Below are 70570 nucleotides of genomic sequence, written 5' to 3' on the forward strand. Positions count from 1 at the left end.
CATTCAAACTCTTTACGCATATAAGCATAGCATGTCCTGCAGTTGACGCTTAAAATATCTGTACACCTTGCTTGTGTATAGAGATACTCCATGGTTTTCAGTCTGTACTCAGAATTGCATGCTGTATTTTTTTTCTTGTTCTTTTATTTTTCTGGTTACACGTATATGTAATGAAAAGAAAGAGGCAGAAGGAAGGGGAACAGGAGCAGCCTATGCAGTCCTTTACTTTGTGAGTAGTCCTTCTGTTGGGTGTAGGCTAGCACCTACTAGCTGTAGCTAGCATCTTGTTTTAGAACGGTTTGATTTCTTGTTTACTTCAGAGTAGTGATAGTTTATTTCAGATGGCTTATGTACCAAAAAACAACAAAAAAAATATATATTTATATATATATAATTCTGTTGAAACTTTGCTCAGGCTCCACCAAAGGCAGCTGATGTATCAAAACCAAAATGAAGGACCAGCTACATCTTCTGCTTCCAACAGAACTTTGCCTGTTACTTCTGAACACAGCAGTCCAACCCATCCACCCCAGATAGTTCTTGATAATGGTAAGATGTAAATTTGCACCTGTGATCTTAGTGGTGGGAGTAAAATAAATGCAGACTTTTCTTTTTTAAACACAAAGTATGAATTTCTGTGAATTAAACTATTTTATTGAAACACTGTGAGACTTCTGAAAATGTCTTTCTGCCTATCTAGAACGTGTCATCCAGAAGAATTCCTGGGTTGGACCAAGTGTGAATGATGATCATTCCTATGCAGTAAAGAACGCTTTTCTTCATGAACGAAATTGTCACAAGGAGCTGTACCTTGAAGACATACAGACTGATGAAGACAAATTAAATAGCAGCCTGTTATCTTCAGAGTCTACTTTCATGCCAGTTGCTTCAGGATTGTCTCCAGTGTCTCCTATTTCAGACCCGAAGTTATGTGGAATCAGTTTGGACCTGGAAGACAATGATAGTACTGTAATTGAATTTGCAAAAGATGCAAATAGAGGAGAAACAGCTAACAAGCAAGAAGAAACTTCTTGGCTTATGAAAGAGGACTCCAACAAAGTGACAGAAAGTGTAGAAACTCGAGAGCAAATCAAAGACAGGGTGCAGTTATCATCTCTTGATCTGGTAAAGGCTAACCAGGCTAATGCTAGCAATTCTTCAGCATCCTCTGAAGACCAAGTTTTGCACAGTCGGCCTGGCAACTCAGTAGGTGCTGAATTGAAAGTTACAACACTCTGTACTGAGCAGGTGACAAGAGAAAATTCGGCTCATTTAGCTGCTGTTGCTCAAGGTGCAGATGAACTGCACAGAATGACTGAAGCAGCTACCAAGCTTCAAGCCTGCTGGAGGGGGTTTTATGCAAGGAATTACCACCCCCGAGTCAAGGAAGTGAGATATGAAATTCGACTGAGCAGGATGCAGCAGCACATAATTTGTTTAACTGATGAAATACAAAAGTAAGTTGAGATTGTGCTGTGCATTTTCCAAGTCTGAATATAGCTTGCTCCAAGATAGTTCAGAAAAGGTATAAATGGGTCTTCATATAACTGTGCACAGTAGGACCTAGCATTAATGATACAAAGCAGTGATAAACTAGAGGAAGAATACCCAATAATTGTTATGTATGCATGTAACTTCTCATCCTCTCATGTCTTCAGTGAGTTGGATTGTAATTAACTTTTTCAATTCCTTTGTTATTTGGACGTGTGTTTTGCTGCATAATCAAAATGGCAATTGTGAATTATGAGGTTTCTGACTTAATCTCTTAGCAGTTACAGAATCTCTAAGTGTCAGTACTGGGTCATTCCTCTGTTAACAGTCTGTCAGAGGAACAGTTCTAGTCCTCACAGTGTCTTTCATGATATAATTTTCAAATACAATTCTATTATTTTTGATCATGTGAATCCATGTTTTAAGGGGATTATTATCAGAGTTTCTTGAGTTCTGAGACAGAAATTGTGAATTCATTAATACCATTCAGGATCAGTCTGGGAACAGTTTGACAGTTTCCCTTTCATTTACTGTCGTAATGACAAAAGTTCTGTGAATCAGGCTGAGCTCTTGGTGAACCTATAGAAAATCCTAAGGCTTTCACATTGTACTGCATGTTTATCTTGGTATCAGGTGGGGAAGGCATAATTTGAAGCGTAGAAGCACTATTTTTTTTTTTTTTTTTCCCCGTCATTTTCTTCCTGTCTCAGGAGAAGCAGACATGTCTACTTAAAATGAAGAGGTCAGGTTCAGTATGCAAAAAGACCCCTGAAGTATTAGCAAAGCTATAGGTGCTTTTTAGCAAAAGGGAAGCAAAATCTAATTGTAACCTTGAGAAATAAATGTATACTTGAAAGCCAGCATCTAGATATTGATAACAAGCCAGATGGCAATAGTGTCTCACTGTTGGGCTCTGTGGTGTTTTCAAGAGTTCTTTTTTGTAAGCAGGCATTTTTATGCATTCCTGTTGGTTTTTTTTATTTTTTTTACCAGAATATTATTTAATTTGCATAATTTTGGATGTTCTTGCAGACTAAGAAAAGAAAGAGAGGAAGATAAGATTCAGAGGCTTGTACAGGAGGAAGCTGTCAGATTTCTTTGGAACCAGGTAAATGGCTTTAGTCCTCTTATATTTTGCTTATGAATTGAGAAGATATTTTATACAATAGAGCATGAAGAGATGGTGAATATGGTTCATTCTTCCAATTACGAACTTGGTGGCTTATTAGAATCTAACTGCAGTGGGTTTGGCTGTTCTTTTATACTGGGGAAAAAGTAATATTCAGAAGTGTTAACACAGTAAATTGTGTAACTAAATGGAAAAAATACAACTTGATATGAGAAGAAGGACAAAATGCAAGGAGAGCTAAACAAGCATTGTAGGCATTAAACAAGATGTGACTGCTACATGCTTAGGGCAAATGAAACACTGTCAAGCAGTGTTATTCTAAACAAATAATTTCTAGATTAGGAAAAACATATATTAATATATCTTTCAATAAGTTGTTATTTCTTCCCAAGCTAAGGTCTGTTTTCTTAAGAATGGGCTATTTTTAAAAGGTTTCTTATCTTTTTTGCCTTGAAGAGAAGACTTCCTTTTCTTTTTTCTTCAGGGAAAGATATTCTTTTTTTCTTGAAGCATCGAGGTTGTGAGCTCTGTGGATGTTGGGCGTCTAGTTTAAAAGCTATTTAACATAGGGGAAAAAATATTTTCCCCAAAAGTATGGTGAAATGTTATATTAGAGTTTTGTTGCCAATTACAATAGCTTAGAAACCTAAGTGCTTTTTGTACTTTACAGGTTAAATCCCTTCAACAGTGGCAGCTTACAGTGACACAACACTTAGGTGTCGCTTGTCAACCTGGGATCCCTTCAGCTGGTACTTCTTGTCTATTGGAACCATCTGCTCAAACATCTACACCTGAGCAAGAAACCCCATCAGATGTTAGTCCTGCTTGGTTAGCTCCAGCTAGTGATGTTCTTCAGGAGAAGTCTTTGTTACAATTCCCAGATTCTGGTTTTCATTCTGCCATGGCTGACCAGACTCATACTGGTGACTCGTGTAGCTATGAAAAGAGTCTAACAGAAGGAACTGAGGGCTGTCTTTCGGTGGAAACTGTCAAACGGTGTGGCAATTCTGTTTCAGAACATTCTTCAGATGTAGAAGATGACCATGGGGGATGTGAACAAAGCAGAGAGAGCTCTAATAATGAGCAGGACAACAGGCTTCTACAGCAGTATTTGGAATCTGTTGAGCAACTAGAAGAGGCAGATGAAGGGACGAACTGCAATGATGGAAGAGAAGAGGGTGGCTGGCCACAAATTGATATTTCAGCTGAGAGCCAAGATTCTTCTTCTGACATTCTCTCTGTAGGTATCCCTCAAGGCACATCTTCCCCGACACGAGGTGAAATGAGTCAGACACCTGACAGCTGCAAACTAAATTCAGGAATCAGTGAAGGGAAGCAAACAGACTGTGATTCTTCATTTCAGATGCTGCATGTTGGAATAGCTGTGTAGTAGGCTCTATTTCACTAAGGACTAGGGATTCCATTTCAGTTTTCTTTGTTTTATTTTTTTTCTGCATTTATATAAAACTTATTTCCATGTGTGCCTGGATTTTATTTATTCATGTTTTGCACTCACGTTAACAGTTTGTTTTAATTAGCATTCTGCTCATGTTGCTGAGGACTGACATATACTGCTAGCTTGAAATCACCAAAGTTTTCAGGGGCTTTCATTATGCGCTTTATTTTCTAACACTTAGCTGATATTCTAGTAACTGGCTTCCTTGAAATTAGTTCTGAAGGGGCGCAGGGTGGTGTTGGCTGTAAATTCACCTCAGTGAAAGTGTTAGTTAGTCTTGTGATTTTATTTTTTTTTTTCTTCTAGAGAGCAGAATTGAATCCTTATTCTTCAAAGAGAAAAATCTGATGAAAAAAGATGAAAGCAGTTGCCTTTCAGAGTTTTTGACTACAGCAAGTGTTAGCTAGTGTTTCAAAAATGTGTTCCATGAATCCTGTTCCAAGCCAGTGACATCTTTTTGTCTTTTACTTGAAGCTGCTGTCTTGGAATTTGGTCAGTTACATGGATTCTGAAACAAAGAAGAGTCAGACCTTAGGGAACTTGAGACAAACTTTAGTCTTTGTTTTCCCTGGTGTTGAATTTTCCTGTTTTTTCTCAGGTAAGAAAAAACTCCAAGTGGAACATACAGCAGCCTTTACTAAATAAGTTTCAGAAGGGCATATGATCTGGGAGCTTAGTTTCCAAGAATACACTGCTGGGTTTCAGCAGCAGACTTAATGATCCGTATTTTGCCTCCAGGAGGTTGCTAATGTCATTTGGGGATTCATGGCTTTCTAGACATGAGTGTGTTTGGATCACAACCCCTATATACAGGTATGAATATTAAAAACAAATGTCATGGCTTAAAACTATTGATATCTCTCTTGGTTGTTTTGGGGGGGGGTCGTTTTTTCCTTTTTCTACTTTTTGGTATTTGACATTCCAATTACATGCAGATAAAAAACTGTATTAATTGCCTATTGGAAAATGTGCTTAGTTTCCTAAACTCTGCTTTTCACTTAAACACCACGCAAGGAATTGCATTTGTGTTTTGTCTAAGCCATTTAATTTTTTTTTTTTTTTATTATTATTATTATTTTTTTTTTTTTAGTGAAAAAAGGTCAGGTAACTTAATAAATGACAAAAGTGGGAAGGGAAAATTGTTTTGCCAAGCAATTTGAGATGGATGTTAGTAAAGGAAAAGTTGACATGACTTCTAGGGGTAAGTTAGGTTTGCTATATTTGCATTTTGCAACATGCAGTGAAAAGCCACTGTTTCAGCAGTGGTTTAAGTGTTTGCTTACACTAATTTCTCAAAGAACAATACTGCCAGTTACAAAGACATAAACATGTATGCTTATTGCACCTCTCTGAACATTTGATCAACTTCTGGTGCTACCGTGTCACAGAAATCAACTAGTGCTGTCCTAAAGTAACTCTTCTGACCATGTTACCATATAAAATAATAGTGTTGTAAAAGCTTCTGTTGCTTGTCTATTTTAGGTTCTGAGCTGAAGTTTATCACAGTTCAGGTGTTTGGCATGAGGCCAGCATCCGCCTGAGGCCTCAAAATAGCCTTTCTTTAGAACATCAGTGGTGTACTGGAGTTGTACCAACCCTCTGCTCAGTGGTGGAGTTCACCTTGGAAGAATAAAGCTTACCTCTGTATATAGAGTAGCCATCATCTTTTTGTTTATCTATTTGGTCTTTCTTTCTGGAATTCGAAGGCACTGAATGCTCAAGAGACCTGCCATTGTAGCCTGCCTGACAACTGACTGTGCCTTGCATACATGAGAGCATTAAAAAAAGAAAGGTGGTATATTCTCATGCTATTTTACTAACTCAGTCTAGTTTACAGCATATTTGTGGTGTAACCAGATTCATCAGCAATCTTAGAACTTACGTGCTTGGGTGTTGAAAGTGGTAGAGGTGCATTGAGGTATCACAGTATCTATCTGGCTGTACAAAGCAATGTGCAGCCTGCCTGGCCATACTCTTGTCCTCTGAAGTTTCTTAATGTGTATTTGAGTTGCTCATGCTTGGAGATCTCTGCAGTTCTCCTGGACCATCAGCCTGTTACCAAGATCTTGTAAGCCTTTAAAGAGACTTCTTAAGAGAAATTATTTGTCTTTGAATCAGTTATTCGATTGTAGCATCTGAATGCAGCAGCTAGGTATAAGAAACCATAAGCCCCTTTTTGCAGCAGAGTGCTTGATTAGCATGTGCCAGATCTGCAAAAAACTAGACCGCTGTCTGGATAAAAAATGCATCACTGAAGACACCAAAATGCTATAAGTATTTCTGTTTTGTACTAGCGTCACTTTCTTGGCAAGGTTTGAGAAGAGACAGCTTTAATTTTGGAAATGTGCCAAAGAATGCAAAGTTGACGAAAGAAATATTTCATGGAAGCCCTAGATTTTCTTAACATTTCTCTTATTAGTAGAGCTTACAAAACACAAATGCAAGAAGACTTATTTTACCTAATGCTTAGGTCAACTGTTGGCTTGGTTTTGTTTTTAAACTTGTAACCTATATATCCAAAATTGGTTTTATGAAGATAGAGCAAAATGTGTGCTGTTCTATAATCATATGTATCATATTTTTTGTGGAGAGCTTTGAAATACCATAGTCTTTTTCTGATGTTCTGAAAAGTATCTTGTATATGCATAAGATTGGAAGGTACAGAAATCAAATACAGATGAAACTTTGGATTCATCCTTACAGGGCTAAAAGGAATTAGTTTTTATATACACAGAACACTTTCAATCTGGCCACTGAAACATATACAGGGAAAGACGTAGTAAGAGATACAGTAGCAAAATAAGGAGTCAAACAAATTCCTACTTCAGAATGGCTTCTTTAAATCCATTCTGAGCTCTCAAAAAATCAGTGTATGGAAATGTTCACATTTAATACATAGTTTAACACTTACTCTTGTTTGCCTACTTAAGCTTTCTTCATCCAAGTCTAATTTTTTTCCATAGATAGGGATGTACAGCTCCCTTCGGAGATGATGGAGATCTCATAAAAGAATCAAAAGGCTGAATATATGAAAATCCACATCTGAAACTTTCCTGTATTAGTACTGTATGTCTTTTGGTAGTTTGCTTTTGCGAGGCTTTTGTATTCAACAGAAGAATGTACTTTCTAGGAGAAAAGGGGGCATTTTGGCATGGACTGACACTCCAGTGCTGATGAAAGATTACTACTGGTTATCTGTCAGGCAGTGTCTGCTCTGCTGTGAGTGTGGTTTAAGCACTTTGTTCATTTGGTTTGTCAAGATTGGCTAAGTTGAGCTTAGACTAACTATTTAGAATGATGAACCGATGCAACTAGTTTTGCCCCCAGTGAAGTCATTGGCTTGTGCAAACCGTTCAGTTTGTCTGACAGAGGTGACTCCTTTTCTTGCTCTTCTCACGAGGGGCACAAGGACAAAGATGGCAGTGCATTTCAGTGTATTTTCAGGCTTAATGTTTGATTGATAGTAACATCAGCTCATTGCTATTCCACTTTTCTACCTATCTAGTTTATTTTACAGATACTGCAATCTTCCATGTAATCAGGAATGCTGTTTTTCTAATGTATATAATGTTTGATGCTGTTCAGATGGTAGTTTGAAAAGTAGAATATTATCAAAGCAAGCATGTTCACACTTTATATTTCAAGTTTGTTTTTTTAAGGTATTTGGATTGTACTGATTCCTCTGTGTGTTAGGTAACTTTACAAAGAAAAACACAAGGCAGTGCATCATTAATGAAAGCAGGTGAGCTTGTCTTTCTGCATTCTTCCATGAATTGTACTTAATTGTCACAACTCTCTTCTCCATCCCTAAAACACTAATGGAATATTTAGCTGCTGAATGAATGCAGCGACTCAAACATTTTATTGTGGTGACTGTTACTGTGTGGTGCTATTTTATAAACATCATAAGCATGTGCTGCAAAGGTGGGATGCCTTTTAAGGTTCTGAACATCGGCCAGACTTTTCTTTTACTTAAAAGAAACAGGGTCATACTTCAGTTGAGTGCTTGTGAACTGGCTGCTTAAGTTGGGATTTACCGTTATCTACATCTTCGGAAGTGTTCTTATACCACAAAGCAAGAAGGCATTAAAACTCCAAACCTGATTTTGTTGCTTCTAGAACACAAATATATTTCACCTAATGCTAGAGATAGTCCTTGCTACACTAAATGATGGAAGTTTAACAGGTAATAGTTAAGTTCTTTAAGCCACCACAGACTGTACTTGCATGCACCAATTAAAATAATGCACTTAGCAGCCAGGCTGTCTGTATATATCTGGTTTTCCTGTATAATGTATGTTACTGAGTTTGCAATTTATTCCTGTTTTGTTTTTGATTTTTTTTAATGTATTTGTAAATATTGTCTGAAGAATTCCAAGCTTAATTTCTACTTGCAGCAGGCATTTGAAGAAAAATGGAAGGTACATTCCTTTAAGGCTACTTGGGGACTTTTTACTGGATTTGAAGTTATAGTGTGTCTTTCTACCTGAGAAGGTAGAATTGTAGCAGTTAGTAGAGACTCGCTGAATGATAATAAAATGTAAAACTGTTCTGCTTTTAGCCAGTGTAAAAGAATCTTATTTCCTTGTTTTTTTTTGTGTTTTTTTTTTTTTTGTTAACCTTGAAGACTGTGCCACCCAAATAAGTACATGTAAAGTGTTTGTGAGTTCTCAAAATCTCCTTTTGCAGTTACAGGATTTTTCTTCCCCCTGCTTGGCTTTCTAGGACAAAATACTGGAGGGAAAAAGAAAAATCCTGCTTTCTGTAAACCTGCCAAAAAATCAGGACTTTTTCCAGCCTGTTTTTAAATGCTTTCTTTGCTTCAGTAATGGAAGAAGTACAGGATCCTCAATTTGCAAAATCATAAAACAGCATTTACAAGGAAAGGTGCTTTATTTCTTGGAAAGTGCCAAACTAAATTTTATTGTATAGATTAAGAGCTCTGGATTTAAAAAAAAAAAACACAAACAAACAAAAAAAAAAACCACTTATTTTATGACTTCATTGCATTTATAAATATATTGGCCAAATTCACTTGTAGCATAACTCCACTGAACTAAATTTTGTGAAGTCTTTCACATAGTACTCTACCTCTAAACTGGAATCTGGAAGAATAACAATTGGACATTGATTTGTCTTTCTACTTCTATTTTCTGTCAAGAATGGTGGGTCATTAAATTGGTACAGTTCATGTGTTTTCTATAAGTGTTTACATTTTCTGAATTTGTTTCTTATATATTTTGTTTGTATTTTGAATTTTAAATAAATGATTTGTATGTTTATTGAAAATGATAATTGGTACTTTATCATGGCTCTTACAGCTACTAGTCGTTGTCTTATAGATGGAGGGCTCTTTTAGAGACAGACTGCTCAGAGTTGCAAGATAACGATGACAAAGTAAGCATGAGCATTCATGACTAGGTGCATGGAAACATCTAATAGCCCACTGTGCTAAAGACAGTATGCAGTAGGTACTGAATTTATACTCAACTTGCTAGCAGATGTCGCTGAAATTGGGATTCCTTACTTGCAGTCCTTTGGTTCAATCACCAGCCTTCTTTCCATGTTGTTAACTGTATATTGTATTTAAAGTAAAATAATGTGGCAGTCTTCTGTACAGAGTTCTCTCGATGGAGAATCATAGGATTGTCTGGCTTAGAAAAGACTTTCAGGATCAAGTCCAACCACCAGCCTGACCTAGTGAGTCTCATCACTAAACTGTGTCTCTAGTGCTGCATCTACACATCTCTTAAGAACCTCCAGATGGGGGGACTCTGCTCCTAAGACTTACCAAAAGGAAGACAATTGCAAATGTGCTTAGCTGCATTCGAGCATCAATCTTTCCAATGTCTGTGCCTATCAATTTTTGTTACATCAGGTGAAGTTCTCAAATTCCATGCTGCCTTATTTTCTGATGTCAGAAATGCATGGAAAAGGAGCTCAGGACATCACTGCTGAAGTGTAAAGAGGCTGTGGGACCTGAAGAGAAAGAGGAGATACTGAGAACTTCTGTGGCCTGAAGTCTTTTCTTTGATCATTAGCTCCTTCAGCTTGAAGTTGAAGCAGAAATATGGGCTGTAGCAGCACACGTTTTCCAGATCCACTCCGCAGGTATCTTGTGCTGATCTCTCTGGCGTGGAGTTCATTCACTTGTCCTCTCCTCATTGCAGCTTGCTTAGTTCCAGTTTTGGGTTGTGTTCTTTGTGGATTCTGCTCGAGGCTGTCCAATGCATTGCTCAGGAAGTCCCATCATATTTGAGCACAAATGTGTGTTTTGTTTGCCCTTGGGATTAAGCAAACAACTCCCTGACACTTCTTGGAATTAAGGATCAGTTGAATAAACCTTGACGTGCTGAATATTATTGGTGAGAGAAAAGTGATAAGGACAAGGGCTCAGCATAACTTCATCATACTATATATAGTTAGGAAAAAAGAAGCTGGGAAAGGTTAGTTATTTTGCATTAGTTATCTTCCAGTACTCATCTGAAAATATTTGTTACACCCCTCTGCTGTGACAAACCAGGAGGAGTGTAAGGTATAGCAAAGTGCAGTAACAGCTGCTGGAGATGTAGGTTTTGGAGGCTAATGAAGACTAGATGGTGCTGGTGGAACAGTCCTTACAGAGCCATTGATGTTCAAATAACTGAAATGCAAATTGCCTCTTGAAGATCCCCTCCACAGAGTACTTGGCAGATGTTCAGTTATCAATATGCGGCCTTGTTGGGCACAAGGACTTAACAAGACAGAGATTAGAAAAACACATCTGATTCAGTTAGGCCATCATCAAGACTAGCTTCAGTGACAAGTAATTTATGGGGAAGGTGGGTGGTGAACTGCAAAATATCACAAAGAGCACAGTGGTATTTATTTCCTCTGACAAGAGCTCAGGTTTTGGTGGTGATGTCATCTTCCATCCCCTCACGCCCACCACCAGCTTAGTTACAGACAGGGGCTTATGCCCAACATTTAACGCTAATTAGATGGTTTTGCCTGGGGCTTCACTTTGAACTGTAAGAGGCTTTGAAGCACTGCAAGGCTCGGGAAAGAGGTGAGTAATGAGCCTGTTATAAAAGTCTGGTGGCAGTACACAGAGAGGAGGAAAAAATCAATACAAGGTACCTGTATTTGTAGTTTGTTTATGTAGCCAGATAACTTTTCAAGTCTTGGCTGGTAGTTTATACATAGGTTGCTCTGAAAGTAATGCCTCCTATTTGTTTCTATGGAAACTACTACAGGCACAAAGAGCACAATAATGCTATGGTAGAGAGCAAGCTCTCAGTTACACAACAGTATTTTTCAACAGTCTCCAACATTAGCTGATTCACATGGATGACCATGGATGAAGGTGCTCTTCATTTCGTGCTGTGACAACTGTGCGTGGCCATCCAGAATGTGGCTTGTCTTTAATACCACTGTTGCCATTGCTGGTAGAACATACATACAGCCCCCATCATCTCACTGTTCTTGCATCCGCAGTTTGATCTCCAGAAATGTTCAACAAGCATTGATGAATGTCAATGGATGCTATTCTTTCCACGTGTAGGAATTCAGTGACACAGCTTTGCTTTGTCTGCACTTCCATATCAGACTGCCCCTCTGCTGCCCTCGTTGCATGACAACAATGTGTAATGGAATAGGGGTGGGAAGATTCTGCCTCTACTGCCACCCCACCAACATCTGCCTCTGGCATTGTGGGCCAACAAAACAACATAAGAGCTATTACTTTTGAAGCAGTCTTTGTATTACTAACAAAAGACGGTGTCTGTTGAGACTTTGATTTTCTTCTCTATCAGGTAGCCAACACTAATGTGTGGAAAAAGAGAAGTAGAAGCAATGTCACTTAATTCACTATAAATAGCTTGGCTGATGGATTATCACATGAGCAAGCAATTAACATTTAAAATAGCTAAAATACTATTTTCATAGTAATTTTTCAGCTGCTCTGTGTGTTTTCAGCTTCTCTGCCAAGAAGCGAGCATGCTACCTTTTCTTTAGGAGACACATAATTGAGTCTTTAACCCAGCCATGTCCCACCCCTGCCCTGCAGTTGCTCCTGCCCCATGCTATCATGGCAGTGGCTCTGCCCCACTGAACGGCCCATTCCAGCCCTGGACACACACCCATCACCCCCAGTAACCACACAGCACTGTGTGAGCAGCACTGTCTGAGCTGAAACTGGGACATGGGGCACAGTGCAGTGCTGACTCAAATGGTGGCAAACAATGTTGGTTTTGGTACGTTGGCTGAACGCATCCCTGTGAACAGTGAAAAACACAAAGATATGCTTTCTGTTGTTGACACATAGATTTGAGAATATGTTTCAAGAGTGTGGAAAAGATTTTTTTTGGTGTATTTGCAACTCCATTTTCAGTCAACATAAATGACCTGTGAATTTTCAAATGGGATGTACAGAGTTGCAATGAGACATTCAACTCAGAAATCTGATCATGTCTCTTTACCAGACCTGTATAACCTCTTAATAGAGAGAATGCCACTCACTTCACAATCAGACCTCATTCACATCATCGCTTTTGGCAGTATGTACATTTATGAAAAACTGTTTTCAAGGATGACGCACAAGAAGAGAAATATTTCATCAAAAATCCATCAAGCACTTTGAGAGCTCTTTAAGAACTGCAGCCACTGCCACTGAAACAGACTGATGTGTTAATTTCTCACAGGTTGCAAGGTCAAATATCCCACTAGTTTCATTTTGTTGCTCTCTTTTTATAAATGTTTTGTGACTTATATACGTTAACTATACTACATATTTTATATATGTCCCCAGACAATTCCTCTTCTCTCAGTGCAGCCCAGACAAGCCAAAAGGTTGGACACCCATGCTTTAACTGTACACACAGAAGCAGTAGGTAGCATGTGAACGTTTTGGACAGAGTTATTCCTCCATTTGCACTGCGATTACTTACAGTGGCAAACCCAACTGCAGATGTCTTGTTGCCAGACTGAGCATGCTGTACAGCTCTGATGCAGACCATTAGGCTCAGCGCTGTCTGTGTGTGTCCCCAGGCTCTTGAAATTCCTGCCTTCAGCATGGCTTATCGCCCAATTGCCCAATTGCTGTGCTGTTACCCATGTTCCTAGCGCAGACTCCTGCAGCTGGCCTACTACCTCCCCAGCTTTATCACAGAATCATAATTTAGGGGTTGGAAGGGATCTCTAGAGATCACCTAGCACAACTCACCCGCTAAAGTAGGTTCCCTAAAGCAGGTCACACAGGTAGGCATCCAGGCAGGTCTTGAAGTTTCCAAAGAAGGAGACTTCACAATCTGTTCCAGCCTTTCCTTGTATAAGAGGTGCTTATAAGAGATGCTCCTGGCCCCTCATCGTCTTTGTTGCTCTCTCTGGACTCTCTCTAGGATATCTTTGCCATTTTTGAACTAAAGAGCCTAGAAATGGACACAGTACTCCAGATGTGGCCTTGCTCAAAGGGGGAGAACCACCTCCCTCAACCTGCTGGCCACGCTCTTTTTAATGCACCCCAGGTTACCATTGGCCTTCTTGGCCACAAGGGCACACTGCTGGCTCATGGCCATCCTGCTGTCCATCACCACACACAGGTCCTTCTCTGCAGAGTTTCTCTCCAGCATGTCAGCCCCTAATTTGTACAGATGCATGCAGTTATTCCTCCGCAGGTGCAAGACTCTGCACTTGCTCTTGTTGAACCTCATCAGGTTCCTCTCTGCCCAACTCTCCAGCCTGTCCAGGTCTCATTGAATGGCAGCACGGCCTTCTTGGTGCGTCAGCCACTCCTCCCAGGTACCATCAGCACACATGCAGAGGGTGGGCTCTATCTCTTCACGTAGGTCGCTGATGAAGACGCTGGTCGACGCAGCACCGACCCTCTTGGCGCGATGGCTGTGGGCGGCCCTGGCCGAGAGGCACGCGATGTCGGCGGGCGGGGCCGGGGTGGAGGAGGAGGTGCCGGGAGGTGGTGCCATGGCAGCGGCGGACCGGGCCGGCAGATACGCGACGTGCCGCCTCCGGGCCGGGAGAGAGGGAGCTGTCGTCTCCTGGCCCGGGGGAGCGGCCGGCATCACGGTGAGGGGCGGGTGGGGGGGAGTCGGGACTGCGGCGGTGGGGTTGTGTGGGGAAGGGAAACTCCGGCAGGGGAAGTGGGTGCGGGGCCGGCTCGGCTCGGGGCGCTGTAGCGGAGGAGGATCCCGCAGCGCCCGCTGCCTCCCGTGCCTCACTCGCTTTTTGTCTCGGCGGCTGAAGGAAGGAAGGAAGGAAGGCAGGCAGGCGCTCCCTGGAGCCGCGGGGCTGCCCGGCTTTGCCCGCGGCCTCCTGGGCCGTTCCTAGCCGAGGGGTGGATGTGCTGCGGGCCGGAAGAATGAGGTTTTTCTTTTTTTTTTTTTTTTTAAACGCGTTTTAATTGCAGAATTGCACCTCCTGTTTGCTCTCTTCTCCCACCTCCCTGCGTGTGGAGGAGCGTTGGACCCGTGCTGTGGCAGCGCGTGTTTATCAGGCTGGAGGAGCTGCAGCAAGCTGCAGCAAAGCGAGCTCCCGCCAATGGCTTGTGATGACCTCTGAATGTCAGGGCTGTCTGGGGAGCGAGCCTCGGCTAGGAGAAGCGGCTGCGCCTCTCTTCTGCTGTGACTGCAACAGCTGGGTGCCTAGCATGCAAGAGCCATCACCAGGATTAGATCCGTATCTTAGGGATGTGCACCGCAGTTCTTTGAGGTGGCTGCGCCGGTATGTGCTTCGGCGGCACTATTCGCTCACAGGTGTTTGGGGATAGAAGTGACAGTGATATAAACTAAAAGGCAGATCTGTAAATGGGCATCGGAGAACAGGAAATGCTGATCATAAAGATGTCATTAATTTCATGTGTTTCTTTTGTAACTATGGGCGAAGCGATGGATGTAATAACTCGAAATGATGCAAAGCTGGTAGGAGTAATACTTCATGAGCAGCAATAGCAAATTAAGTATAGGACTGAAGTTGAAAAACGTAATAAATAAATAAATAGAACCCATGATTTGCTATAGAAAAAAATAATCGCATCTTATAAAAAAAATCTTAACTGCCTGTCATGTTTTGTTTACTTTTGGATGCAAACCACCAGCATAAGAGACTTTGCTGGAAGAAAATACTGTGTATGCACACACACCTTGTATTTTATATAATATATATAATATACATAAAAGGGACCTGAATTATTTCCCAAATAAGAAAAGGCTGAGAAAAACTAAGACTGTTCAGTCTGGCAAATAGAAGGCAAAGAGGCGATTTCCTCACTCTTTATAAATATCTAAAGTGTGGGAGTTAAATGGTTGGGTCCAGGCTCTCTCCAGTGCTGTGCAGTGACAGGACAAGGAGCATTGGGCATAAACTGGAACACAGGTGCAGAGGAAATACTAAGTCACAGCTTGAAGCAGTGATTGAGCACCTGGTAGGAAGGCAGAGCCAACTCAAGGGAGCTCAGGTGCATGCAATCCACCTGAGGGACTGGAAGGAGTGGAGCCAGGATCCACCCCTTCCCACATCTCATTAAAGGGTTGGCACTGGTGGTAAGGGTGTCTTCTTGGAGATCTTTGTGTATCTGAGGCCTTCTGAAGGTAAGCAGTTTCTTTCCTTTATGTCCATGGCTGCTGCATTTGAGCAAGCCCTCACTTGCTCCAGCATAGGACTTTGCTACTCCGCTGTCATTACTGCGCTTTCCATTGCATTACAGTGTTACAACAGGATCTTGTATATAAATATGAGGCAGATCTTCATTGGCAGGGTGATGGATCACTAGCACAGGCTGCCTGGAGAGGTGGTGGAGTCTCCTTCTCTGGAGGCATTCAAGACCCACCTGGACTGTCTACCTGAGTGACCTACTGCAGGAAATCTGCTTTAGCAGAGGGTTAGACTCTATGAGGTCTCACTTCCATCCCCTATGGTTCTATATTATATGTGCACATATATGCATATAATATTGCTTCATCTTTCTTTCCCCTTTATTTTTTTCCAAGGGTATTTTCTGCCTTTTAGATGGATGGCTGCAGAGAACACTTCAAGGATACAGGAAGAACTGAAGGCTTTATATCTTGCTTAGATAGCTTGTGTTATATAACAGATGAGCTAGATCTGTTCTTCACAGATGATGAATCTGAAAGTAACTTGAGGCCTTTGCTAAAGAAAGCTTTAAAAGCATGCTATTGCTTGTTTTGGAGCGTGTGACTTTTACAGAGATATAGTATTTTAAGAAAAATTTCTTTTCTAGCAAGAGAGCTATGAAACATGTATGAGAAGAATGTCTTCAGTTATAGGTTTGGTAAGCTGATGGAGAGAGCTGTTAAACTACCAGAGGAGAGGGGCCTCAATCCACTGAAGTGTTACTGGTTACAGTACCAGGAAAGGGATCAGAGGGCTGGTCCTGGAGGGTACCTGGTCTCCTGGAGGGCACCTGGAGAGCAGCACAGGGCAATTCCAGCTATTTCATGCAATAAATTGGTTTAATTAGGGGCCCAGCTTGAATGCCTCTACACAAATGATTACAGTGTGAGAAAGCAGTCAGGGAAAAGGCCAGTATGGCTGATATTAAAGTAGGGTTCTGTTACCCAATGAAGACGAAGAGATATGTAAACTATTCTGTGTGCAGCTCATGCTCCTAGCCCTTCTTCTCATGGAGGACTACTGCTTCCCAGATGTCTTCTGGAAATACAGTATGACAAAGAGGGAGCAGTCTAAGAGATTCATGGTGGATAGCTTAAAAACCTATCTGGTATTTTATCTGAACTTAATACTTTATATTAACACAGAGGCATTCCAATAAGTCTGCTTTTTTTTTTTTTTTTTTGCATTTGGTCAGTTTGATACTTTTATTTTAATGGATGTTTTGCTCTTTTGATGCTTGTTTGTCAGTCAGAGAAATGTTCTCCGTAATTCTCTGCAAAGCAACTGCAGTTATAATCCATATAATCCTTATAAAGCAATTCCATATACAGTCTATTTTGAGGCTGTCCTGGTTATCCAGTAGTATATTTCAGGATTCTGATCTATGCTCATCTAGTGAAAGATTTAATTAGGTAATTGTGATATTCAAAACATCATTACATTTAAGTTCATGCAATGTTCTTCATACAGTCTGAAAAAATACTGTTGCTCTTCAGCTAAACTATTTATAGAAGGTTGTGCAACGTTTCTCTAATCATTTGATGTTGTTGCACTTGGTAGATGTGTGTATGAGTAACACTGTGTGGAGAATATTGGATTGGAGGGGACTGCGTTCTTTTGACTGCCTCTGCTTGCCATCTGTTGTGTTTCCAAGTTCAGATCCTCTCCTTCTGTAAGAATGAAACCCATTCAGCTTGCAAATCACTGCCTTGAAGTTATCCCGTTCAGAAAGAAGAAAGACAAAAGTTTCAAACTTGAAAAGCATTAAGCTGCGAGAACAGTTTATCAACAGTTAAATCTGTGGTTCTGTATCACAGTTGTTCATCAGCTATCAAGCAGTATTGAGGAAACATTGAGAGTTAAGCTTTATAAAAGCATGGCAATTACGTATCGAATTTCATAAAAGCAATCCTGCGTTCTTCAAGCAGTTTTTTTAACCATTAGCTCTTTGTAAAAATATACACTGTATAAAAGGAATGATAAAGATCAGAGAGGATGTAGTCCTCTCTGTAGATCTAGAGGATCCTTGATAACTTATTAAAGTCTCCAATCAGGTAAACGTGGGGATGCCTAAAACCACAAGTTTCTGCTAAAAGTCTTGGGCTTACAATGGCTGGATGGTGACAGTGTGGCCTAATAGATAAACAAGATGGTGTTTTTCTTAGTTGCCAGAAGGAAATCTCACGTTCTTCATTTTATTTTTCTATCAAATACAGGTGAAATTGCCTTTATGATATTTTTGCCTTGAAATACCCATTAGAATTATAGATAGTGCAGTTCAGATTGCCACAAAAATCTGTCTGTAGACTTACCAGGTCTGTTAAACCAGTTGTGGTAGTGAAGAGTTCTACCATTTAAATACTTTATGTGTTTAATTCCAAGTCATTTTAGGGGGCTTTATATAACTCTTGTAAATGTATTTGCAGGAATGAAGTGGAAGTCAGCTGAACTAATGTGTGCGCTACTGAGACGAAATGACATTCGTGTTTGTGATGAATGGAAATCATGGCAGCATCTAACATGGGAGGAAAAGACATGAATGGACAATGTGGCGTGACTCATTCAGACTGCAAATCTTCTGCCTTCTTATGGCAGTACTGGCTGTTGTGGTGCTGGTCCATAACTTTTTTCAGTTAGAGGTAAGTGGAGATGGTTTGGATGGTTGGAATAACAGAAAAATTCAGAGCAGAAAGTGTGCATGGACATCTTCAACACTCAAAGGGATAACTTCAAAGTTATTTCGGGTTGCTCACTATGTTCTTGACTTGAATTTTGATGCCCTTCAGCAAGGAGGTGTTCTGCAGCCTGTCTGGGCAGCCTTTCATTGCTGTGCATAGAGAAGAACATTACCATTATGTGCATGTGGAAGTTGCCTCTTGTCAGAAACAGACAGTAAAAGGACTGCAATTTCTATCTTCAATTTGGGTAGTAAAAAAAGCCCTGAACTGATCCCTTCTTGGTCTTCTCCAGACTTCTGAAAGTCTGCTTCTATTAGTGTCTTCTAGTATGTCATGTATTCCAAACCCTTAGTCATCTTAGGGATTCTCAGCTGGTCTCTTCACTTCAACTGTGGTAGTAGGTGGACAAAAAGCAGATATAGTGCTTTAGATATGACTTTACCATGGCTGAGTTGAGGGAAATTAGCACTTCCCTCAGTTCACTGGATATGTTCTTGTTAACACATTGCAACAAGAAAATGAGTTTTCACCTGATTGGTTTGCTCTCTACCAGAATGCCTAATTCTGTTTCTGCAGGTGGACTTTATGCTGTTGATCACAACAACAAATCAGTTAGTCAGTTTTCAGTACAGGCTACGTAAATGCAGATGAAGCTGGACTTCATCAGTTTGTCTATGAGGGTATTATGGGAGTCTCACTGAAGTCAAGCTAAATAACATCACTGAGGATCCACTGCAGGGAGCCTTGAGGGCTGACCCTTCCCTGTGGCTGCCTGCTTGCCCAGACTTTCCATTGCAGCATTTGGCAGGTGAGCATAATGCTTAGCCTAATAGTAAATCCTGATTATTTTTGATGCATATTAGCTGATAAGTGTGTTATATGTTTAAGTTGCGTGAAACCCACTTGCAAAGTCTTTATCTTCTGGCTAGTGATGCCCAAGCAAAGTGATCCCTTCTTACACTTAAATAGACACTGTTGGGTTGGAGGTTCAGATAAGGGCAAGGAAAATGTCTGAGATATAAAATAGCATGTAGCATGGGAAAAATAACACTTTCATTGCCTCGTTCCGCTACTAATGGAGACATGAACTTGAAAACTGCAGGTGCCAGATTCAGGGCAAACAATGCAAAAGAGCAAAAGTTTTGCATTTGGGCCGGAAGAACCCCAGGCACCCGTACAGGCTGGGAGGAGTGGTCCTTGAGAGCAGCTCGGCAGAGAAGGACCTGGGGGTCCTGATGGACGAGAGGCTGAACATGAGCCAGCAGTGCGCTCTGGCAGCTCGAAAGGCAAATGGGATCCTGGGCTCCATCAGGAGAGGGGTGGTCAGCAGGGACAGGGAGGTGATCGTCCCTCTCTACTCGGCTCTTGTGAGGCCCCATCTGGAGTACTGTGTCCAGGTGTGGAGCCCTCAGTACAAGAAAGACATTGAGATTTTGGAAAGGGTCCAGAGGAGGGCGACTAAGATGATCAGGGGGCTGGAGCACCTCCCCTATGAGGACAGGCTGAGGGAGTTGGGCTTGTTCAGCCTGGAGAAGAGAAGGCTGCGGGGTGACCTCATTGCAGCCTATCAATACCTGAAGGGAACCTACACCCACGAGGGGAGTAAACTCTTCAAAAGGGCTGACAACAGCAGGACTAGGGGAAATGGATCCAAGTTGAAGGAGGGAAGATTTAGGTTGGATGTTAGGGGAAGTTCTATACAAGGAGAGTGGTTAGGCCCTGGAACGGGCTGCCCAGGGAGGTTGTGGATGCCCCGTCCTTGGATGTGTTTAAGGCCAGGTTGGACAGGGTCTGAATGTGTGTGTTTGGTGGCCCTGCTAGGCAGGGGGTTGGAACTACGTGATCCTTGAGGTCCCTTCCAACCCGGGTGATTCTGTGATTCTGTGAAAAGTCCTTGCAGTAAGATTGAGTAACTGCTTGGAAACATTCAAAAGTCAGGATGAATCATAGGGCCACCAAGGTTGGAAAAAAACCTCTAAGATCATGTTGTCCAACCATCCACCTCTCACCAGCAGACAAAAAGAACAAATGAACTATGACAGTGCTGCTTTTTCTTTTTTTCTTGTGGTGGCGTTGCTGCTAAATTGCAGATCTTTGCAGAAGAAAACTGTCATCTCATTCAGTTTATTGCTGGAACAGTTGTGTGTCAGGTGGTGGCTTTTTAGAACTGGCTTTGACATTTTGGATTTATTTAGCACCTACTCAGTGCTGTGAGACAGTAAAAACAGCTGATCTCACGGCTGTTGTAGATGAATATGAGGGCTAAAGTATTTGGAGTGTAAAATGACTGAAAATAAGATGACTGGCCTCTCAGTAGCTGGTATTTGGTCTCAAATATTATCTGCTGTATGAATTAAGACTCTGGGTGAACTTGAACTACTTTTTTTTACTTCCATGCCTGTCATTTGGAAATCTCCTGGGATGTTTTCTGCTCTAATGTAGGAACGTAAACAGTTTGGCATAGTACATGTGGAGCAATTGCCATAAATCTAACAGTTACACTAGATGATACTGGACTTCAAAATATAGATGAAGATCCACCTTTTCAGCAGGAGCTGAAATACTCAGCCTCTTTTGTTTATCAACCACTTGTGTTGTTGCATTTAACTGAGAACAAGTGTTTGCTGTGGGTCTATTGAAGTCTCAAATGTCACAGGTTTAATTTGAAAGTCATCTTTAAAGATCATCTATTCTTGCTCCTTTGCCATGGGCGGGGACATATCTTTGAGAGTGTGACTGCCTCTCTGGGGTTGTAATGTTATGCATTACACCTTATTTTCACTTAGTTGGTAGCAAGGATGCTTGAAACTGAAAATATAGCATCCATTTTTACTTGCTTATGCATCAAGAACAGCTCACAGACTTGTTTGAGCTCAATTGATGTGTAATCCATTCTGTCTTGCCTGCTTTACTAGATAGATATCCATTAAATTACTTTGTGATCACATCGGGGTTCTGATTATCTTTAGAAAGCAGCGAATAAATGCTAGGAATTGCCTTCAAAATCAAGGCGTTTTTGTGTGGAGTATATGTGAAAATAAAGCAGGACAAGCGTTATTCTATATGGACATTACATTGGAAACTAAAATAATGTAAGATCTGGGGAGAGGATTCCTCAGAAGTGTTTCAAGATGGGTTTGTTTGTTTGTTTTTTGCCTGCTCTGAGAAACTTGATTTTGTTTTCACTGCTGATAGTTGTAGACTATAGAAAAAGGGTGGATAAGGAATGGTTGGGACAAACTAATCTATCAATCCAAAGGACAAGGCTTGTCTATTTGTAGGGATGGGGGAGTTTGAACGCTTGTTTGGAAATGAGTCAGGGAACCTCTTCAGAAAGGAAGATGGTTTGGAAATTTCATTCAAGGGTCTTCCACATACAAATTGACTCTGAAGCTTTTCCTGCCTTAACTGGAAAAGCTAATCTCTGTGATGGTTTTTCCTGTGAATGCCACATGTGTTGTAGCACACTTTCAGCCCTTAACTTATAATTTTGCAATAGTATGTGGTCTTATTTGGGCTTGGAAGAAGTCTGTGAAGATGAGTGAGGTTGTTACAGGAACAATGGTCTTTCCGTGATGTGGAGACAGTTTTGCATTTACCTTTGTAGAGAGGGTGTGATTTGTTTTGTTTTTTTTTCCCCTTCTCCTTGAGGGTTGATTGAGAAAGTATTTGTGGTGTGGTCAATTCTGCTTTGTCATAATCTGGAGATGCTTCGGTTGATGTGATAGCTCTTGTTTGGGAACTTAGCTGCATGCAGCTGAAGTGCTTTGGCTTGGCACTGTGCTAAAAAGGATGCTTAAGTGTACTGTTTTAGAAATATTGAGTTATATTCTGTATTTTGTTTTGTGACCTTGAATTGGTTTAGTGTTCTCTGTGCCCTTTTCCACTGAATTCAGTAGATATTTCCTTGGAGGTACTTTAGAGAGGCTAGCTACCTCATGGCCATCTTCTGTACAAATAAATCTGACAGAAGGAATAGGATAAAACTCTGACGAAATCTACAGAAGATTAAAGCAATGATAAGGCCTGTTCTTAAGGCTTTCTTAGGTAGCTGTGTTTCATTAGAAAGGATTTGAAGGTAGCTCTTCATTTGAAAGGATGCCTATGCTTTTTTTTTTCTGCATCCCACTCCCCTGGCCCACATCCTCTTGATGGATCAAGCTAAAAGAAGAAATTTTCCCATGAGAATCTCCACTGAATTTGAGAGTTTTACAAACACCCCCATTTTCCCCCACATTCCTCCTTAGGAAGTTTCTTAAATGCTTTTGCAAACTCAGGCATATTTACCAACGTGTTGGATGTGTTCAAATGTATAACTAACTTAAAAAAATAATAATAATCATACCATGCAATGTTTTCTGTGCCACTTATACGTATGAGCAGAAGAAGGGAAGTAGTGAAGGCATTCAGAAGTAGAAACTTGGCATAATTTAGAAATATGTGGGCAAGATTTAAGAATGAACTGTGCTTGAGAGTCGTTCTCAGCTTTGCCTGGAATGTACTGGATTAGAAAAAATAATGTGTGGAGACCTGTTCACGTTTTTATCTGATCCAATGGAAAAGAGAAATAATCCTGAATTACCCTTAATGGGCTTTGGGGAAATTCTTGAAAATCCTGAATGGAAAAGTAAAACAGAAGGTTCTATTATAAATCATCTTAAAAAAACAAAAAAAAACAAACAAACAAACAAAAAAAAAACCCAAAAAAACAAAAAAAAAACCAAAAAAAAACGAAGTATCCATGGGTACTTTGCATTTTAGTTAAAATGTTACAACTCATGATTGCATATTTTATAGTTAACATGGATATCAAATAGGAAATTAATGTTCTACATTATACTGCGTTGTTCTACGTGATAATGCGTTCATTATTCTCTCATTCTAAGCTGATCAAAACCAACTTCTTATAATGGCCTTCAAGCCTATAAGTTTGTATTTCTTGTTAGGTTTACTTTTTTTGGAAAAGGAAGAAATATAAACAACGTTTTCTTTCTTTTTATTTAATTTGAATACATCAATATACTGCATAAAGCAGGGGAGCTACGTAGTATATGTATATATGCTAGGTAATGCTTGTGTCAAGGTCTTTTCACCCTGTAAGCACTGCTAGGTAACAACTAAATATTGGTGTGTTATCAGCACTCTTTTCATGACAAATCCAAAGTATAGCACTACTTTGGCTGGGATAAAGGTAATTTTCTACACGGCAGCTAAAAAAGCAGCATAATGCTTTAGCCAGACTCTAATTACGGTAAGAATATTAAATGAGTTACTTTTCTATTTAATTGTATGGCTTTCTGTATTTGTTTCATATTGTTGATACAGAATATGCTAATAGCCAAAATACTACCACAGAAAATACTAAGCATACCTCACGTAAAAGACACTTTGCTAGGGCAGGATAAAGTAGCCATTGGGTAAGCACGGGTTGTACAACTGCTTCTTCAGACATCTCATAGTCCAGGGAATCAATGTGTATGTTCTATTAAAGTTGCTTCATTTGGTCAGCCTCAAAGCTGTGCGAAGCAAACTCCTGGTTCTTAGACAGTATCTGTTCTTCGTTGTGTTTCATTTAATAGCACAGTTTCTTGTACTCTTTTTTTTCCCCCTCTAGCACCTGGATGACTACACAGTTTCAGGATCAAATTGGATAACGGAGAACAATGACCAGCCTTCTCTATCGCAGACAACTAAAACTACCAGGAAGCCTTACTGTGGTTATGAGCAGCAGACTTTGTCCAAAAGAGAACAAGCTGAACAGGAATCATTGCTTGCTGCACTACAATGGCCGAAACCCCCTGATGGCAAAATTGGTTTTTTACAAAGCACTGATCCAGTACACAGTGACTTTGTGATTGTGAAGCCCAGAAGTTTCTTCAAGGTGGGTGACCAGTTAGAGGTGGTTGTTCGTGTGAGGGATTTCCAAGGAAAACCCAAGCAATATGGTGGAGACTATCTACAGGCACGAATCCACTCTCCAGTGCTGAAAGCTGGAGCAATAGGAAGGATTGTAGACTGCCATAACGGCCTTTACAAAGTCTTTTTTACGTTACTTTGGCCAGGAGAGGTCAAAGTATCTGTGACTCTCGTTCATCCAAGTGAAGCAGTCCAAGTCCTCCTGCGTTTACGAGAAGAAAGGCCTGACAGAGTTTATTTCAAAAGCTCATTCAAGTCTGGGAGATTTTCAGAAACTACTGAGTGCAATGTATGCTTGCCTGGAGATCTTCCAGTCTGTAACTTCACAGATCTCTACACTGGTGAGCCCTGGTTCTGTTACAAGCCACGAAAACTGTCCTGTTCCAGCCGAATCAGCCATGCCAAGGGTGGATATCAAAAAGGCCTTCTGACACATGAAGAAAGCCTCTTTTTCCAAAGGTATGTATGTCACTGACTTTATATGTACTCAGTCATTTTTTAAATATATATTTGCTTTTTTTTTTAAGACAAACTTTAGGATGGAGGGGAAGAAAATACTCAACTACTTGATTCAAGCACCTGCTCCTGAAGATGCACACCTTCTCTAAGGGTGGGAATCTCTTGTATTCCACCAATAGTGTTCAATCACAAAACCCTACTAGGTTCATTCAGCTGTCCACAAACAAGCACTTCTGAGAGCTCTTTGTGTGTAGGGGTGTAGGCTTTGCTTCCATATTGAGCAAACTGCTGTCTTGCTGAAGATCTCTGAGACTGGTTGGGTGTTGACTGGCAGCATAGCATAGAGCTAAAATTGCAGGTGGTGATAATGCTGGGCTGCTTGAAATCCCGTGTGTACTGTGAAACAGCATGTGGCATTGTGGAGGCTGAAAGCAACAGCCACCTCCTCTTGAGGTAAGCAGTTACTGAAATGTGGCAGAGCTGGGAGCTAATGCACCAGTGTGCCCTCTCAAGTAGTTTGCCTCCTGGCAGAACTCCATGTGCCCCAAGCTGGGAACTTCCAATCTTTGTGGTTAATCCCTCAAAGCATATAACAGGCTTCCCATAGCTTAATGGTTTTATCCAGGCTTGTACAAGTAAGAATGTGCACAGGATTTTTATCCTCATGCTCTTAAATCTTGAATTCTGACTGAAAACAGTGAGAGTGGTCTTAAGGAAATTAAATAATTCAGCTGTCAACACGTGGATTAAGAAAAGTGATCTGTAAGGCTGTAAAACTTGAAGGTAATGTCACATAACTGTTTTAATCTTTGTTCAAGTGATGTGAACATCAAAATGCCCATACTCTCCAGAGGACCTGACTCGGTGATTGTAAAGCCCAAGGCATTTACAGGTATAGTGAATTTTATAAAATTCCTGGGTTTATTTCATATTTAAATAAAAAGAGTGAGAAGCATGAGATACTAATGAGTTTGTTAGTTTTTGTAATGTGAAATAGAAATAATCTTAAGTCTTTTTTGTGTTGAAGGTGGAAGCTTTTGAATGTTGCTAAGGACTAACATCAAATTTATCTAAAAAGACATGTAAATTGAACTTTTAGGAAAAATAATTGGTGTTTACTTCTGATATTTACTCAGAGATATAAAATGTCTTAGTTAACTGCTTAGCAAATGGGTTAATCTAGCAAAGCTAACTGTGAGGTGTTTTTCAAGTTTTGTGTGTTTATTTTTCTAAGAAATTTATGTAATAGGTATCAGATAACTTGCATTTAATTATTAGTATCACTTGTGTTACCGTGCAGTGTCATAACCTAAAGTTGTGGACTAGAACCTAATTTTTCTGTATCGTGTCTAAGCACAGAAAACACAGTCTGTGCTAAGTTAAAGTGAAATATTTATCTAATTCAAATTCACCTGCATGCTTTTAATGCCTCTAAATGCATTGCATAAAAATATGATACAGAATTACTCTTTAATTGAAAGCTCTCCAGTTTTTTTAATAAGCTGTAGGAGATATTAAAGGTGGAGTTCCTGACCTGAGCAATTAAATCATAAAAGAAAGCAGCCTGCAGTGCTGCTTCTTTTTAGTTCTGCCATTCTCTTTATTTAAAAAATAAAAAATAAAAAGATGCTGTCAGGCCAGCAGCATTTTCCCCCTTCTGTCTCCAGACCCTTTAGATGTGACGTGTTCTGTTGTTTAATTTTTAAAATATTTTCTTGTAGAAACTGTTTGAGATTTGATTATATCACCCTTTTTACAGGGGGTGGATGATCAAAGCGTGTTTTTATTTCCTGAGGTTTAATGATAGGTTGGAAAGGGTTGATAGGAGTGGCACAATTTCCTCGGGGAAATTCCTTCTAACAGGAACAGTCTCTGAACAAGTAAATCTAATACTCTGGAATAGAGATGATGGATGTATGACTAAGGATTAATGCCTACTTACATTCCTTATTTTATTGTCTTTAATTTTGTACATTCTTTTCTTTGGGAGGTAAATGTAGATATAGTTCACTTTTGAAATTTCTTTTTTTTTCCCGAGCTATAATCGATTTCCATTCTTGGTTTGTAACTGTTCAGATCACAGCTTTTACCTTCTTTCATAAAATCTAGAAGTAAAGGTCTTTGAATTCTGGAGCGAAACAGGTATGCTGCTGTACAAAGACTTCAAAAGCTGGTGTTAGTTGTACTGTGAGTTCACAGCTTGTTCTCATGTCTCACTTCACGTATGTACAAGGGCTGCTCTGAGAGCAATCCCTCCCATTTCATTATGTCAGAGGCAGATGTTGGTGGGATGGCAATAAAGGCTGAACTTTCCTGCCGATATTCACTTACATGTTGTTGCCATGTGACAGATGGCAGCAGAGGGGCAGTCTGAGAGAATGGTGTCTGACATGGGAGTGCAGATGAAGCAAAGCTGTGTCACTGAATTCTTCCATGTGGGAAAGATGGCACCCGTTGACATCCATTGGTGCTTGCAGAACATTTCTAGAGACTGAGCAGTGGATGTGGCTGCAGGCAGGCTGTGTGGGTAACAGTGCAGCAGCAGTGGAGCACTTCATCTGGTGTAGATTTTGATAAGCGTGGCATGCATTCTTATTCATCACTAGCAAAAACATATATAGCAAATGATGGTCGCCATGCTGAAAAACAGTGTTTTGTAGCTGTATCTGTTGTAGTTTCCATGGAAATAAATAGGCATTACTTTCAGAGCATCCTATTTATATGCTTAGTCTAATAATCACTTTAAAAGTTTGAATGGTTTGAATAGGAAATGGTTTTGAGGAAGGAAAGATTTAGGTTGGATGTCAGGGGGAAGTTCTTTACTGTGAGAGTGGTGAGGTGCTGGAACAGGCTGCCCAGAGAGGTTGTGGATGCCCTGTCCCTAAAGGTGTTCAGGGCCAGATTGGATGGGGTCCTGGGCAGGCTGGTCTAGTGTTAAATGGGGAGGTTGCTTGTGGCAGCGGGTTGGAAGTTCATAATGCTTGAGGCCCCTTCCAACCCTGACCGTTCTGTGAATCTTTACACTAAAACTTACAAAACAAAAGAATTTAAGTTGTGAACTCACGTGAGTTTGTCTTTAGTTACATGACCACATGGTAGCCTTTTCACTTCCTTTGTAGCAGTTCTCTTTCATATGGTTTAGATTACTCAGCATTGTTAGTTGATTGCTCTTCTTTCATTGGCCCTATTGCCAGTTGCTACATGTTATTTAAGAAATTATCCAAATATAAGACTTTCTAATGGATTTTTCTATGGTTCTCAAGATTATAGGCTTTGTATTCTGTGAATGTTCCTGTAAAGTATAAGGGGGCTAAAATCTATTGATATAAAACACAGAATATTGTATAGGAATAGCAAGACCGAAAATGACTATCAGGGATGGGTGTTTAAAGATCCCTGTGGGGGTTGTTTGAATCTGTGAGTCTTTAGGGAATTAGCTGCTGCTGTGTTATAATGAAACATCTAGCAGAGGGTGTTTCTGGGCACTGGAACTCATTGCCTCTACTTTTGCACAGTTAGAATGGGCCCTGGCATGGCTTTGGCCATGTGTAGATGTGCAGTCCCAAACAACTGTAGACTATGACAGGGCAGGGACCAGTAGTCTCCATGGGTAGGTGGGTACAAGGTGGGTATAAATGTTTTTTAATAGATGGTCATGGCTCTTCTGTGTGGTTACTTGGCTTCAATGCCAGAGAGCAGCTCTGTGCTTCTCAGTTCACTGTTCACTGACAGCTTTTCTATCCAAGCTGTGGCTTTGGGTTTCTTTGGAACTGTGAGTCAGCTCATTTCCAGGCCCTTAAGTGTTAGAATAGATATGTGGAAAAGGAGGAACCTGTACTTAATGACCTCATGAAAGTTCAATGTGCGCACTGGCTGCTATGAGAAATAAGGCAATGTTTGACTGATGTAACCTTGAGGTTGCAGCTTCTCTTCCTGTAATCGCTGGCCCCAGTTTTCAACATAACATCCGACCTCTGCAAGACAAAGAGGAGTCCAAAGAATCAGAGCTTCTCTGGTGTTGTCAAATTACTCCTCAGAGGACAACCTTTGCCAGCATTGAAATAGGAGGAAGTTGGACAGCAGAAAGTATGAAACCCATGGAATTAAAGTTTAACATAATTCATACATTCCAAAGGCACGTAAATATTGGCAGTAGCTTTAATTCTGGCACTTCCTGATTTTGTAGTCCTCATAATTCAGATTTCATACTTACAGCGTCTGTGGCCTACATTAGTGTCAGTGTGTGGACTGTTCCACAGAAGGATTTACACTAAGCAAATACAAGTGGTATCAGGTTATCTCTTGCATGTTGTCACCTTAGGGCTGGTGTCCGCTGCTGCAGCAGGAGGTGCTGCTCCTGTAGAGCACAACAGCTGCCATACCATCCTGTTGGCAGACTGGCCGCTAGAGGGGGGAGCTGTACTTCGGCAGTTTGCAGATGTGTGCTGGCAGAGAAGGCATAGTGAGGCTTGGAAATTCTGTGATGCCGTCCATACTGTCCTCCTTTATCAGCATCAGATATAGTTTAACTTAGAAGTACTTCAAAATAAGTTAAAAAGTAGTTAAGTTTAAAATAAGTTGTTTTTTTTTTTTTAAACTTTAAAGCTACAAGTGGTCACATGTAGTAGGTTTTGATGCAGAACCAGCGAGGAAAGTACTTGGTCTTACAGACTTGAGATGCATTGAGCTTTCTAATGTATATTATATGCATTCTAAAGCAAAGTAGTTGGATGTACACATCCATTTAAGTGATAGAAGGTGTGTTTGTTATATGGTAATTTCAGAGGGTTTTTTTTTTTTTTTCTTCCAGATTCAAGCAATATGGACAAGGCTGAAGATCCCACAGTTTCCCCTTCTGGTTATTACTATGAAGATCTTTGGAGACCAAGAACACACTGGATTTATCATTTTAACAAGTCAGATGATATAAGCAAGTGCTTACAAGGAAAAGTAATCCACTTGTTTGGAGACTCTACAATAAGGCAGTGGTTTGAGTATCTGACTGCAGCTGTTCCAGGTTGTTATTTTTCTTTTTAATTGATTTTTTTTTTTAACCTTGAAGACATTTGCAATTCTTTATTCTACTCATTTCAGATTGCACCTCTCATTGCAGAGTTGATCTTATTGAATAGTAATGTCAAAAGGGAGAGGGAAGGCAAAACGTCATCGTAAGTGCTGATAGAAATGCAGTCATTCAAATTTTGAGATTTGACTTTTGAGATCCTAAAGTTTAAGAAAACTTTAGAAACTTCTAGACTTTAGGAGAGAAAGGGCCACAAGTTGTGCATCTATGAAGCTGTCATTATAAAATGTTTTACTAGTTAAGAACATTGTTGATACTGTGAGTTATTATGTGGCCACGAGGTGGCATACCAAAACTTGAGGATTGCCTGGATGAGGCTTGGCAGGTAATATTTTGGAGTGTAGTGAAGTAGCAAAATGACTTCCAGAAGCAAATGACGTCCAGAAGCAGATGACTACTGTTGATTTGGTTTTGAGTTTTAACTTTTCATTAAATAACACAATTTCAGTAGCCAATTTGGTATTTCTCTTTCACCCCAACTCTAAGGTAGTTCAGTAGTGTTGAAATGGAGATTGAGACTCCGTGTTTGCCAATTAAATTCTTCTTTAAATTTAATGGAGTTCTGAAGTTGCTGTGAAAGTTACAGTGAACTTTGGGCTCATAGAGTGACAATGAAAAAGCCTGTTGTTAAAAAGGAGATCTGTTTAGAAATGCTTTTTTCTTTTACCTGGAGGAAAAAAAACAGTTTGGGGAACTTGGAAAAAAAAAATATTTACTTATACTTATTATCTTTTTAAGGTAAAGTGTGCTGGCTTGCAAATTTCAACAGTCATACAAACTCTGTTTTGAAATATGTAGTCAATATGCCTGTGGAGCTGTTGCAGTGGATCCAGAGGCAGGACAAAAAGATTATTAGAGGGCTGGTGCACTTCTCCTGTGAAGAAAGATAGAGGGAGCAGGGTTTGTACAGCCTGGGGAAGAGAAGACTACAACAGAAGATGTCATTTTGGCCTGCCAGTATCTAAGTGGAGCTTATAAGCAGAAGTGAGACCAAATTTTTACATAGGCAGATATTGATAGGAAAGAGGGGAATGGTTTTAAACAGGAAGAGAGAAGGCTTAGCTTAGATATTAGGAGGAGGTTTTTTATTTGAAGGGTCTGCAATTCTGTGATATTTGTGTATGAATTAACCTGTTTGTGTATTTGTGGTGAGGCATGGATGCAGGCTGCCCAGAGAGATTGCTGGTTCCTCATCCCTTGGAGGTGTTCAAGGCCTGGTTAGATAGGGCCTGGGCAGCCTGATATAGTGGATAGCAACCATGCCTGCAGCAGGGGGGTTGAAGCTTGGTGGTCTTGAGATCCCTTCCAGCCTGGGCCATTCTATGATAATGCTTACCTTTTGCTTCACTTTAGGGTTCTTAGAACTGTGTATGTATTCACTGCTGTTGCCCTGTGATCCTTTTGTCCTGATGAATCATTTTGTGTCTTTTTCTGCCTTGAACTAATGTTTGCTCTCGGGCTTTCAGATCTAGTGGAGTTTAATCTGGGGAGTCCTAAGAATGTGGGCCCTTTTATGTCTGTGGATCTGAAGCACAACATCCTACTGAAGTTCCGCTGTCACGGACCACCCATTCGCTTTACAACAGTCTTTACAAGTGAACTGCGCTACATTGCTAACGAACTGAATGGCATCGTTGGGGGGAGAAACACTGTGATAGCCATAACTATATGGTCCCACTTCAGCACTTTCCCTGTGGAAGTGTATATCAGGAGGCTGAGGAACATTCGGAGGGCAGTTATTCAACTGCTGGACCGCAGCCCCAAGACTTTAATCGTCATCAGAACTGCAAACGTTCAGGAGCTTGGGCCAGAAGTGAGCCTCTTTAACAGTGACTGGTATTCCCTTCAGCTTGATTCTGTCATGAGGAAAATGTTCTCAGGAATTGCTGTGCACTTTGTGGATGCTTGGGAGATGTCTCTGGCTCACTACTTGCCACATAACTTGCACCCAAAAGAAGTAATTGTTAGGAATCAAATAGATACATTTCTATCTTACGTGTGCCCTCTGCAAATTTAGCACAAGTAGGCATCCCTGTGTCACGTTTTGCTGCAGCTGAGGTAAAGTTGGTCTTTGCCAGAGCTACTAAGTTTATGCTGGATGGTATTTATTGTATCTGCATTCAGCATAAGCAGGGTGGCCATAAATCTAGTAGCTGCGAGGGATAGTAGAGAAGAGTTAACTGTTCAAGCCATGCCTTGTGCGGTTGATTCCTTAGAATCTTATTTATGTCTCAGATTATTAGCAAGCACCTTAAATTGACAAGATTCAATAGGGAATTATGTGGGTTATTAGCTTTACTAGTTATCTGCACTGTATGTTTAGTCCACATAACGTGGAATCTGCTCAGAACTGGGTGGAATCTAGTGAAAGAATTATTTGGGAGCAGTCTTTCTCCCGCACTCACTCTCTCTGTCAACTCAGAGTTGGAGGAGGATCCCCTGCAGTCCTACGTTGGTCAGAGAAGCACAATGCCTATTCTTTTTTCAAAGTCCTAATCAGAAATGTGAAGTGTGTCTTAAAGCTGCTATTGTCATTCAAGGAAGCTTAGTCATAATATCTATACTATGAAGTCATCAGGAGTTGGCTAAAATTTAGTAAAGCACACTAGTTAGGCATTCTTGGTGTTTACAGATAGCTGCTAAATAATGCAAATGGCCAGTATTTTAGTTGGGTTTCCTGTACTACTGAATCTCTTCTGAGTTTTGATACTGTTGTCTTCTTGATTTATCTGTAACAAAGCAAAGTGTGTATGTTGACCCCAGTGAAGGCACTGTCTCAGGCATTTTGTGCATGTTAAAACTGCAAGCTTGCCTGCTCGAGGCATTTCCTAATGAAATCATTTTACTTCCCTGTTGGATAAACTTGTTCCTTTATGCTCTTGCAAAGCTGGGCTTCTGTTGTGTACTTTTATACATACATAATACACTGTGTCAGGAGAAGCGAAGTTACTTGAATACACTTAACAATTTGTGAATGGGTAGCATAAGTCTGGCATAAACTAGCATCAAGGCTTTGTGCTGATGTCCTCTTTTCCTTCTGTGTTGAGCAGTTTTATTACTTACACTGGCAACAGTGAAGCTGTTGAATAAAAGGTGACAGAAAAATAATAAAAATCCCACCCCTGTATAAAACATCCAGGAATGCCCTTCACACAGGTGCTCGGTAAATGTTTGCTGTTTTGCCCATGTGAATGCAGGTGGCTCTTGGGCCTTCTGGAGCTGTTTTCAATGCTGCCAATTTGACTGAGCCTGCCTATAGTTTTAAGAAGTAGCACTTTGAACATTTTGATTAAATTCAGGTCTGAAATTGCAGAGTAGGAACGTGTTCAGTGTTGTCTTACTTCTGGTCCCACTCAAGCCAAAGTTGGTCTTTATCAATGGCTGTACTGAGAAGTGTGTCAAGACACATGTAGTAGAGTGCTTCTGAAGAAGTCCATAGTGCTTAAAGAGAATATGAGTCTATTATTTGTGAGCGAACTGAGAAGATAAAAATTGAACAAATGGGCAGGTTGCAGAGTGCAGTAACTGAAATGCCTTTGTGTCAGAAGTGTTTTGCTCTCTGCCAGATCTGTTGCCGTGTATGAGAGCACTGTGCTCTTGTTACTGGGTACTGAAGGGAGCTTATACTGCTAGCTACAGGAACGCTGTTTTAAAAACAAACGTAGGTGCTTTTAGCATGTAGAAGTCAACGGCATCCATCAATAAGCTTAACAAATTGAAAAAGTTTAAAAATCACTGTAGGAGTTGCATACAGCCAAATAGCATTTAACCTTACCTTTTCAGACCAGAATTCAGGGTGTCCGCTTTGTCATTTGCTACTGACAACTGCCTTGCTTGGTGTCTGTGAATATATTAGCTTTAGGTAAGTGTTTCTTACTTGAATATGTTAATAGCAATGCATCTGCTGCCAGTAAGAGACCACACCAATTCAGTCCTGGGAATGTAAACCACCAACCACCACAATGCAAAATGACTTTTCATCTTCTCTAGGTGCATTTTTAAAATGGGCAGAGTATAAAGCTTTCATCCTGAATAAGAAATCTATCCAAATAACATTAAAGAAAATTAATTAATTAATGACAAGACTTCAAACTCTTACTTTGAAGGAAACTACTTAATTTGTAGAGTAACCGTTTGGTTTTCCTCAAAATGGTGTATCGTGTGAAAGCATTGTGACAGCATGTTTCTTATCTGAATGTTCTGTTGTTCGCTAGTGCTCTTCAACAGCAACTTCTCATCACTGTTAGCCATCAAAAACAGAGAGGAAGAAATCTTGAATGTTGTGACAATCAAGAGAACTAGATTTCTATTAGCAAAAATGTCTAATCACCTTCTGATAGAACCTCTGCCTTTCAGATTAATTTTTTAATAACAGATTAATGTGCAAGTCATGAACTTGAGGAAAATTGACCATTAATGTGGGCTGAGGACTGATGATTTATTCCTTTGTACTCTGGAATAGACATGAAGAAGAAAGGGAGATACTGAAGAATTACTGATGTTAAAAGGCAAAGACTGAGGGCAGAATGCTTTTGTCATTCGGTTGAACTGTAAGCTGATTTTCATCTCTATTCTCCTTTTGCTACCAGTTTCACCTGTTGTGTACATACTGTATATAGTAACATAATCAGAAGCAATAAAATATTTTTAAATCACTTTCTGTAAACCTTTAGGGTTCTAAATGGACTTCAATGAGGACTTAAAAGATTGGTTGTTTTTCAAGTTACTTAATATGAAATGGGACTCAAAAGGAATTTTGCAGTTGTCAGTGGAGTATCTTCATTTACATGTAGAAATTTCTTTCATGAGATTTTTCAAAGCCCTGTTTTTCTTTTCATTCCCTTCAGTTGAATGGAAGAAAATATGCTATTTTGGATATTTTTATTCCTAACCCTGAGCCTTTTGATTATTAATCATAAGTTTTCTTTACCTTAATTTATTTATTCCATGTGCAGCTCACTGAAGTATCAGTGAAAAACTCTGTGTATTTTTTATGGTGTTCAACAGAAGATACCAGAGCAATTTGTAAAGCAAGTAATCTTCATTTTACGATTAGACTGATACTCAGTGATTTTCTCCTACTGATAGTTTGACCTTGCTTTTCATGACATTGCTTTTCGAAAGCCATGTTAGGCAGGTTTCTTAATTCTAGATGCTTAGTGGAAATGTTATTTGAGTTCTTGATAAAAGAGAAGACAAAAGGCAGTTGTTGTCATGATTTTTCTTCAATTTCAGTTGTTTAATTTCTCCTGTTTGCAACACCACTGCACCTTTACTTTGAGACTCAAATGAGTAGTTTTGATTATTCTTAATTGTTAAAGGTAAGCCTTTAGAAAAAGGAATGTTGCATACTAGAAGGGTCAGCATGGTTTCTTCTGTACTACAGATAATGCTTCCATGCATACATGACGAACACAAGCATCTGAAGTTGTCTGCTGGTTAGGGTAAGACTATTGTTTTTTTTTACTTTTTTTTTTTTTTTTCAGAAGCATGAGTTAAAACTTCTTTGTGCTCATGGTTAAGTAATAGTAAAAAATGTCTGTCTCAAAATGCATATTTAACTTACAAAGCTCTTACTTACTAAGCCCGGATCACTTCTTTGTACTTAGTTCATGCTACGCATTGAGCCTTTTCAGAAGGCTCTTGGTGGCAGTGAAAGTCTCTGTATGTTAGAAAAAAGAATGTGTTTTACAGGTGTCTTTTTCCTATTATATGGATGATACTGAGATGCTTACAGTACAAAGAAGGCTGTAACGTATTATTGCCTGATGAGATTGGAAAAGCCATTCAAATAGCCAAAAAGCTCAGAGATTAAAAAGTTCCTATTAAAATGGGCAAGCTTGTGCACCAGGCCATGTTTGATCTGATTTGGTATCAGTTTATCTTGTTTGCCCTAACATCACGTAACTTTTCTTCTTTTTATAGTTCCTTTAGAAATGTGTCACACTTCCCTTGGTTTTACTTAACTACCATATTATGTGTTGCATGTTGGGTAGAAGTTTTATACAGCAGTTTATAGATAAAAATCAGGTGTTTTTTTTTTTTTTTTTTTTTTTTTTTTTTTTGTTTCAGATGGTGTACATGTATTTGGAGAGGTGTGATCTGTGCAAGCGGCTCAAGCCTGGCACCAGACCCAGTACTGAAACACATTGTTTCCTGTTGTCAGTGTGTCAGTCCTGATGTATAAGAAAACTTTGTACATAATGTAGGCTTCTTTCTCTGAGGGCTTTGAAAACCCAGTTGGCCAATGGAAAATCCTTCAGTCACTTCATTACTTTAAGTAATGGATGGAATGGTGTAGTTTGGGTATGTGCCCGCTGCCATGTTAGGACCTAAGCTGTGCTTGCCCTGTGGTGGCTTGAGAGCTAGGCTGGAGGAGGTGGGGGACTGCTGTTGGGTTGCCCTGGGGTTACACTGCAGCCAGGATTCACAGCTGGGAAGCAAGTAAGCAGGGTGCATTGCCAACAATACCCTGTTTGACTTGGAAAAAATCCCTCGACTACGAATTCCTGGTAAATGGAAGTGAGTATACACTGAGGCAGAACTACAAAATGTTTTCTGTTCTTCTGTCCCCCCTCTCATTTAATGCTGACCCTAGAAGGAAGCAGGATCTGAGGCAATGTCCTGTGGAGTCAACTAAGTTGCTGTTCTGTGAGCTTCTGTGCTGCCATTGTGTCCCATCTGCTCATCCAACTGAAAAAGGAGTAGGGGGCTGCAAAGTGTAAGATGCTTTTCAGTGTGATGTGAGATCAGGCCTCAGACATGCTTAGAGAGGAAAGGGGGAATAAGGAATAGGAAAGCGGGGAAGCAAAAATAACAGGATTGAGGGGAAGGAAGAACATTGTGCAAAGGTCTTCTGTGGTTCTGTGGAGATGTGTTCTTCTCCATCGAGGAGAGAAATGAAGTTACTTAGTCATACCAAGGTTTTCGTAGGTGATAATAGTAACTGTGAGGGATGGAGTCAATTCTGTGACGTAACACCCTGAAATACATATATTGCTTTCCAAATATGTTGAAAAGGAACAGTTCTTCTCACTCAGGCTGTTCAGACACTTCTTTCTCAACTCCCTTCCTGACTGTAATGCAATATAAGTTGTTTGTTAGACACTGCTGTAAAAATTTTTGCTTATGACTTGTTTATACAGCCATGTGTACTGAGTTGTCAGACGTCTGTAGACATGATAGATAACAGATGTGAAGAACTTTTTAAACCAAACCCAAAACACAGAATAAGGAGCAGTGTACAAGCAGGCTTTCATCATGTGCCAGGTGCTGTTCAGAGCTGGTGGTGACTCAGAGAAGGTCTCTAACTTTCCTGAAGTGAAACAAGTGCTTGGCACAGAGGGGACTGGAACCTGAGTTTCTGACAGTAGGGCTGGAGCATTTCTGACAATAAGGCTGGAGCCAAACACATCTGCATCACTAGTCAGTGGTGCTACACTGGGTCTAACAAAGAGGTGACACCTGAGGGGTTTTGATCCAGTTTGTCATGTTCATCCCATGGTTTATCACTGCATCTTTAGTTAGCAAAGTACTGCATAATTTCCAACATATCAGCTGTCCTCCTTATGGTACAGGAAGCTCTGAAATGAAGGAAATGTTTTATTATCTCTCCAAATCTGAATCTTGGAGTCTCTCCTGAAATGTTTATTCTGTTGCTTTCACACATCTGAGCTCTCATATTAGGTTCCCTAGCCCACTTCTAGGCCGAAACTCAATTGTTATCCTTCTTACTGCTTGTTTTACTACATCTAGTCTTTTGGAATAAAATAAACTGGTCTGTTTTCTGATTCTGTCAGAGTGAATTGCATAGGAACTTCTCTGCCTGGAGTGGAGCTGAGGGATTTTATGGGAGGATGCTAGGAAGTTAACAGCATTAGAATAGCTTTCTGTGAGCCCTACATACAGAGTGAGTGCGTAACTAAACCCAAGTGAAAGTACAGTACGCTCTGCCCTGCATCTTAATTGTGTCAGCTGGGATGGGCTTAACAGATTAGTGAATCATTAATGAACGTGCCTAGGAGGGGATTTTGAGGCATGGAAAAAGAGCCTGGGATGACTCTCAAATGAAAGCTCTCTCAAATCTGCCGTTGATAGTGGTTCATCTTTTGATTCCTAAGGCTTAAAAATGAATGGCACAAATACCACTAGGTGATACTCTATGTAGGTCACTCCAAAAGTAATGCCTCCAATTTATTTCCATGGAAACTACAACAGATACAAAGAGCACAACATTGCTTGATAGATTTAATTCTTAATTACGCAACACAGGTTTTCAGCAGTCACTACCATTAGCTCTGATTTTTTTCCAGTGATGAACAGGAGCCTGCATGCTATGCTTGTCGAAATCTACACCAGTGGAGGTGACCCACTGGTTGCCAATGCTGAAATGCACTCTCTACTGCCTCAGTGTTCACATCTGCTGTTTGGTCTCTCTCAACATTCAGCAAGTATTGATGGATGTCAGTGAGTGTCTTTTTTTTTTTTTTTTTCCCCTCATAGAGCAATTCAGTGACATACCTTTGCTTCAAACTTGCTTCCATATCATACGTCGCTTTGTCAGACTGCAATCTGCTGCCATCAGTCCTGTGTCAACAAAATGTAAAGAAATATTTTGGGATGGTTTAACCTCAACTGCCATACTGTCAACATCTGATGTGATTTTATTATTACATAATAAAATAGGAGGCATTACTTTCAGAGCAGCCTTTGTAGACAAGTATATTTTACCTCCTGTTTTCATGCTTGAGCCTTCGGCATGTTTTTGAGTCTGGTTTCTTTTTGGTTCAGTCTGATGCAGGGCTCTCCTTTCTCATTCTGTCTGAATGTCTGCTGCAGCTTGTTTGCAATGATTGGGATTTGGTACGGCATGAGTGCTAGTCTACCACACCATGGCAGCTTGCTCTGAAGGATCTCACAGAATAGCTTCAAGGTATGACTTGCCGTTTGGGGCTCACCAGGTTTTTACTCATGTTACCTGAGTAAAAAGCAGAATAAGCAGAATGCGCTGATGTTTTTTCCCTTGCAATTCTGCACTCAGTTCTTTCCAAACCTTCTTCCTCTCTCTTATTCCCTGGGACAAGTGAGTCAGATTTTCCAGAACCACTTGCCCTTTTTCACTACCTGAATCAGATTCTCTCTGGTCAAGGCAGATATTTCTGTCTCTGCTGTTTCTTCCTTCTAATCTTCCCATTCTGGTTCGTCTTTAACATTTTTGCCCTTTGTGTTTGTATTATTAGTTGCTTCTGCTGTGTCTTTTACCTTTCATAAGTAACACACACACACACACACACAAAAAAAAAAAAGGAAAAGAGGTACTGTCTTTATAACTTAATTAAAAAAAAAATTCAAGAACTCAAGTAGCAATTACTTTTGTTCTTGTAAAATGTGTCCAATAAATGAGTATTTTCCAATCCCACTGACTTCAAATCCACAATTTGCAATGTAGGTTTTGTGGCAACAGATTTATTCCTAATGTGTTATTGTCCTAATTCGTCTGTCTAGCAAATACTACTACAAGAAGATATTTCTGGCTGAAATTGACTCTTCTTTCTGTTCTGCTGCACGTTTTATGCTTTACTTTATTACTTTGCCCTTCTGTGTCTCAGTTCCTGTTGCTTGTCCCATTCAGACTTTGTTTTTGCAGCAGCACTTAGAATGAGTGGATGGTCCTCCTCCCAGGGCTGACCTCTGGTGAGTTTGCAGCTGATTTTATTTTATAATGGCTTTAGGACACAGAGCACTTCAGCTACCCTGGTTGGGGAGGCAGCTTACACCTATGAGGAAAGAGCTGGATGAGCTGAGAGTTGCTCCAGGTATTGGTGATGATGGTCCATCCACATCCCTTCTTTGCAGAGAGAGATCTTCGTCTCCTGGGGAGGTCTTGAGAGGCCACTCAGGCCTCCTACTGCTGCAAAGCTGCAATGGGAGTGAGCTGGGTGAGGGCCTGGTCTGTGGCACTGCCTTGCCGTGTGTTATACAAGGCTGAGGGCACTCTGGGCCTACAGCTGCCCAGCAAATTCTTGCCCCGGCTAGAAGAAAATACCTTTATTTTGAAGAAGTGTTGAGCCCATTGAGATTATCAGTTGAACATGTTCCAGTGATATAATAGATCTGAGAACAGGAAGATGGAGCCCACACAGCATTTCCTGCCTGCAGGCGGAAGGTTTCAAAATTATCACCTTTGGGAAGAAAAAGTTCTTTCCTACATCTTTCAGCATGCTGAGGCAGGGTGAAGGTGGGGGTACAGTCTGACTGGTTTTTATTTTACTCTTTTTTTTTTTTTAACATCTCCTTCCCTTGTGGGAAGCATAAGGGATACAAGGGGGTTAGGGGTTAAATGTTCTTATCTCGTTAGTAGATGTGTGTTAACTGTGCTTAAGAAAGTCTAATGAAATACATCAAAGCCAGGAAATGTTTCTTCTGAGAAGATCTGAGTGTCCTCTCCTTGTTGGCTACATTCTTTGAGCGAGGAGGGTTCTGGCATGTGGCCCTGGTGAAAGGGGAAGAAAAGCAAAATGATTTTTAAGGAGCCTTTCTCCTTTTAGGAAAGTCTTGAACTTCTCCCGTGACAAAGATTTGAAGATTAGTTTATCTACTGAAGAGGTGACTGCTTTACATCCATTGCATCTATGACTAAGGGGAAGGTTTTTTTTTTTTTTTCTTAAATCAAGCTTCTGATTGTGTAGAGTTTGCACGATGTAAGTGATAGTAGCTTCTATGAAATTCATTTCAGCCTTTCTGAAGGCAAAACCGCCCTGAAATCCAGACACTCGCCAAGGAGAGAGGTATTGTTGCCTGCTCTTTATCGTGGAGGCTCAAGCTGTTCGGTTTTTGCTTGTTTGTTGTTTTGTTTTGTTTTAAATCCATGGGATGCTTGCTTTCTTTGTGGCTGCTGTACAGGCACCTGCTTGTACAGATTACACTGTAGCACAGTGACAGAAGAGGGTTACAAAATGCTTCTGAGTTTCTTGCGGCTGCAGGCACAGTGCTGAAAATAGAAGATGGAACCAAACTGCATGAGGAAAGAAATCCTGCTCAGTTGCACGCTGCAGGTTTCTGTTCCCTTGCGTTGTTGTAACAGACCTCTTTCATTGCTCTTGCTGTAAAACATACGTCAGTATGTTCTAGACCATATTTGGCAGCATTACACCAGCTTGGGGTTTCCTGCCAGCCTCCCTGGCAGGGGAATGTCCCTGATGGGGCTCACCCTGCCTGGGAAATTCCACCATACAGAAAAAGTCCAGGGAGCCACTCTCACGCTGCCGTCCTCCACCCTCCCGCTTCCTCTCACATGTCATAACATTCCCCTCTGGCCCTCCCCGATTAACCAGAGCTAAAAGATAAATGGTGCCTGGGCACTGCAATAAAAACAGCCCTGTGGGCACTCAGCCTGGAGCTCTAAAACTTAGGGAGGTGTTTAGGGAGTCTTTTTTTTTTTTTTAAAAAAAAACAACAACTTTTTTTTTTTTTCTTCACGTGACTAAAAAGCCAGAATAAGTGAGATGTTTGGTGGTAGTTTCCCTGCTGTCACTTCTGTTTCGTATTGTTAAACCTCAGAGGAACTTTTCAGTCATTCTCGCAGATGTGGCCATAAGGGACGATCGCTTGCCAGTGGGGTACAAGGAGACGGCTTGTATTCCACACAGCTCTAACTTCGCTCTTCTGACATGAAGGTACTCTATTATTTCTGTTTGCTTTATTCTTTAAAAGCTGTAATTGATTGGAACTTACATATTATATATATATGCACATAGCACACATCTGCATTGGGGTTGGGTGTAGAAGACGGGTTGGGTTTTGGATGGGTAATGGGGGATCACCAAGAAGGAAGAAACCACAAGAGACTATGGGATTTTGAAAGCTCGCAGTGGGTCTAGGGATAAAACACAAATGGAAATAACTGCAGTTTTTCACCCCAAACAGCTTTGATGCTTCAGGCAATTATCTATGAATATAATCTCTTTTTCAGGAGAGGGTGTAATAATTTTCCAGAGTTAGGACAGGTGGGCAGCTAGAATCAGGGCAATCAGGAAGAGAGATTGGTAATGGGTGCAAGTGTTTTGGGTATCTTGATTACAGCATGTTGTTTGTTTGCTTAATCTAGTGAGTAATCAGCAAAAAAATCAGCATACAAGTTTGCCAGTTTCAATAGGACAGGAGTAAACTTGTCACGGTGCATTTAGACTGCTGACAGCATAGCAAAAAGTATAAGAGCAGGGATTTATGCTTGCTTTTGAGATTTAGCAAAAGCCTGTGGGAATAAAAAGAAGTACATTTAATGAACCCAAACTTCACTTTAAAATCCAGTACGCTATAAGTTTAATGAACCAGGCCATAAACTCCTTTTCACCACCTGCTGAGGGTTTTTCTGGCTTACCACATGAGGTTGATTATGCAGTATCCTGATTTGCTACCTGTGCTTGTATCTGCAGCTTGGGAGGCAGCTCAGTACTGAGCTTCTCGGAGAGAACAAAACGCAATTGTAGCCACGCTACCTGAGACAGATGTATGGCTGAGGATGGGGAGCATGCAACTATTTGAGATAGAAGCTGGGTATTTTCAGTTGGGACATCCTGGCTTCCCTCAAGGCCCCTAGGCACCCCCTAGAGAAAGGCCCAAACCCTGGATGCTTTTTTAGCAGGTCTGTGTGACCAGCTAGTGAGGGAAAAATGTCACCTAGGGACACTGGGAACAAAGCCATATTTCTGCTCCAAATTAAACTCTTGTATCACCTTTGTTCCTGAAGCAATCAATTTATTTTTGGCTACTGACAATTTTTATTGATTTTTTTTTTTTTTTTTTTTTTTTTTTTTTAAATACAGAAAGCCATATTTCCCTTTGCATTTAATGGAGGTTGATAGGAGAAGGGTGTGTGTGTGGGGACCAAACACCCTCTGCCTTCAAGTGCCAATGGCTAGTTGCTGGCAAAGCTCTGGGACTGCATGCTGTTTTCCTGGGCATGTCCTTCCTATCCCCAGCCTCCCAGAACAGTAGAATGCCAGGGGTGGCCCCAGCCCACCCTTCTGCTGTAGCCCAGGGTTTTGTGGACAGCAAAACACAGTTCTGACGATGCTGCCAGAAAACCTGAGTGCAGTTTTTGCATCCCCAATTACCAGCTCCAGGAGACAAAACGTGTAAGACTAGTCTAGCGCTGCCTTAAGCCTTGCTTTCTTTACAAGAAATTGGCAAGAATTGAAAAGGAGACTTTAAAAATCCATGGTCTAGCTTCCATGGAAAGCAGTGTCCTGTGAAACAGGATGTGTCTGGCTTTAGACAATACATCCTTCCAGCTGAGAACTAAAGGAAAGAGCCAAGGTGTGAGAACAGAGTTTTCCATGATGCCCCACTAATTCCAAAGGGTTTCTTTTCAAGTTTCTTGCTATTTTTTGCTAACTGCTGCACAGCTTGCATATTAATGTAATGTGTTGTTACTGTCCATTGTCATGGATTGCTTTCTAAGTGTGTAGAAACTGGCTGTTAATCTTACAGAGTCAAAAGAAGACATGACACTAGTATCTTTTTCATGATATTAGTACCCTTCATGCAGGTGTAGGAATTACACTGCTGAGACATATGTGCCAACAAATTCTGATAGCGATGTTGTCCTACTTGAGGATGATTGAACACGTTTAACTGTGGATAAATCCTGCCCTGAAATTTGAAATTCATCTCAAGCATCAGGAAAATTTTTATATTGCTGCTTGGATGAAACCAACATTTTCCTTACAGTAGCAAAATCTTACTTGGCTGCCTTGGTTTAGGTGCTTTTTAGAAAAGTGAGAATATTTCCTGTTTATTGAATTTTTGTCTGACTAATGGAGGACAGTTCCACAGCTGAGTTTTGGGACTTTCCTGGGGTCAAATAGCCATGTGATTTGAAAGCTGGGATTTCTTTAGTAACTGGAAGTCTGAACTAAAGGTATTTAAAATCTATGGTATGAAAATCATAGTGAAATAAGGTCAAGACATAAGACGTGCAAGAACAGCAAGTGCTTTGCTGCAGTAAGCTTTGAGTTGTTAAAGTGGTGCTAGTCTCAACGGTGTGAGACACTCAGCACTATCTTGTTTCTGCCTGGGACTTCCTGCATGCTGATGTGCACTCTCAGACTGAGCAGATCCTTGCATATCAGCTGTGTAGGACGGTGGAAATCAATGCTGAAGCTCCCTGCAGGTGTTGATCTCTCTGCACAGCTACAGCGTAGTTGATCTGCATGTGTGCTACCACTGTGCCTGGGATTTCTGGCCAGGTGTCAGCCCGGTGAGAACTACTGTGAAGTAGATGTGACTGAGTTATTGAGTCCAAAAAGTGGGTAACTTTTCAAAACCTGTCTGGGCAACATTTTTGAGTAGGAAAACATGTTTGAGAAGCCTAAATGTATGGTAATCTCTGTGTTAGTCTATCCAGTACTACCCAGTACTATCCAGTACTCTGTAAATTGAGAGACTGTTTGGTCCTAGGCAAAGTACAGTTTGAAAACTCTATTTTTCTTGTTTAAAGCTTTTCTGAGATAAAGCAGTTTTTCTTCATATTTCTGCATTGAAGAGCTGAATGATGCTACTGCATTCTGTGTGACAACTTTCTATCCCCTATGAGAACGTGATTCTGTTTTCCTGGTAGTTAAAGTTGTCCTTGTTTGTAGAAAGTAAGGAGACTGAAATCCAAGCCTGCTGGAGCCTAGCCCATTGCCTTGGTTGTAGCACTGCTCCCATGTCTGACAAACAGAAAACAAAAATGAATGTGGGCTTAGAATGATCAATAGGTTTTTGTCCTAGGTTGGCCACCTGAGTTAGGAGGAAAAAGGCCTTTGGTATGAATCATAAGGAAAGCTCATGCTTACATCTTTAAATCTACAGTGGTCTCAACAGCACTGAGAAACTTGATTAACTCCCTTTCTAAACCAGAATATTGTAAGCATGGTGCTTTGAGACAGGAACTTGTACTATTTACTTCGTGTATGCATACTGCAGTACGTCTTCCAGTTGACATGTGATGTTGCCCTTTGCTATGGGGAAACGGCATTTTGCTCTGTATTTACATGCTGTGACATCAGCGGTGCGTGTGTGTCTTAGTGATGAGTTCCTACTGCAAGGTACTAATGAGATAGAGCAGCTTATGAGAAAACATGACTAATCAGGGCAATGAGTATGCCAAAAGGAATGTCCACAAATACAAGATGTACAAAGGAGACTGTTTGCTTGTAAAGAAATCAGCTTAGGCAGCTTTTGAACACTTACAGGTTCAGAGCTTCTTTTTCCCTGTACTGATTTCAGCTGCTTTACATACACAGTGTGAAAGAATCTACTTGGGAGCAAGCAACTTTTTTTTTCTTAAATATCAAACAAACAAACAAAAAAGCAGAATTGAGAGCCTTCTTCTGATCAAAGGAGTAAGCCCTAAAAGATACACGGTAAACAGTCTGAGGTTTTTCTCTAATATGAAGAACTATACACGCTCCCTTTTGAAGTTCAGGCTAATCCTAGAATGGCAGTCATGGAGACCAATGTCGAGGAAAAATGTAGCAATACAAGTAGAGCAGAGGGAAGGAACACAGTCTCCTCTGTACTAGCTTTTAGAGGAAAAAAAAAAAAAAAAAAGCATCATGGCCTGTTTCCAACCTGCCAACACGTGGTCTCTTAAGTTGTTAGGGCAAACGTGCTTATTGATCCTGGAGAACAAGTCTCTGGGGTGAAGTTGTTACTAAGCTTTCATCTCCAGTTTTCTTGGTGCTGTTCAAAAAGCCAACTCAGTGTTATGTTGGACTGTTTGGAATTTGTACGCTGCATAGAAATGCTTCTGGCACACAGAGGTGTGGCAGCTGTATTCACGCACCTTGACTCAAAGCCTGTAGCAGGAGTCTAATTATACCTATTTCAGAATAAGCAACATTTGACATCCACACAGCAAATATTCACTTGCATTAAGCAACTGGACAGCAAACTACCATTTTTATTTTCAGTGTAAGAAATACCACAGAGGTCATACAATTCCAGAAATGTGTTGCAAAACCAAATTCTTGTTACTATTAGTTTGTCCCTGCCAATTTACCTAAAGGCTGTTCTATGTTGTTCTGTGCTGCCACTTAGGACAGCCTGAGGAGGCTTTAGACCGCTCCCATTCCCACCAAACTGTGAGCTGCTCTGGGGGCCGGCACTCTCCTTGTGCTCCACAGTGCATTAGGAGTGGCCATACATCTGGCAGAGACAACTGTGTACTGCTGTAAAGTGAAAGCAAAGCTCTGCTTTCTGGGGTTGATTTATTTGAAGTCGATATCCCTTATTGCATTCACCCCAGTGTGTGCCCCAGGGACCGGGCAGTGCAGGCACAGATGCTGTACAGGCTGTCCATTTCTGTACAGCAGACCGGCCGTATTCATAAGGCATAACCCTTTGCTGTGATCTCTTCTGAGCCCTGTGTGGCCTCCTCGGGACATATTTTCCATGCTTGGTTTGTTGTTGGTTTGGGTTTTTTTTTTTTTTTAATATTTTTTTATTTTTTTTCCCTCTTCAACACTGAGTGCCTGAAATAACACATCACTGCCAACACAGTGCTACTTTTGAAGCAAGTTGTTGCTGCATATGTGACGTGGAGCTACAGCTTCCAGGGGATTTTTCAGAGGGGGAAGATGAGGAAGGATGCCTTTTGGAGAGTCATTCAAAATAGCGGGAGGTAAACTGGCACAGCCTTGCCTGTACAATTGCTTGTAGGGAGCAGTCCTAGAGCAAACCATGCTGAGGTTTCATCCTCAGGAGTTGGTGATGCCAGAACTGAGCTCATGGACATTCCCTGTTACCAATCCTGGGAACAGGATATGAGGGTACGCTGTGGGGCTGCGTCATTTGACCATATAAAAGTAGGGGTTGGTTTGGTTGGATTGGTGATCACTTACCTATGAAGCTAAAGAGGATGATATAGGGTGTTAAGAGGAAGTAATTTGCAAGCATTTGCAAACCTCTACCTGAGCTGTGCAGCCCAGGTTTTTCAGAGCTGGGAGTGCTCGATCCCCTCCATTACCTGTGCTGTGGGCCTGGCAGAACTCATTGCACCAGATGTCCCCATCCAATATTGAGGCAGTTTCACAAAAAATTTCCTTCTGGCTTCTTTAACATTATGCTGCAATATGGTCTGGAAGTCCCCTTCCCCTTCCAGCTCAGGCTATAGGCATTTTGTGAGAAAGGATAAACCAGAGACGGTTGAAAGCTGGACAGGAAAAAATCTCTCTTGGTCTGAGGTTATGTTGTCATGATTAAAGTGCTACTCTCAGCACCAGGACCCAGAAGTGAGGGAAAACCTCGTGGTTATGATTAGAAAATGTGATGAAAATAATGAAAATGTGTTTTAACAGAAAACCCCTAAAGCTCTGAACAGGCTTCTTGATCTGCTTCAATTTTGGACAGTGGGTCAGCCGTTTTCTCATGTCAAGAACACAGTTATTTCAGGCCTTGTCCATGGGAAAGCCCAATATAGCATTTCCAGTGTGTCTTTGCTCGGTGCTGACTCTGAATAAGACAGCAATATGGAGACAGGCAGCAGTGATTAATCTGCATGTTTAATTGGTAGCGAGGAAAGAAGCTGAGGTTTTGATTTCAAAACCGATACAGTGTGTCTCATTTTAGCAGCAATCTGAGATAGGAATATAAGCATATCTCACTATTTGCTGCTGTATTCAAGACAGGATTCAGGGCAAATGTTGTTAATGTTGGCCACTAGTTGGCATTATTGATACATCGCAGCGAACAAGAGGAGGGGTGATGAGAACCTGGAGGCCGTTGCTTAAGGGAGCTGAGGAGTCCACCCCTACACAGGCTTCTTGGCTCTGCAGCTCCATGGGTTTTGCTGGGTTCAGTCAAAGCTGGCTGAAACTGCCTGGTGAGTGCCTTCATAGATACCTACCCTACTGACCTCCTCCTCCCAGCTCGTGGCTGTCCATACAGGCTCTGCCAGCTCTCCTGGCAGAAGAGGTGATGAGCCCTTCTGGTTGCTACCCTGCCTGGCAGGAATTTCCTTAGGCTGAAGACATCTGCTGGAGCTTTGGTCACCACAAATGTTACGTGGTGGTTGGGCTAAGAGAAACATTCAAGGTCTGCAGAATTAATAATTACAATTTGTAAATGTAGCAATAATTTGCCAGTAACTTGCACGGAGTGCTTTGAGAGGTTGCTGGGAGCCGGCTCATCTTGTGCAATGTTGGGTGTGTGTATTTTTGAAAGAGTCTTTTGTTACAGAGTTTGGTGGAATTAGACCTGTCTTAATCTGCTTTGATGGGGAGCAGATTTATGTCAGGAGACCTGATAAATGAGACGTTGCTGATGAAACACCTGAGAGCTGAGGTGTCATGAGGTATCAGAGTGTTGCCTGAAGTGGATTTTGTGTGGTACAATGACAGCAGATCAACAGTTCAGCCTCCAGTAGACTTGCAACTTTGAAATAGAATAGAAATTCCACAACCTCTTTGCAGTAAGGTAAAAACCTCATTATATTGTTTCATAGGATAGTTTTTGTTTACACGTAGAGGCTAATCTTCAATTAAATCAGATCCAAAATGATTATGGAATAGCAGTGGTAAAGGTGTTGCTCCCTCTGCCTGTATGTGTTTTTATGGACCTTGCATGACCTAGTAGAATTAAGAGGAGTGAAATCCACTTCTGGTTTGACATCCACTTTTACCCTGGGCTTTTCTAAGGGAATTACAGACCACTATGACACTAAATCTATTTTTTTTTTCATCTACATAGTTCTTCAATTCATGTTATTGTTTGTTAAAAGATAACATCTGTTCCCTGTAGCAGTTGGAGACCCTTCTGACCAGACTAAAACAATGTGCTTCCAATCTACAGTGCAGCAATGCAAAAATTAGATTAGATCAGTCAGATTTGTTTTCAGAAAGCCATGTTATGGATCCACCCATCAGTGTGCAAAGTGTGTCCTAGAGGTAAGGGATCTCAGCAAGTGCATTTTAACAAGAAAATAGTCAAAGTGCCTACCTGAAGCTAAGGTATCATGATTGAGATCTTGAGGTTTGGAGAACAAGAGGGCAAACTCGCATGTTTAAAACATATAGCCTGATTTCAGAAGTCCTTGCTTGCATAATGCAGTTCATTGAAACCTGCTGCTGATAAGGGAGCAAATGAATTTCTTGCTTTATTAGACTATGCTATTTCTGGCATTGGTAGTGTTTGACTTCATTTTCTATGCTGCATTTGCCAGTTTTACTGTCACTGCATAAATCTGATCTGTGGCTTAAAAGCAATGTTTTTGGAGTAGGAAATTGAGGATACTGCTAAGTGAAACCCTTTCCTCACTCGACAGGGGACAAAATGTTTGACTACTACAAAGTAATTCCCTCCTGCCTCCTCACAGCTGATTAATATAATTTCACGTTGCACCTGTCCCATGTTTTTTTAGCACAATTAGAACATGTATAACAACCTAAATTATAGACCTCCAATTTGCATAATACCCTTCAGAAATACAGTGGTGTTTTACTGCATATTTTTGGGGCAGCCGCAGCGCTAACAACATCCTAATCACAACCTGCTGCGGCCAAACACGGGCTCGTGTGACGGTGAGTACGGTGGCAGCTGAGCCAGCAGAAACATCTTTCCGAAAGGTAGAAAAGGGAGAGGCGCGCCTTGTGAATACAGTTAACCGACCGGCGCGGTTGATGTCAAAAGCCAGCAAAAGATTGTGCTTAATGCAGGCTCCGCACAGCTTCGCCTCCCCGCTCTGCTGCTCTCCGCCTCCACCGCAGCACGAAAACAAGACAGCTTCGGTGCCTGCTCCGCGCTGAGCAGCCGCTGCGGGGTGACTCGGCCTGGCTGCGTGCCCCAGCCCCGTTCCGGGCGCGGCTGCGTCCCGCCTTCCCCCGCCGCCCTTACGGGAAGCGCGGCCCCGCCCGTGCCCGGGCCCGCCTCTGCCGGCGGGGCGGAGCCGCTATAAGCGCGGCGCGGTTGCCGCCGCCTGCCAGTCCCCGCCGCGCCGCCCGCTCAGCCCTGGACGTGCCCGTCGCCGCGCCGCAGCCCGCCGTTCTCCGCCGTCCGCCGCCCCGCGGCACCGCCATGATCGTGGACAGCAGCCGGGACGCAGCGCCCGACGGCGACGGCGGGGCTCTCAGCAGCCCTATTAACCTCGCCTATTTCTACGGCGCCTCGCCCCACTCCAGCGAGGGCAGCTGCTCGCCGGCGCATTCCGCCCCGGGCTCGCCGGGCTCGGACTCGGACCTCTCGGTGAGCAGCCGCGGCGGCGGCGGCCGGAGGGACGGCCGGGGAGGCGCCCGCCCCGCGCTGCAAGGTACGGCGGGACCGGGGCTGTGGGGAGGGGACGTGGCGGCGGCCGCGGGTCCGCACTCGGGTTCTTTCCGGCCCTTTGGGCAGCGGGGCGCTGGGCCGGGCCTGATGAGGCTCTCGGCAGCGACTTTGGGTGCCTTCCACGGCCTCGTCCGCTTCTGTGAATGCCGACCCCGCGGCTTAAACGCCGTCTTCCGTGTGCTCTCTCGACAGCGGAGCAGCACATGGGGGGAGGAAAGCAGCACAGAGGGCCGTTCCAGGGGGTCCGCGTGAAGAACTCGGTGAAGGAGCTCCTGCTGCACTTCAGGAGCAGCAAGCAGATGTCCTCGGGCCCCGCTGCAGATGAAGGCAAGGTAATGAGCGTTTTTCAGGGCTGACATAATGGGGTTTAACCGTGATTGAGGTTGGTGAGGGAAGGCACACGATAAAGTTTCTGGTGTTATCTGATGGGGATGGAGTCATAATTCTTCCTTTTCAATGTGGAAGAAGTGAGCTGGGAGGAGATGGGCAAGACCGCTTCTGTGTGGGGCACCTGACCGTCTCTCTGAGCTTTGTTTTTTGCGGAGAGTTCAGATAAAGATGGGTTTGTGTTCTGTGCTTAGACAACCCCTGTTAGCCCACATGAGGTCATTCGTTTTAGGAGCGGAGAGCCTTCTCTGAGGAGAATTACATAGCAGTATATTGCATTCCTCCTGTGTAAAGGCAGACAGACCGCAGTCTGGAAAATAGGATGTGAGAAACGCTGAGAGGCTTAGAGAGAGTTTTTCCTCACAGTCTGCCTTTTGACAGCGTGTTGGAGTTTCCTACACTGGTGTTGCCACTGGAAACTTTTTGCATAGAAAAGTTCGCGGTATTAGAGAGAGAAAATGAGCAGGCTGGTTCACATTTGAAAAAAAAAAAAAAGAAAAAAAAGAAAAAAAAGCAAAATCTTGTGACCTCACTGGGGAATGTTGTCTTCCTCTATGTTTTCTTGAGTTCTGTGGTATTGCAACAAATAGCTTATTAAAAAAGCCTTAAGAAAAAAGGCAGTTTTCATTTAAGTTGCATAAAATTCTTGATGTTTTCTAACCTCAATTGAAAACAATTAAATTAAGGCTTGACTGTCCTGTGCTAGGATTATTCTGAAGACATATTCTATGCTTATGGAAGCAGACTTCTGCTTCTCTTTGTTTTGTTTCATTTTCCCTGGAATAGCGTTATAATGATTGAATAACCTGTTTTTGTTGTTTTTTTTTTTTTCCCCTCAAAAGGCACAAGGATTGGTGAATTACGAACCATACACAGGTAAGAGAAAACAAACACCTGAACATTTCTAAATACCCTGCAATAATATTTAAAAAAATAGATTGTAAGAATAATTGTTTATTTATTGATACATTTGTTTATTTTAGCAGAGTTGAAGAGCGTTTTAGGTCAGGGTGGCAAAAGAAAGGCTCCTGAGCTCCTTTCTGATGGACCTCCTTTCAAACGCCAAGTTAATGTTCACCCACATCTCCTGGTAAGCTTGAAGTAGTAGTTTTTCTGTGCCTGTTTCTCTGTAATCAGAAAGTATCTCCTAAAACAATACCTCTGACTTTGTGGGGCTTGTTTTGCTGCTTTTTCTGACAGACGCCACCCCAGACCCCAACTTCAATGGATAACATGGAAGAGACGCATAAAAACGAACCAAAGCATGACAGCAGTTCTGATCTGCTTCAGAACATCATAAACATTAAGAACGAGTCCAGCCCTGTTTCCCTGAATACCGTGCAGGTTAGCTGGTTGCACGGTGTCTCCAGCCACAACTCACCTGGCGAACAATACCACGACAGTCCGGGAGCACAGGCTTTCTCCCCACCCCAGAAGTACCAAGCATTCCAAGATCACGCCTCCCAGAATATGCTTGATCCTCCACAGCACTACCAGTTTCCTTCATCGCAGAACCAGGATTTGTCACAGAACTACGCTTCGGATGCATCTCTGGAGTACAGGCCTTTTTCTGCCAATGACCAGTCTCCAGGCTACCACCAGCACGCCTTCGAGGGCCATGAACTGCAGTATTGCCCGTCGCAAAGTTTCTCCTCCCTCCTGAACGATTCTGAAGGCTCGGAGAACATCTCTGCTCCCCTCCAGTCCTTGACCAGTGCCCACCCTCAGGCTACTGTCAGCCCCCACGCCCAGAACTTCAGCCTGGCTCCCAATAATGTCTGCAGTAGTCTTGAACGCAGTGTCTCTTTGGCCACTTTAAATGTCTCTCTACCACCCCAAAGTGTTGCCAGAAACACAACGCAGTTGGGCAAGTCGTTTTTCCAGTGGCAAGTGGAGCAGGAGGAAAACAAATTGGCTAACATCTCTCAAGACCAGTTCCTAGCAAAAGACTCAGATGGAGACACGTGAGTAGCCCTTATCTCACTGTTTCTGAAGTAGAAGGTTGGAGAACGCTTCTGTTCAGGTTTTGGCAGACCACTAAGTTGTAATGAAAGTTGTTTCTTAGTGGTGCTTGTGCCATGAGTGCAGTAGTTTCACCAGCTGTGGTCTTGCTGATGGGCTGTGATGCATGCAGTTGCAGCATATGTAGTAGATAAGATAGTTGTATCATCTCACGTCAGGTACTTATTAGATTTTTATCTGGTAAATTGAGAGAAAGAAGATTGTAATTCAGATGCTTTAAATTGCCTTGGGAGGAAGGTGCCTGATTTTCCATCTTAGTCACTCAGATGAAGTTTGAAGCTGACAGTATAAAGCCATTCCCACAATGTACATTTGGAATTGCATAGTGACTTGAGCCCCAGTCTGTGTGGCTAACTGTTTTCCCTCTTTATGCAGCTTCCTTCACATTGCTGTTGCCCAGGGCCGACGAGCTCTCTCCTACGTTCTTGCGAGGAAAATGGCTGCTCTGCATATGTTGGATATTAAAGAGCACAATGGCCAGGTGAGGTTCTTGAACTCTTCCCACCCGCTTTGTGCACCTGAGTGCTCTGATGTCTGGACCCTGAGGAAAATGTGGTGAAGTGCTTATTTAATATTAACCCCGAGATTTAGTCTGCATACTAATATTAACCTTGAGCTATTAATACTTCTTGGGATCACCTTGAGCTGGTAAAACTATACACTCGACTTTTTGTCCTGGCTTCCTGGTATTCATAATCACTGCTTAAATAATACTGGGTAGCTAGGCTTTTTATTTGTTCTAGTTGCTCTTTCCTGTTAGAGATCAGATGACTAATAGTTGAAATTTTCTTCTCAATGTTTGCAGAGTGCTTTCCAGGTTGCTGTGGCTGCCAACCAGCATCTCATTGTGCAGGATTTGGTTAGCCTGGGGGCTCAAGTCAACACCACAGACTGCTGGGGTAGAACGCCATTGCATGTTTGTGCTGAGAAGGGGCATGCCCAGGTCCTTCAGGTGAGAATGAGGCAGATACAGCTCTGCTGTATCCATAGTGCTAACTCGGTATTAGCAGTTTTGGAGGGCTACAAAAATACTGCACCTCTGCTTATCGTTTTGCTGTGTAAGCCTTTTTGAGATGTCTTAGACTCTACATTAACGGTTTAAAGTGAGGATGGCTCTTGCTGTAAGATTCCCACCAATGAGGAATTAGGTAGTGTAGTATATGAAAACAATAAATAAGTCTTAAGTGTTTAATACCATTCTTGACTGCAACTTTGTTGCAGGAAGACTGTATACAAGCTTGAGGAAGCAGTATGTGGTTTAGGTAGACCTAAATGCATATCTGTTCCCACATTTGTAGGCGATCCAAAAGGGAGCCATGGGGAGCAATCAATATGTGGACCTTGAGGCAACAAACTATGACGGTGAGTAGTTTGGGATTTATAACTTACAGTTTGCTGGGTGGTACGGGGTTTTATAGCTGCTGATGTGAATGTTATCCTGGGAAAAGAGCAATAAAATGGATTATATCTTTGCCAGGTTCAAATTCACAATTAGAATTGAAATTGCATTACAGTTGGCACATCTGTCAGATAAAAGCACAGCTTACCTCTGCCTGTTGAGATCTTTCCCTGTTCTCTCTTGCATGTGATTGACGTGTTTGGCATGCGAAGGATAGATGATAATAGGCTGTTGTTTAAAATGTAAGTGGCAGTGGTATATTGCTGGATACAGAATGCAGTATCTCTAGCACCAGAGAGTTGTTTAAATTGAACCTATTTTCCATGCGATAGATCTTCCTGAAATATATTCTCTAAAGAACTATTTTAACAGAGATCCTTATGTGACTTGTCACTTAGAGTGGCTACCAGCTCAAATCCTGAGCCATTCAGGAGTAGTAGTCATTCTTACTTAGAAATGTGGAAGCAAACAGCCAGTCAAGAATTTTGTATTACATTCATTAATGTTGAATTTTTTATGTTAAGGTTTGACAGCCCTGCACTGTGCTGTTCTGGCCCATAATGCTGTGCTGCATGAACTACAAAACTGTCAACCACCTCACTCCCCTGAGGTTCAGGAACTTCTGCTGAGAAACAAGAGCCTGGTCGAAACCATCAAGACTCTGATACAAATGGGAGCTTCTGTTGAAGCAAAAGTAAGTAGAACAATTTTTGTGTAAAATGCCAGATCCGAAGAAGGCATGGAAGTGGATTGTGCCCCTTTCTCCCATGCCACATCTCAGCCCACTTAACAGGAAGGAAGTAGATTCATTTGAAAGCTTCCTAAGCAACCTACAGCTTAATTTACCTAAGTGGAATACGAATGTTGCATTTATTAAGAAAACAAGGCATTATCAATGCAAATGAACCATGGGAAAAGGGAGGTGACAGTCTAATTTCTGGATTAAGAATGATACTATGCCGGTTGGAATTGGTCGTGCATTAAATTTAAGAATATGTTTGGAGCGTTGTAGTAATAGGGTGCTGATGATACACTGCTTTTGAACTGTAAATTGTTGTCAAGTACTGCTTCCAGTCCAGACAGACTTTCAGTGAAATAAGTGCTATTGCTCAACGTTGTTTTCTTTTTTTGGTAGGATCGCAAAAGTGGCCGCTCCGCTTTACATTTGGCAGCAGAGGAAGCGAATCTGGAGCTCATTCGTCTCTTCTTGGAGCTGCCAAACTGCCTCTCTTTTGTTAATGCAAAGGTAGGTAGATATAATCCAGGATGTGTACACCTGTCACTGTGGCTATACTGCAACTCATGCCCCTTGCTGGTTTTTTTTCACGGTCTTCCTTTGTCTTTTCCAGGCTTACAATGGCAACACAGCACTCCATGTGGCTGCCAGCCTGCAGTATCGGGTGAGTCAGCTGGATGCAGTTCGCCTGCTAATGCGAAAGGGAGCTGATCCAAGTGCCAGAAATTTGGAAAATGAACAGCCAGTTCACTTGGTTCCTGATGGCCTTGTAGGAGAACAGGTAAAATAAATAAATACAACAGCCCACCCAAAAAATCCCCAAACTTTTAGCCCCTGCCCTCCTGCACCGACACAGAAGCTATATTTCTCAAAATTTTCCAAGTTTTGAGCTCTTGTAACTTCTAGGGAAAAGTTCCTGCAGATGGTGTTTTCTTGAGGGATCTTTTAATGTTAGGATCAGGAAGAATATGCAGAGACCTGAAACTACAAATTTAATTTGTATCTTCTTCCTCATCTCAGAAGCTTTTTTCCCATGAAAATAATATTTAGAAGTATTTTTTCCATAAATGTGCAGCAAAGGTCATCTCCTTTCTTGTATTGATCTCAGTACGATGTAAGGTCATGTTAGTAATTACAACAAGCAGTGAAAATGGCAGTTCTTAGGCTTGAATAACAGATGAAGAAATAGCAGTTGTACAAATATGTAACCAAAAAAGATGGCTCTTGAGCTAAGAAGCTAATAATCTAAGTAATTCTGTTGGTTCAAATCTTGTAAAATTGGATCCATTCTGAAATAGCTGAAATCTTGGAAGCTAGACTCAGATAAATGAGGAATGCAGAGTTCACAGAATCACAGAATGGCCTGGGTTGGAAGGGACCTCAAGGATCATGAAGCTCCAACCTTCTTCCCTTCTCCCCACAGGCAGGGCCTCCAACCTCCCCATTTAATGCCAGACCAAGCTGCCCAGGGCCCCATCCAACCTGGCCTTGAACACCTCCAGGGACGGGGCATCCACAACCTCTCTGGGCAGCCTGTTCCAGCACCTCACCACTCTCATAGTAAAGAACTTCCTCCTGACATCCAACCTAAATCTTCCCTGCCTTCAACTTAAAAACCATTTCCCTTTGTCATGCCATTATCTATCCTTGTAAAGAGTTGAGTTGGACTTCCAGTGTTGTTTTTTTTTTGTTTGTTTTAGATTGGTTTACTTTAGGATGATACGTGCTAATGGTTTTGTCTTTTTCTTTTGTCTAGATAAGACGTATCCTAAAAGGGAAGACAGTTCAACAGAGAGCGTCGCTGTTTTGAGCTCCATGTTACTTGGAGTTACCGTACACTCACTGTCAGTCAGGCAGTCCTAATGTATCTGTAAATAGACCATTTGCCTGGTGTTGGCAAATGTTAGTTGTTTCTATGAAACAAAAGTATTTTGTTCACTATCATATAGTGGGTTATGTAAGTTTAGGGAAAAAAAAAACACAAAAACAAACAAAAAAAAAGCCATAAAAATCTAACAGACCAACAATTAAATTCCTCTGAGCAGATGGGAATGTTTCATTCCCAAGTATGTGGAACCTTTGCCTGGATACCTGGATTTTATAGCTATGACAAGCTAACTTCTGGACAAGGATGATTCTACAGTCAGTCTTGTTTGGAGATGGCTGATATGTGACAACGCTGCAGAGTTTTTTGTCTGTGATAACTTTAATATTAAGTGTAAGAGAAATATTTTTTTTTTTCAAATGGAAATTTTATTTATATGCCTTTGTGGCTTCCTTCCAGTATCCTGTGCATGACTGTATATAATCATTGGCATTGTTGTACACTTGTATAGTTCCGAGCATCTATGAGTAGATTGGGAATGAACTGAAGAAGAAATGAGTTGGCTGATCTTGAACTCCTAAATCACATATGAAATTTTAATTCTACACTGGGGCAAAAAAGAGCAGTTAAGAGGAATTGTCCCTAGCACTGATGTGTTCGTGCTTTCGGAGCTGTTAATAAAACATGAGAACCATGCTTGTTCAGGGGACAGTATTGGGTGGTTTTGTACCCAGCAGAGGGGTTTTCTTTTGTCTGGACAGTAGATTGAGGGAGAAATATTGTGATTTACATAGTGTATATACCTTTGTCATATTTTAAGGATTATGATCCTGATTTACTGGAGATAATTAGCATGTACTTAGCTCTTGATGCATGTTGAAATCTCTCTATGTTCATTGTGATACTTAACTGTTTGTAAGCCCCACTAGTGTCAGTAGAACTTGAGCACATGCCTAAGTTATCTGCTGAATTGGGCTCTAGTCGATTCTAGAGATTTAGCATTTTTCACCTAAGCAGAGTTAGTCCATTTATGGCTTTACCTTATAGGTATTGTAGAGAGCCAATTGAAACTAATGTTTTTCTATTTTTAATAATTATAAATATTAATGCAAAATGTGTACTAATTATACTGTATACTTGTGTTCTGTTGGAGAAAGCTTCCTTCTCTCATCAATTTCATAACAATCCTCGCTGGGCTGTAATCCCAGCAATATGTTCTCCTAATGGTCTTTGCTCTTAGCCTGTTCTCGCATCACGTGCGATTCTCTGCTGTAGCCATTAGTCTGATTGTGCTGTTGTGACAAAGTGTGTCTTGTAGGGAAGCTAAGTGGGAAAATCTAATATACTGAGACCGAGCTGTGATGTGTTTCTTGAAGGGTTTAATGTATCTTGTTTGAATAAACATGTTAATTACACGTTTTGGTGGTTACTGTCTGTGGTACAAATACTGATGGCAAAACCAAGCTTGAGATAAAACTGATTTAGCACAGCAATACCGTGAGACTGGTGAAGGTCCTTCTGTGAGGTATGAGATGGAGTCTCCCTTCTGTTTCACTGCTCATGCTTACTTTCCATGCTGTTTTTTTTTTTTTTTTTGTGGGTGATCCTAACATGTTTTGAGTCATGCACCATGTGGTTGCCTGTATTTGGTAGCTGTGCCTCAAATAGGAGTTAGAATTTGCACGACTCAGCGACTAAATTGTTACCTGAACAATTTCTTGCACAGAGGATCTTTTGTTCTTTTGTTGTCCCTATATGAAAGAATTTCAATTCTCTAAAAAATCTCATGTTTTCCGTTATTTTTCTTGCCTGCCTTCTGTTCTGGCAGCTCAGGTATAGTCAATTTAAGCAGTCCATACAAGTTACACGCTTGGGGAAAGACTGTTCTCATTTCAGAATTGAAAAGATGAGCTCTGAGCTGACTGCAACTGATCTTTCAGGAAGAGAACTGTTATGACAGACTGTCCTGGCTGAGCACTGAGCTTGTAGACAGCAGCAGTCAGAAAGCAGATGAACCCTGTAGTCCCTTTCAGTAGGAGAGGAACTGAGGGGGGTTAGATCATTTCTGTGCTACTTGGATAAACCCACTGCGTGCCCCCACCTCACTGTTGCATGCAGTTTGGGTGTCTGCTCAGGTAAGAGTGTGTTGGGATTGGAGGAGGTGTGGGTCTGTGGAAGAGCTTCCCTACAGGGAAGAGCAGAGTACATGAGCACTCTTCCACTGCAGGAGTGGTGACTGACAGCGGATAGCACAGACCTGTGCTGTTGTCCAGCCAGAGAAGCTGGACTGGGATTAGCTGCTCAGCTCGTGTTCCACTGTACAAAAGCCAAACGCTAGTAATGAAGGAATCAAGCACCACAGACAAAAGGATGTGATTATTTGAGATGAAATATGGAAGCAGGACATACAATGATGTGGGGAGGGGCTGTATACATATTTCAAAGGCAAACCTCTGTGGAGGATTAGTAAGCAGATGAACCACGTCAGTCTTCCCTGTGTTGAAGGGTGCTGAGAGAATAGTTGATAATGTTCTGTAGTATTGTACAAGCTTGCCCTTCTCTTAAATCTCTCTTGGGATTTTTCTAATGGTCACTCTTGCACATATGATGCTGGAGTAGGTAATTATATCCTCTCTCCAAGCCATTGCAGATAGGGTCTTAGTGGTTGGTTCCTAGCTTCAATCTGTCTCTGTTGGTTCCAGTTGCACCTTTGTGGGAGGAAAATCTGGGAAATTCATCCTGTGGTTAACAGAGCGCTTCAAGGGAGGGCCGGCAGATCGTTTGGTCTGCTTCTGCTCTGTGCAGAAAGCTGTCCCTGGAGGCCTCAAAATAGCTTATTGTGCTGAGAAATGGCAGAAAGAGGAGGCTGTGTGTTGTAGTAATTAAGAGTATGAAATGATGATGGAGAGTGGAAATAGGATTGGATTTCTATTAGGCAATGGGAAGTTGAAATGGTATCTGTTTAGGTGAGCAACTAATTAGGCTGAGACTATACTGGATATGATGCCATCTGAATGCATCTATTACTGCTAGTGGAGTTGTCTTTTTTTTTTTTTTTTTTAATGTGAGGAGCCAAACTGCAAAGCTTTCTGCATTTTCATCTTCTTTATAAAAGGTGATTACAAAGGAAAAAAGTGCTGATGAGATTTGGTCCTTCACATCAGCCCAATCTGCCCGCCTGGCACTCCTTTTTAGGTGTTGTTAACTGAGTCATCTAACAAAGGGATAGAAGCACCTTGGGCTTCTGAGGGTAGCAGAGCATGAGTGTGTACTCTGTGCTTATGTATAAAATAGGTGCTGTTGGTGAGAGGCTTTTAACAAGCGGGGGCTGTTCTTTCAGTGATATTAGTGCTGTTGATTTGTAAGTATTCTTGAAGGCCACATTAAAAAAATAATATATATATATATATATATAAAACTGAAAAAAATCCTGAGGTGGGACAAAAGTGTTTGGATAAATTTAATCTGCACGCAGTCTAATTCATTGTCTTGAGGTCAGTAGGTAATTTCATAAGAAAACTTCCTCATCTCAAGTATAACTGACTCATTTATCTGTCCTATAGTATTGCTAAGTTCTGACGTATCTGATGTGACATGAATAGTTATTTGAAATGATCCTTTTTTTTTTTCTTTTTTCTTTTACTGAAAGGTAAGTGATGTTAAATATTTAGCAGTCCAGTAGTGTTTACCTGAAAACCTGTGGTGCTGGAAAAGTGCAGAATCGCTTTTATTGACTTGGATGCAGGCGTGCCATTCATTTCTATAGTTACAATAGAGGCAAAAGAAACTGGCTTTGGTCTGAGTAGGGATCTTAAGATGTAGAGAGCTTTGTTCCCAGGATGTTTCTGATTTGTTTGTCTAAGTAAGCCAAACCTCAGGAAAGAGCTGCTTTTTGATTTCTGTGGACTATTCATCTGGCTGGAACTGTGGAAGGTGGCAATTCATGATTTACAAGAAATGCGTTCTGCTTCTGGGGATGGAAAAAGTAAATTTCCCACATTCATTGCTCATTTTATATTTTTATCAGAAAAAGAAAACGTGTCCAGGAAGTGCATTCTTAGAGAGGTTGGGTGTGGTGGAAGAGACTTCAAAGATGCAAGATGAAGTGCTTGTTCTTCTCGCCTGACTGTTTGCTTATCTGGTCGCCTCTCTTTAAAAAACATAAATGCTCTCCTCTGTAGGGTGATTCAAGTGCCCTAAAAACGGAAGCTCGAGAACAGGTTCTTGCAATTAAATATCTGACAAAAATTGATCAAATCTCTTAGAGCATTCAAAGCAAGTTCTCCTATCACCCTGATCTACTACTTCTCTTGAGTATTTAGTGGTGGTGTTGGTCCAAGCTACTGATGACTTGTACCTCTGGCTTCGCATTTGGATGGTTAGTATCAGCCAGCCTTGTGACACTGCTACCTATTACTTCTTGTGATAAGGACAAGGGCTGATACTGCCAGTGATGAGAATGGCCTGTGTTTGGTCTCAGAAGGGCAAGTGGCTCCCCTATTAGCCAGGGAGCCTCCCTTCCTCCTTATCTGTAGGGCTGAGTGAGGGCTTGCCTGGATGTGTTCTTCCACTTTGAGAAGAGGCCTCTCTTAGCACCTTAGAACTTTTCCCAGAAAGTAATATGCTAATTTGAGAAGGGAAAGGCTTAGTTTGCTTAAGGGATGGACTTCCCGATATCGTTGCCTCTAAAGGAGGCAGAACTAGTCCTTAACTGAAATAGTTTGAAGCCAGCCTTGGTATGCGGGAATGCTAATCTGTAGACAAAGCTCATGTGGCCAGCTGTGTTTCCTGGCAAAATGTACCCACTCTTGTTGACTAGTGGACCCATGTCAAATCTTAATGTTTTGGTTTTTTTTTATTTATTTTCAGGTTAGCCCACTCTTAGCAAAAACTCAAGACCTGATGAAAGACGCTGATGAAATTGGGAACCACAGTAGTGTGGAGATGCTATGTGAAGTTATCTCTTTTCAGATGATTTGATTTGGAGATTTGTTTCACCTTTAGGCACCTATCTCGGTTTTGTGGGGGAAAGGTGATATATCTGGGCCCGTGTTTGTTTAGTGTATATTTTCAGCTCTTAGAACTGATAAAGAGGATGACTCAGTAACTCTTAGGGTTTTACTTCGTAAACCTTCCTCTTAGCTCTGAAAGATTGATCTGAGCTGTTTTTAGGAAACAGATTGGTTAGTGCAGCAACCACACTTGTGGTTTTTCTCTTAGTTTCTGGTAAAATGTCTCCCCTCCCCTGCTAGTCAGAAAGCCCAAGGGATGATGAAGGCAGTGATTTTGATTTAAGAGTGGAAGCCCATTGCTTCTGTAAACTTGCCTAGGCTGTGATTTGGACTGACAGCGGGTCTTGGTGAAATGTTTACATGGGTGCAATGCAGAGATGCTTTCACATATCCTTAATGAAAGCTGGTAGCCCTGTTCAGGTGGTCTCATTCGTGTATGTATAGTTCGTGATACCAAATGCTGCCTGAGATTGGTTTTTAGGCACCAGCTAAAAGATCTCATTGGCAGTGCTGAGCTCTCTCTATTGACTTAGCCTTGGAAAGAGACAGCGCTTACTTCATCTCAGTCTGTGGCTCCTTGGGATGGCATTCAGTTTTTGCATATGTGTCTCTTGGGGCCTTTCTGGAAAGACCCAGAGCTGCCCTGGACTAAGAGAGATAGGAGAGTGTTTGCAATTCATAGATGTCAAACTCAGGCTTACCATACAATTGCCAAGAAGAATGGGACTACATAAGCAACCAAAAAATCTTGCTGAACTTGGCAGGTACATGTTACTATCCTCAGACAGACCACGGGCCCTTTCTCAACAGCTTTCATTCCACTAAAAACAAGTAACGCCAATAAATTTGTGGTTCTTGTAAGAAGAATTGGATATGAGAGGTCAACAGCAATGAAAGATTTTGAGAGAAGAGATGCTTACAGTGCTTGTCCTTTGCACTGTGTTGCATTTTGGTGTAGCATGTAGGAGTAAGAACGGTGTCACCAGCGGCTGCCCCCCTGCATACATATTCAGGAAGGTCTTTGGAGCAACTGGAGAAAAAGCAATCAATATAGCAACATGCTATTATTACCATTCATCAGTGGATTTCCAGGTGGCTTCAAAGGGCAGCCAGACATTTATCCTATCACCTAGATAAGAAACCAGAAGTAGAGAGAAGAAGCTTGCCTGGAGATATTCAGAGAACCACAAGAACCTCATTTAAAGGCAGTGAAAGCTTGCAATTATTCCTGCAGTTGCCTGCTCTTTCAAAATTTGCAGTGAGCAACGACTGATCTGTCAGTCATTCACAATCTTTTATAAGTAATTTAAGTTTAGTTCATGTCTTGCCAATGTGAATTCTCCACTCGCTTTGAGAGACCCTGCTAGTGATTGGATTTAGGTTGGATGTCAGGGGGAAGTTCTTTACTGTGAGAATGGTGAGGTGCTGGAACAGGTTGCTCAGAGAGGTTGTGGATGCCCCGTCCAAGGTTTCAAGGCCAGGTTGGGCGGGGCCCTGAGCAGCCTGGTCTAATATTAAATGGGGAGTTTTAAATGTGGCCCTGCATGTGGCAGGGGGGTTGGAAGTTCATGATGCTTGAGGTCCGTTCCAACCCTGGCCATTCTGTGATTCTGTATGGCTGGGACTGCCAGACAGTTTGGATCAGCCACTGGTCAAAAGCTCAGGAGGGAGATGCAAACTTCTTCCAGAAAAGTTTCATCTTGTTAACTCCAGGTAGCTAAAACAGGAAGAATAAAAACAGGCCTGGACCAGGAAAAAACAGACTGAAGCAAATGTAGTGTGCAACAACTGCAGAGGACTCTGAGCTTTACCCATGTCTCTTGTTTCTGCATGTTATGAATGTTGGGGGTGGAATTGTGAAAGCCTTTTTTCTTATGTAAGGTGAAATCATACATTTGGACATCTCACTAAAGAAGGATATGAGCTGCTTGAGTGTGTGCAGAGAAGGGCAACAAAGTTGATGAAGGACTAGAAAACAAGACATGAGGAGCAGCTGAGTGAACTAGAATTGTTTAGTCTGCCTAAGAGGATGCTCAGGGAAGACCTTATCACTCTCCACATCTGCCTGAAAGAGACTGCAGCAAAGTGGGGATTAGTCTCTTTTCTCAGGTGGCAAGTGATGGGATTTGAGGAAATGGCCTCCAGTTCATTGCACTGGAGGAGGCTTGGACTGGGTATTTGGAAGAATTTCTTCATGGAAAGGGAGGATAGGCTGCTACCTGGGGAAACTGTGAGTCACCATCCTAGGAGGTATTTAACAGATTGGTGGATGCGGCACTAGGACATGGTTTAGTGGTGGGATAATGGTGTGAGGTGGATGATTGGACTTGATGATCTTAAAGATCTTTTCCAGCTTATATGTTTCTATGGTTTTAAAAAGCTGATCACAGAACACTGTTTTAGTCATTGATGTATTTCTTAGAAAAGAATGGAGATGATTCAAATAGAAATAAAAACTTGTTTTGCTGATAGGAGTTTTTAAATGTGCTTAAAATATTGCCATGAAGGCTGCGACAGCTGTATGGTATGTCTTCCTTTTAGAGCAAGGGTGGCAAGATTCAGCTCAAGATGAGATTGACTTGCTAAGAGGAGGGGACTGCTACTTAGGATAGATAGAACTCTCTTGATAAATGATAAATAAAATAAAATAAGTGTCTTTAACAGTTATCAAGTAGGAGAGGATGCTTTACTGCCTAGAGTATGCCGCTTTTATCCATCTCTGTCCTTGCCCCTAGCCCTAGTCACAGGCTGGTACAGTTCTTCAAACTTTCTCACGTATGTCTGAAGAAGAAAAATGCATATGTAGAGTAAGTTTAGAATATGGATCAATTTATTTTTGTACTCTGTAAGAGAATTGTATGTATGTATGCATGCAAAATCTAAGTATGTAAAACGTATTGTGTGGGAGTGCATAAGGCAGCAAAAGTCTTTCAAGAAGATGAATCTTTTAATCCAGGATTACTTCATTACTTCAGAAGTTTTTAAGTTCTTTTGTTAAAAATAGAAACTTTTCCCATACTATTCCTTTGAATTTGCAAATGGAATACACTAGTAAAAACCTGTAGCAAAGCTCCACATGGAATAAAGTCAGGTTTTTAATGGATTTCTGTCCTGAGAATGAACGCCAACGTAGACTCTCCCATGTCTGACAAAGATGAAGAATGTCTGCTACGTTTGGTGAGGACCCTCGTGTCCTCCCTGTTTCCCTTTTGGTTGTGTCTCTCTCCATAAGTAGAGTAAGTCTGTATAAGTTCGTAAACCTTTCTGTCTCTTCTCTCTGCTCCAGTGAGGGGGAGGAAGACCCTAGAAAAGGTAGTTTGCATGCACGTTTGGGCTGGAGTGGGATGGCTGAGTCAAGACGGTGAGGGTCTGATGTGCTGCTTGGAACACGGCACAGAGCGTTTTAGAAGCTTCCAGCCCTCATCCAGAACTGCAGCCTGCTCATGAACCAGTAGTGCAAAGGCAGATGCCTTTGTTCGCTGTGTCTGTAATAAAGTACAAAGAACTTTTATTTCTTCTTCCTTAGTTGTCATAATGAAATTCTGTTACTAAAGTGGTTTTATCTGTCTCCTGATGAGCATGAATGTCGTTAGCCTCTTTCCCACGCTCTCTACATCAGTGTCTCAGGACATTTCCCTTGATTTTGAGGTAGCACTGCCTTTCTTCTCCTGGTGGCCTCAGCCCTATATTTGGGCAGAGCCTGGGCAGGGAGGGCTGGAGGGGAACCTGTCTGAGGTGGCTGGGCACTAGCCAGCTCCACATTTGCTGCGGGTGAGGATGTGCTGGGGCACAGCACAACCATTTGGTTGTTGTTACCACAAGGGCCACCAGTGTGCCCTTTGCTGGTAAGAGGTACTTGCTGCAGGGTCACTGACAGCCATCCGCTGTCAACATGGATGGGGCAGGAACATTACTAATAAACTCTTTTTTTTTTTTTTTAAATCGTTTTGCTTTTGAGGAGACTACCAGAAAAATGCAGCAAGAACTTTAGGAAAGGCAGTGTGGCCCTCTGTGGAAGAAGCATGCACCTCTGTTCAGGGACCTGCTGGTGCTGCCCACCCTTGCAATCTCCCACTGCCCCCACATTCTGCTGAGATCTTGTGACAGCCTCTGCCCTGAAGAGCTCCTGGTCTAGACGCTGCCACAAAGATGAGCATGCATCAAACAGATGAGTCTTCCCTGACTGTTCGCTTGACTCTTCCAAAAGGCCTTCCGGCATACATGAGGAGATTTGAATAAAGAGAGGGAGGAGGCCTGGCTGCCCCATGGGGCCACCATCAGCTTCTGGCTTGGTTTCCATACAGTCTGCATGCTGCTGTGCTGTGGTCCTTGTTATCACACTGATGGCTCTGGTTCTTGCTCTGCCTGTTTAGTTTTACTCCATTGTTGAATTTATTGCTCCTGGACTCTTTACTCTTGTTGGCTCCTGATAAATTGCTGCCTCTTATTAGCCTTAAATTACTGCCTCTTGCCAACCTTTAATTACTTGCCATCATATCTTAGTGCCACATCCTCTTAATTATTGCTCCTGTACTGGTGTAGACTCCTTGCTTTTGCTAAAGCCATTAGCTTTGCTTTCAGCTTGCTTGGGCTTCATCTCTCCCTGCCTTGCTTTCCACATCTCCCTGCGTTGATGCTATGCAGAGTATCATGGAGTCTTATCCCCATCCTTTCCTGAGGGCATTTCTGGTCTCATTGTGTCCCTGCTCTCTCCTCTGCAGCCTGTACCCTACTGCTTTTCTCAGGGCTGCAGGGTACTGGTGGATTTATTTTGCTCTGTCTTCTCCCTCTCTGCTTTCATGCATGTTCTGATGTTCTCTGTCTGTCCAATTTCCTCCATCTCTCCTACTTCTCATGTTGCCAGCATAGTATTTTTGCTTGTTTGTTTTGTTTTGTTGTGTGCTGATCACTTTGGTGGAAATGCTTTGCAACTTTCTCCTCCCTTTTGCTGCCATGCTTCATCTTGAGACTTGCTTTTCTACTCAAGGCTGCTGCTGTCAGCTTCTTGATGCCTCTTTTCCTAGGTAGCTTCCAAGAGCTCTCTTGTTGCACTCAGTCACATCTAACCATGGCACTTGCATTTTCCCATCTCCTGCTCAGTCTCTTTGGAGTGCCATGCCCTTGCTCATGCGGGCAGGTCCTGCCTCTCATGTTGCCTTTGAGCTATTTACCTCTGTCCATTGCTAGTTCCACTTGGGTTCTCATTAGACCCATTTCTCCTCTTGTCCACCCTGCTTATCCACATTTGTTGCTATCTAAGGCTTTGCCTTGTCGCACCACCCCCTCTCTTATGCTCTGTGTCGCTGCTCCCTGCCTCATATCCTTTCCCAGCCTCACCTTTGGAGTTGTTGTCATCTCCCTTGTCCATTTTCCCTTTTGTGCAAATCCTACTTTCCAGCACCGCCAATGCACTTCCTTTTGTGCCTGCTCCTGTCAAAGTGTTGGCTGTGAAGAAGGGAAGTGTGGTCAAAGCTAGGATCATAGAATCATTAAGATTGGAAAAGACCACAAAGACCATCTAGTCTAACTATCAGCTCATCTCTGCCATGCTCATTGACCACATCCCTCAGTGCTTCATCCACATGACTCTTGAGTACCACCAGGGATGGTGACTCCACCACCTTCCTGGGCAGCCTGTGCCTCTGCCTCACCACTCTTTATGAGAAGAAACAGCCAAACCTTGCTGATTTAATCCATCCTACTGCCTTACTTTCCTTTTCAAGTTCCTCTGGTCATAACTCATTGCTAAAAGGGTGAGTAGGTTGAGTAACTGCTTCTGTGCTCAGTGCACAGACCCCAGGGCCTGTGCAGCCCTCATCCCTGCGACTCGGCCACGCTGGGGGCCAGCCATAGACTGCAGCCTACCTCTTGCCACCCTTCATGCAGGGCTTTACTGATACATACAGCAGTATCTACTCAGGCATGCTTTGCATCTCACCTCTCAATGTGGAGTCCAGCAGTTGCACTGACGCTATCATTTCTTTCCCTAATGTTGGCCAGTGAACATTTCCAGTTCACACAAAAGCACATTCTTTGCTATGTCATGTCTTTATGGTCTGTGCTGTGCTCCTCATCAATGTTGTCAGTGGAGACTGAGACCAGGGTGTCCCCTCAGTGCCAATCCATTTCAAGGATTTGGTTTGTACCTGGCCTGCATTGTTGGTTCTCAGGACTCGTCTGCTTGATCCAAGCCATCAGCAAGATCGAGGGAATGGTTCTGCCAATGTAAGTCATTAGTTTAACTAATACTGTATCTCTTTATTGTAAAAATGTGCTTTGAGGTTGATTAATGAGGTGTGGGTGGAGATAAAATGAACTCTGGTTTTACAGGTGAAACATCATTCCTTAAAAAAAAAACAACTTGTAATGTTACAAAACAATAAACCCACTTAAAACAAGCCTCTACCTCTTCCTGTGGGGATACTGTCTCCCACAGAACGTTATACTTTTTCCTGCCCCCCTTCCCCCCCCTTGACTTTTCATAAACAACGTATTCCCTTTATTTGTCTGCCCCTTTTTCTGTCTGTCTTTGTTCTTACTCTCTCCTGACTGCTAACATTCTGGGTCACCAGGTTGTGTCCAAGTCCCTTTGAGATGCATCCATTGCCTGACATAAGGTGCAGAAGCACTGCAATATCTTGTAGCAGGATGCACAATTTTCCAAAGCTTCTCTTCATGTGGAGCTGTACAGCTGCCATTGCAGGCCTTCAACTGGGTCAGCAGGGATCTTGTGGACTGCAGTGAGCCCAGGGAACCTCCCTCAGTGCAGTTCCTGGTTATTACATAGGAACGTAGCCACAGGGAAGCCTGTGTTGGGATGTTCTCCTAAATAAAGTTAATCTTCTATGCCTGTCAGTGCAGGTGGGAGCTTCTTTCCAAGCAGAGGTGCCTTGGGGTAAACCAGCAGAACCATTCCTGTACCCAGTGTGTGGTGCCACCAACCTCCTCTGGTATGTTCCTTGGTAAGGTTGTGGCTGTGTGGTGGAGGGTAGGAATAGCCACTCTGCTTTTGTAGAGCTTGCTACACCATGATCTGCTCTCCAGTGGTGTCCAAGTCAGCCTTTTACTTTCTCTCCTCTCCTGTTGACCAGGCAAGAAGGCCTTACAGAACAGTTGGAAGCGCCTGATTTTGCTGATTGTGTGATACACAACCTCCTCAGAAAGAGCCGCAACTGAAGCAGCACGGTAAGGCCCCCCTTTGCACAGCTCCATATGTGGCTAGTTGGACTGAGGATGGAGCAGTGCTGAAGCTGATTGCCCTACTGCAGGAATGGGTGATCTGAATGTAAAAAACATATTACATGTATATCTCTGCCTGGCCTGAGCTTGATACTGTTGTGCTTAACACTGTCTGTGCTACAACAGCTGAAGAGCTGGATGGGCAAACTTGAGGAAATACATCTTGGTACTGTGGCCTTGTGCCTGGTGTGTCTTGGCTTGCTCTACCATGCTAGGCCTGAGCCCTTTCCCTGTGCTGCTCATCTCATGTGTTGGTTTTCTTCACTTTCAAAAACCATGCTTTAGAGGTGCATGGGATGGTGACTGATATAAGAGGCCAAGTGTGGTGGAATTCATGACTGTTGGTGTCTCCAACCTGAGAGTTTTGGAAGAGTGCTTACCCCTGTGCTCCCAGACTTGCAAACACGTTGAGAGCCAACTTGTGCATAGGACAGGGAACAAGTGTTCTTGCCAGGACAGCAGTGGCTGGGCTGCTGACTGCCTGTGCGAGGGCAGGAAATACCCTAGCATCAGCTCTGGTTTGGGAAGCAGATGAGGAGAATGGCTTTGTAACCGTGAGCAACCCTGCCCTGTGCCTCCGACTCATCCCTACCTGGGAGGAAAAGAATGCTTTCCTGCACTGAAGGAGTGAGAGAGGAAAGGGCACTACTTGTCCCTGTCAGTTCATGTCCGATTTGCAGCATGGAGGTTACTGCTGATGCTGCTGGCTGGTGGGAAGAGATACCTTAAACCAGTTCTACTGACATCTCTTACTACACCAGCCATTCCCTTAGCCTGATAGGTAGCTCAAAACTGGGCGCAGGGCTCTGCCCCCGTGGGAAAGGCTGAGGCCTTGAGTGCTGGCCACACTCTCTCCATTGGGCTCTATGCCTTTGGCCATCTGTTGCTCTTGGCAGACCTCAGCCCTGCAACCCTCTGAGTCTGGGGTACAGTTGGAGATCTGCTTGTGATGTGGTGAAATTCAGAGGGAGCCATGTGGCTCCTCTGGGATGTGGAGAGGCTTTGGGCTGTTTGCAAGACAGTGAAGACCTTTCTTTGTGCATCTGAGGGGTTATGGCATGTGCTAGCATTGAGCATGGTGAGATGAGGCTGTAATTATAGCCTTCTGACCTCCTTGCCTTACCTAATTTCTCTTAAATTGAATCTTACATACGCTCTCCTTTTCCCTACCCAAGGATAAATGCAAAGTAATGCAATTAGGTTCAGTGGAGAAACAATTATAGAAAACTGATCAGAGATAAGAATCTGATCTCATCTTTTCTAAAATGGTGATCTTTTTGTTGCTTCCTCATCCTGGCAAAACCTCAATTGTGAATTCCCTGTCTGTCAGTCAAAGCTATTGGTTCTGTTTAATTTTGATGTCCAGGCTCCCTTCCTGCCTGCTGTGTAGATGTGCCCAATCTCTGCTGCAGCCCTGACTCCGCAGAGGACACTTGGTGGGGATGAAGTAGCCTTTGCTGTGTCCCAGAACCTGTGGTGGCACCAGTGCTATGGCTTCACATCCCTTGGTTCTGCAAAGTAGATTGCAGGTCCTCTGCCCTAGTGTCTGGGGTCCAGATTAGCTCCCTGCAGGCAGAGAAGTGTTTTAACCCTGAGTTTTGTGCAGGGGAGACTTACTTGCCTGCTCTGCTGGAGGCTCTCACAGGGAACCTTGGCTTAGATCAAAGGAGACCAAAAATTGGCAAGGTACATCTTTTGGTCATTCTACATAGAGGGAGACATGAAGTACTGCTTTGTGCAAGGATGCTGCACTTGGCAATCTTGTTTTGTTTTCATCTTCCCATTAAGCAATTACATTCAGTTTTGGGA

General features: G+C 42.0%; 3 protein-coding genes across 9 annotated transcripts in view; all 3 read left to right on the forward strand.

Annotated features, from left to right (window-relative positions):
- The window catches only part of CEP97 (centrosomal protein 97), a 13009-nt gene extending 7863 nt beyond the window's left edge, over positions 1–5146 (forward strand). Inside the window, exons 8-12 of one of the 3 annotated variants that reach the window (XR_006167308.1) lie at positions 416–549; positions 701–1457; positions 2524–2599; positions 3291–4674; positions 4815–5146. Coding sequence is in view for 2 of the 3 variants with exons in the window: in XM_042809984.1 (XP_042665918.1) it covers positions 416–549; positions 701–1457; positions 2524–2599; positions 3291–4010 (1687 nt within the window). In the remaining variant the exon portion in view is untranslated. Of the gene's footprint in view, positions 1–415; positions 550–700; positions 1458–2523; positions 2600–3290 lie in introns of all 3 variants that reach the window. The other 2 variants (XM_042809985.1, XM_042809984.1) reach the window with 2 other exon arrangements.
- Positions 5147–14034: 8888 nt separating this feature from the next.
- On the forward strand, positions 14035–35035 carry NXPE3 (neurexophilin and PC-esterase domain family member 3). The gene is made up of 6 exons (XM_042810968.1): positions 14035–14135; positions 18125–18337; positions 23991–24751; positions 25570–25643; positions 29562–29768; positions 31301–35035. The coding sequence occupies exons 2-6, from the start codon at positions 18245–18247 to the stop codon at positions 31849–31851; spliced, it is 1686 nt and encodes a 561-aa protein (XP_042666902.1). The 5' UTR covers positions 14035–14135; positions 18125–18244; the 3' UTR covers positions 31852–35035.
- A 6402-nt stretch (positions 35036–41437) lies between these two features.
- On the forward strand, positions 41438–57925 carry NFKBIZ (NFKB inhibitor zeta). Of its 5 annotated transcripts, none has more exons than XM_042810861.1 (12): positions 41438–41509; positions 50334–50473; positions 51371–51404; positions 51512–51618; positions 51729–52492; positions 52926–53031; positions 53356–53502; positions 53849–53912; positions 54474–54643; positions 55085–55195; positions 55299–55466; positions 56442–57925. In XM_042810861.1, the coding sequence occupies exons 2-12, from the start codon at positions 50345–50347 to the stop codon at positions 56493–56495; spliced, it is 1854 nt and encodes a 617-aa protein (XP_042666795.1). In that variant the 5' UTR covers positions 41438–41509; positions 50334–50344; the 3' UTR covers positions 56496–57925. The 5 variants fall into 5 exon arrangements, with proteins under 5 accessions (XP_042666795.1, XP_042666796.1, XP_042666792.1 ...); XM_042810862.1 differs by lacking the exon at positions 41438–41509 and adding an exon at positions 50109–50124 and having other exon boundaries at positions 51515–51618; XM_042810858.1 differs by lacking the exon at positions 41438–41509 and adding an exon at positions 50110–50124.
- The last annotated feature ends 12645 nt before the right edge of the window (positions 57926–70570 follow it).

The sequence above is a fragment of the Centrocercus urophasianus genome, unplaced genomic scaffold (genome assembly GCF_019232065.1).
Source record: "Centrocercus urophasianus isolate 14NV4802_14NV808 unplaced genomic scaffold, USGS_Curo_1.0 seq_12, whole genome shotgun sequence".
NCBI lineage: Eukaryota > Metazoa > Chordata > Aves > Galliformes > Phasianidae > Centrocercus > Centrocercus urophasianus.

Coding starts and splice junctions, on each gene's coding strand:
- NXPE3 (XM_042810968.1), top strand. CDS start 18,245: ATGTGGCGTGACTCATTCAGACTGCAAATCTTCTGCCTTCTTATGGCA. Junction 18,338..23,990: donor ATAACTTTTTTCAGTTAGAG/GTAAGTGGAGAT, acceptor TTCCCCCTCTAG/CACCTGGATGACTACACAGT. Junction 29,769..31,300: donor TCTGACTGCAGCTGTTCCAG/GTTGTTATTTTT, acceptor TCGGGCTTTCAG/ATCTAGTGGAGTTTAATCTG.
- NFKBIZ (XM_042810859.1), top strand. CDS start 50,285: ATGCCGACCCCGCGGCTTAAACGCCGTCTTCCGTGTGCTCTCTCGACA. Junction 52,493..52,925: donor AAAGACTCAGATGGAGACAC/GTGAGTAGCCCT, acceptor CTCTTTATGCAG/CTTCCTTCACATTGCTGTTG. Junction 53,032..53,355: donor TTAAAGAGCACAATGGCCAG/GTGAGGTTCTTG, acceptor CAATGTTTGCAG/AGTGCTTTCCAGGTTGCTGT.